The 62065-nt window shown below is 40.0% G+C and overlaps 1 protein-coding gene, 1 non-coding gene and 1 pseudogene across 2 annotated transcripts; all 3 read left to right on the top strand.

Annotated features, from left to right (window-relative positions):
• The first annotated feature begins 1572 nt into the window (after window positions 1-1572).
• LOC138420120 (NXPE family member 4-like) lies at window positions 1573-15179 on the top strand. Its single transcript, XM_069553281.1, has 5 exons — window positions 1573-1939; window positions 7951-8681; window positions 9200-9261; window positions 11256-11465; window positions 14317-15179. Exons 1-5 carry the CDS (start codon window positions 1844-1846, stop codon window positions 14850-14852), a joined length of 1635 nt encoding a protein of 544 aa, XP_069409382.1. The 5' UTR covers window positions 1573-1843; the 3' UTR covers window positions 14853-15179.
• Window positions 13539-13610, top strand: TRNAC-GCA (transfer RNA cysteine (anticodon GCA)). The gene has a single exon. It is a non-coding gene; the product is annotated as a tRNA-Cys (tRNA).
• Window positions 15180-50530: 35351 nt separating the features above from the next.
• Window positions 50531-62065, top strand: part of LOC138420126 (NXPE family member 1-like) — a 14636-nt pseudogene continuing 3101 nt past the window's right edge.

The raw sequence follows: 62065 nt of genomic DNA, 5'->3' as shown, positions 1-62065 counted from the left end.
AATCGGCTACTGCTTCTATGAGCACCAGTGCATTTGTCCTGGGCACCTGCTCCTTCTGACACCATTTCTATTGGTTCAAAAATACAAATCCCGACTTTCCTGGTGGTCCAGTGGCTAAGACTCTGCGCTCCCAATGCAGGGGCTCAGGTTCAATCTTTGGTCAGTGAACTAGATCCCACCATGCAATGAAGAGTTTGCATGCCACAACTGAAAGGTCCTGTGTGCTGCAACTAAGACCCAACACAGCCAAACAAGTAAATAAATATCAGATTTTAAAAAGGAATACAAATCCCAGATGGATTCAAACCCATGACTGTAAACTGTCACTCTGTTGGTCTGAGAGTGAGTCAGTATTATTGTCTTGCCTGTGCTGTGTGTGAGGTTCTTTCAAATTTATTCAGCAAATTTTATTGAGTACCTATTCTGTACTAGATAATATACACTTGAATCCTGGCACCTGGATCTTGATGACAAGGCTCAGATGGAGACTAGGTGGTTCAGCTTCCCAGGGACGACTATTCATTCAAAATTCCAAACTCATTCACATGTTTTGTTGGATATTTATTGTACACTTATTAAGATTAGACTAATCAAGTCTAAGAACATGAAAACTGTCTCATCTAAGCATACTGAGAATTTCATTTCTCCTCCCCACCTCTGAGTGAACTGAGAACTGTAGTTGCCCTCCACATACTTCCTTAAGGTGGAGCTGGCAAATCACCTTACCTGAACCGAGAAGAGGGCTATGGATCTAAGCTCAAAGCATGCAGACTGCAACGTATACCTGTGATTTGTCTTGGCACAGAGGAGAGGTACCCCAGTAATACACCAGCGGCTTCAGAACAAAGCTTTACAACAGTAGTTCCTGTGTATGGAGTTATGCAAAGTCTTCAAATTGAAGGTATGAAAATATTTGCAAAATTGGGGAGGTGAGGGAAAGGGGCAACATTTATTCTTGGGTGCAGAAACTTCTAACCTCTGTGTTTTAACTGGGTATTAGGGTAGGAGTTGCTTCAAGGGGAGAAAAAATTTTGAGACAAGGAAAATTTTCAAAGGGCAGTGTTTAAGCCAAGTGATATGAAAAGACAACTTGAAATTCCAGGGCAAAGACAGAAATGAAGATGTAACCATAGGAAAACACTGAGAAAGCCTAAAACATTTCAGAGAGAAATATGAATTTTACAATACATCTTCTCAAGCTTGAGGGGTGCTAGAAAGGCTAGTAAGACAAGAAAGGGGGAACCTACTAACACATTAGTAAAAAGGAAGCTAGAAAAAATCAAGTACTTTAAAATGGCCACAAAATAATGCGATTATCAGTCAGTATTTATTGGGATTTTTTTTAACTTTTTATTTTTACTTTATTTTACTTTACAATATTGTATTGGTTTTGCCATACATTGACATGAATCCACCACGGGTGTGCATGCGATCCCAAACATGAACACCCCTCCCACCTCCCTCCCCATAACATCCCTCTGGGTCATGTTTTATGTCTGTTCTTTGTTCTTACGGGAAGAGAACAGGAAGCCTGTTAGATGACATACAGCCTGGAAACGCCCCCCTAAGAATGAGCACACTTGCGTCCATCAAATTCTTAGTTCCTCAATTTTTAGACTCCAAGATGGGCTCCGTTCTCAGAATAGTGCCTCTCTTGAAGGTACAAGCCAATAAACAAAGGAAGCAGGGACCCAGCAAGAGCAGCGGGAGGACCAAGTTTCTATTCTGGATGTAACATCTGAGGAAAAAAGAATCAGGAGAACTTTTCAAGTATTTCTGCATTTCTTTTCCGGTGCTGTGTATTTGGGCCTGTTTTTGCATTGTCTCTTTTAGGATCCTAATCATGACAATGAGAATAGCAAATCACAAGTCACTGTTGATATTGGTGTTTATCTTAGCCTCTTGGATCACTTTTGCAGTTATCCAAAACTCCACGAAGGTAGGAATTGCTTTCTTTGTATGTTTCACAAAACTATATCTTTATGTGACACTTCACTCGTTCTAGAAAAGTCCAAACAAGCAGACCTTTAGAGTCTAGAAGAGGAGTTTCAGCTTTTAAGAACTACTTGATAATCATCATGTAATATGGGAGAGGATAATGTTGTGCGTGTGTGTGTGTGTGTGTGTGTGCGTGTGTGTGTGTGATCTACACTTACACTCTTCATCCCTTATATCTGCATTGCAGCTGCCTCCTCCCAAGATTTAGCTTGTCTTTACACCTTCTCTAAGGAAATTCTGTGGAGTAGACAATGGCAACCCACTTCAGTATTCTTGCCTGGAAAATTCCATGGAGAGAGGAGACTAGTGGGCTACAGTCCACCGGGTTGCAAAGAGCTGGACACAACTGAGCGTACATGCACAAGGAACTTCTGAACAACAGAATATTTTCAGGTGTATATAGTAAAATTTATTTGTGTTTTTTTTCACTGTTAATGCTTTTTAAGTACTAATAAACTTTTCCCTACACCTGTGTCAAATTGTTTATCTAAATATTCTACTTACATTTTAAAGGTTGCCTTCTTTAGACACTGAACCCTTAATGTACCTGGATTTTTTTGGCTGATTCTGCTTTTATTTCTGTATGGATAACCACTTTTTCCAGCTTTTTCCATTTTGTAATCCTTTCTTTCCAAGCTGATATATCAGGTCATTTTTATTGTATATCAAAAATTTTAATAAGTACAGGTCCCTCTGTGGGTTCTTTGTTCTATTCCATTGATCAGTTTGGCTTTCCTATATCAATAACGCATGGCTGTAATTAACAGAGCTTCATAATTAGTTTTGAAAACTTGGAGGTCAAGTTATCCTTGCTTAACCTACTTTAGCAGGTTTTCAGCCGGTCTTGGCCTTCCCTCTTACATGTTTTGGAATCAGTCTGTCAAATTTAGTGAAAAATTCTACTTAAATTATATGTGCATTACATTAGCCATATAGATCAAATTGAGAAAACTGACTTGTTTATAATACTATTGTGCTATTTATCAACATGTCATCTCTCTCCACCTACATAGGTCTTCTTCAACATCTTTCACTAAATTTTATAACTTTTGCATTCAGGTCTTAAGCACCTTTGGTTAGATTGACACCTTGGTACGTCATTAATTATTTTGTTGCTATTGTAATGACTGTTCTTTTAAACACATTTTCTAATTGCTTGCTGCTGGAATAAAGGAATCCTACTGATTTTGCATAAGGAACAGTAGGGTCTTAATTCCCAAGATCTCAAAAGACTTACTAGTTCGTAGATCCAATATCATCTAGATCTCTCTGAGGCCAGAAAGTATGCTTGTTCTAAAGCTTTGTTTTGATTTTTGTATTAATTCTGTTCCTTCCCTTGGATGTCTACCCTTTGCTGAACTTGATGATATCTCTCTCTCAGAGTTGCTTTTATTTTTTGACCAAGCTGTCAGTTCCACAACCAGGAACTTGGAACCTGCGCCCCCTGCAGTGAAAGTGCAGAGTTTTAACCACTGGATAGCCAGGGAATCCCCTCTCATGAGTTACCTTCGATGAAAGTTTTTGCTGACTCTCGGTTGTGTGCATTCTTACACCTGAAGCTCTGCAGTGGCCAGTCCGGACTGCCATTATCTGTTTCCTCCAGCATGTGTGTGGCATAAGTGCTCCCTGTTTGTCTAAAGTGTTGCCAGGCACACTGGGTCCCACTGACCTCCCCAACTTAAATATCTATAGTTTTTATTCTCATGAGAGTACAGAATTCCCTGTTCCTAGCTGCCTGGCCCAGCACAGGTGGGGAAATAGGAAGGTATCAACCTGCGTGGTTTGTCCTCCTATGGGCCTGCCCTCAACCCCTCCTACTGCAGTTACCAACCTCCTCCACGCTGGCAATGTCCCTGGAGAGACTTCCTTCTTTACAGAAGCCTCACCTATATGGATTGGCAGCCATGGGCTCTTCCTTGATCTAATCTCATCTGCCTTTCAGTTTTCAGGAGATTGCTTGTAAGTTCTGGTCCATATAAGGTATTTCTTCCTATTTCCCAGAATAGTTAGAAAATTGTTAAGTTCTTTTCTGCCATTTATATGATCTTATGGTGGGAAAGCAAGGCTAGGAAAGAAAGGTAAAGTGTTAGTCACTCAGTCGTATCTGACTCTTTGCGACCCTGTGGACTGTAGCCCACTAGGCTCCTCTGTCCATGGGATTCTCCAGCCAAGGATACTGGAGTGGGTTACTATATCCTTCTCCAGGGGGTCTTCCCGACCCAGGTATTGAACCCAGTCTCTGGCACTGCAGGCAGATTCTTACCATCTGAGCCACCAGGAAGCCCAGTCGAGGTTATAACATGTGCTTATTCCTCCACCTTGAATCAGAATTTTCCTGTTGTTTTTCTACCAAAAGAGTTTGCGCAGAGAATATTATTTTACTCTACTGAAATCACTTACGATTTTCACATGAAGTTGTAGCAATTTAAAAACGTCTGGTAATGTGCTGTGATAGTTAAAAAATGTTACCATAATAATGTTCTTCAGATCCTCTAGGTACTTAGTCATTTTTAAATTTTGTTCCTATAGCATCTGCTGAGAGAGATTGGCCTAATTTTTAATTATAATTGTGTCTTTTTCTATTTTTCCCTTTAGTTCCGGCAGTCTTTGTTTCACATATAAATACATGTATATGTAGGCATGTACACGTTTAAGGTTGTTATGTTTTTAGACAAATTGACCCTCTTATCACTCTAGGATGTCCATCTTTATGTCTGGTGATACTCTTTGCCTTGAAGTCTACTTTAACATTAATAGCAGCTTTTTTATGCTTTAATGACATACTGTTTTTTTTTTTATCCTTTCACTTTCAGCCTATAGGTATCTTAATACTTAACCTACATTCCTCATAGATAGCAAGTAGTTGGGTCTTGCTGTTTTATCTCTGCATTTAAAAAAAAATTTAACACTCCATTTATTAGAAATCATTCTAGTAAAACTTTTTTTCTAGAATGCATTACTAATCACATAGCTGGAACTATAACAGCTGCACCATTTTATAAATGAATAATCTCAAATACTGAAACACTGATCACAAATTTACTAAACAAAAATTCTTCCAAAATTTGATAATACCATAAATTTTAATGTCAAACTATAACTTTTAATACCAAAATATTTTAAATATTTCAAAATACATACAAATGAATGCATTGATAACAAAACATTATTTTATGCATACATACTGTCTTTTAAAAATCTGTAAACTCTGCTATTCCAAAGCAGTATGATTATCTCTGCCCTTTAATGAAGTGTTTAGTATACCTACTTTTAATGAAATGATTAATATGAGTGGATTTAGGTCTACCATTTTGCTACTTATTTTCTGTTTGGCCATTCTGATTTTTATTCCTCTGTTCCCCATTTCCTTCCTTCCTTTGGATTGATTTTTTTTTTTCAGTATGTCCTTTTAGTTTCTCTATTATTTTTATAGCTCTAAGTTTTTTTTTAAGTGGTTTCTCTAGAGATTACAATGCATATTCTTAAGTTTTAGAGTTAATATTGCGCTACTTCACATAATCTGTAATAACTTTTTAATAATTTATTCCCATTTACTCCCCAACTCATTCATTATGCTATAGTTATTATAATATTACAAAATTGTAGTTTTTAAATAATTATATGCATTTTAAAGAAATTAGAAGATAAGCACATAGTATTTTATGTTAACCCATGTATTTACCGTTTCTGGGGCTTTTCATTCCTTCCTGAAGACCTATGTGTCACTTTTGGTATAATTTCACTTCACGGGGAAGAAACTCAGTTGGCACTTTTTTATTATGCAAATTCAGCGTAGCTCCTTCTTTCACATTTCAGCTCTCCTCTGGCGTCTGTCAGTTTGTGGTCACTCTCCAGTGCTCTTAAAAGAGATTTGCAGTGGGGGGCGGAGGGGAGTACCTAGAATTTATCATTGTTATCTACAGGGAAGTTAGTCCAATACAAGCTGCTGCTGCTGCTGCTGCTGCTGCTGCTGCTGCTGCTAAGTCGCTTCAGTCACGTCCAACTCTGTGCGACCCCATAGACGGCAGCCCACTGGGCTCCCCCGTCCCTGGGATTCTCCAGGCAAGAACACTGGAGTGCCAATACAAGCTACTCTGCCTTTATTGGAAATTCAGAGGTATTACTATGATTCGCTGAGTTCTCAGAAGTAGAATTATTGGTAAAGGCAGTGAACATTGTTAAAGGTCTTACTATATGCTATAGACCTGTTTTCCAGACATATGGTGCCAATTTGCACCTAAACCAGCAGTGAAAGAGAATTCTAGCTTTACTGCATATTCACAACACTGGGCAGCTCACATGTATGTAGGCATGTGTATATATATATATATACATATATATCATTTTTCTCATTTATTTAGTCAGCTGTGCTGGGTCTTAGTTGCAGTGTGTGAGATCTTTTAGTTGCAGAATGTGAACTCCTTAGTTGTGGCATGTGGGATCTAGTTCCCTGACCGGGGATTGAACCCAGGCCCTCTGCACTGGGAGCATGGAATCTTGGCCAGTAGACCACCAGAGAAGTCCCTGGGTAGCTCATTTACAGAGATACCTACCTGGGATTAAAACTCGACTCTCTTGTTGACTAACTGTGCAGGTTTGGCTAAATTTCTTAACTTTTAGGTGAACCAGTTTCATCATCTGAAAATTGGGTCATAAAAATAAATACCTCATATATTATTGTGAGGATTAATGAGCTAGCAAATGAAAAGCATTTAGAATGGTACCTGGCACATCCTGGTTACTAATAACATCTCTGTAATTTAATAAATAAAAATGTTTTTATTTCTAAAAAATCAGAACATGTCAAATAATACAAAGTAAAAATGTTAACCACAGTAACCTAGTCCAACACAAGATACTCTGCCTTTACTGGAAATTCAGAGTTATTACTGGGAAGATTTATACCAAACAGTGTCCTTTACAGAATTGTAAGTAACAGAGAAAAGCTGAATACAATAAATATCTAAAAATATAGGTGAAATATTAAACTATGTCCATAGGCTGGAATATTATTTGGACATAAGGTGGAAAGGTTTTAATGACACTATTTTTAATCAAAATTAATTGGTAAATATTCAGTGTGTTCACAATCACGTGAAATGGTTATACAGGATGAGCGGAAAACCACCAAAATGGTTAAGTAATGGTTTCTGTAATCATGACTGATTTTTATTTTCTATCGAGTTGTGGCATTCTCTCACTTTTAATAATGTCAGTGTTATTTTATGATGAGAAAATAAATATAGAAAGTAGCCTATGTCTCTTATGTCCTGTTAGCTAAAACAGTAATCTGAGAATTACTAGTAAATACCGCAGACTGTTTAATCAAAGTATAAAAAGTGAAATAGAAAAAACAGATAATTGTATATTACATAAAATCTCCACGCTTCTTGAAAATTTTCTTAAAGATTTATTTAAATGACTGAACTCTAATTTTAAGATAAAAATAAAAGAACAATAAACATCTGTTCTCTGCTATGCAGTTAAAAAGCATTTTCTCATTTGGTCTTCACAGTTGCCCAATGAAAGTATATTTTATGATCATCACTTTAAGAAACAAGATCCTTTGCAGTAGAATGGCTCACCCAAAATAGATTAGCCAGTGATGGAAATTCCCTGGCAGTCCAGTGGTTAGGGCCTGGTGCTTTCACTGCCAAAAGCCCAGGAGTTCAGTCCCAGGTTGGGGAACAATCTCACAAGCTGTGTGGTGTAACAAAACAACAACAAAAACAACACTTTTCAACAGCCAGTGAAAAGTGAAGTTTCACCACCAGCTTTAAGGAAAATCATTTTTCCTATGAAACATGGATGATAATGTAATCTCAATATCATTTTATTTTTAATTTTTCTACCACTCATCATTTGATAAAAGAGACGTTGACTAACCTACCATAATTATCACATTAAATAGGCACACTTTCGGTGTTCTCTATTGTATTCCTTGTCATTCAGTTACGGACTGTGCTGAAGTTGCCCTTTTCCCTCCATCACTGGAATTTCATCATGAAAACACATCCTGAACCAGCACTGAATCCAGCAGTTTCACCAACAGAGACTGAGCTGAGGATAAAGAGGATCATGGAGAAACTAGACCAGCTGATCCCACCCAGACCCTTCACCAACGTGAGATCCACCACCAGCGCCGCACACAGCAGAGCCACCCTCCTCAGCCCTCGAGACACATACTGCAGGGGGGACTGGCTGGACGTCCTGCTGGAGGTGAGGGACCACCTGGGACGCAGGAAGGAATATGGTGGGGACTTCCTCAGGGCCAGGATGTCCTCCCCAGCCCTGAAAGCGGGTGCTTCTGGAAAGGTGACAGACTTCAACAATGGCACCTACCTTGTGAGCTTCACCCTGTTCTGGGAGGGCCAGGTGTCCCTGTCTGTCCTGCTCATCCACCCCAGTGAAGGGGTGTCGGCTCTCTGGAGGGCCAGGAACCAAGGCTACGACAGGGTGATCTTCACAGGCCAGTTTAACAGAGGCACCTCCCAAGTCAGTACTGACTGTGCCCTGGTTTTAAATTCAAGTGCTGAACTGTGTGAATACCTGGACACCCGAGACCGAGAAGCCTTCTACTGCTTGAAGCCTCCAAACGTTCCCTGTGCTGCACTCACCCACATGTACTCCAAAAATAAGGACGTGTCTTATCTTAGCAAACAAGAAAGAAGTCTCTTTGAAAGGTAAATAATTATTTCTGGAGACTATCTGGGTAAATACAGTAATGATTTGGCCTATCTGTTGATCCAAAGGAAATAGCTATTAATTAATTGTGTATTAATATATCAACTTTGGGACTCTACGAAGAGCCATTTTAGAAAAGATATGTGAATTCATCTGGGGACAGTGCCCACTCTCCAGTCATCCCTAAATATTTTGGATATTTAACCCTTACCATTGAAACAACAACAAAAAAAATGACTAGAATAAAAATTAAAAGAGAAGAAATATACATGTGTGAATATGCCTAGGTGCTAATATATTCTTTCTGAATCACAAAATTTACCTTGTACACCTTCTGGGGATCTGTACTCCCTGAATTAATAGGCCAAGAAATGGAAATTTAATAAATGGCCTGGAACTGTGGCCAAAGTAGTCAGTTATTATCATAAGAAATAACTGAAACAATGGGTAATGTGACTTCTTATGTTTCCTGATCTTGGGCCACTTGCCAATTAATTTTTATATTTGTCTCTTTAAGGTCAAATGTGGGTGTAGAGATGATGGCAAAGTTCGATGCCATTACTGTCTCCAAATGTAACTGTAAGTCCTCCCTTTGTGTGACTGATGGCTGGGGCTTCCCAGGTGGCTCAGCAGTAAAGAATCCACCTGCCAATGCAGGAGACACGGGTTCGATCCCTGGGTCAGGAAGATCCCCTGGAGTAGGAAATGGCAACCCACTCCAGTATTCTTGCCTGGAGAGTTCCATGAACAGAGGAACCCGGTGGGCTACAGTCCATGGGGTCGCACAGAGACGGACACAACTGTGCAATTGAGCACACACACACTTAGCACTCATCCCATTTAAAGGGTTTTTCCTTCCTCAGAACTTGTTCACTACTACCAATCATATGTTACTCTGCTCATCAGGCTTGTCTGTGGTGGGCCAAGACACCAATCACCTAAGTGAATAAATGACTGGAATCCTAAACCTGATTTATAACCCTCATCATCAACCTCATCAGTATCTATCAGGCAATGGATTACCTGCCCATCAGATGCAACAACATTCAAATGTCAAAACTCTCTCCCAGTTTGCACCTAGGTCTTACCTCCCCCAACCACCACCATTAGCACTTCCCTCATCACTACAAGCACAATAATCACCATCTAGAAGGCAATGGCACCCCACTCCAGTACTCTTGCCTGGAAAATCCCATGGACAGAGGAGCCTGGTGGGCTTCGGTCCATGGGGTTGCTAAGAGTTGGACACGACTGAATGACTTCACTTTGACTTTTCACTTTCCTGCATTGGAGAAGGAAATGGCAACCCACTCCAGTGTTCTTGCCTGGAGAATCCCAAGGATGAGGGAGCCTGGTGGGCTGCCGTCTATGGGGTTGCACAGAGTCGGACACAACTGAAGCGGCTTAGCAGCAGCAGCAGCAGCAGCAGCAGAGGTTTCTAACCTGCCATCTATAATTCAGTTCATTCCAATTTCCCCCTCCTTGTCTTTGCCATCTTTCAAACCATTTGAACATATAAAATAGCACTTTCACACTTTTATTAATTTCTCTTCAATTTCTTTGGCTCAAAGTGTTAGTTGCTCAGTTGAGTCCGACTTTTTGCAACCCCATGGGCTGTAGCCCACCAGGTTCCCCTGTCCTTAGAATTCCCCAGGCAAGAATGCTACAGTGGGTTGCTATTTCCTACTCTAGGAGATCTTCCTGACCCAGGGATCAAACTCGGGTCTCCTGTACGATCTAGCCACTAGGGAACATCGAAATCCCTATCAGAAATGATTTAATGCAGGAACTTTTGTGTCCCTTAAGTTCAGTATCAACAGCTTGCTAATTGCTACTAAACTCATTGACGCTGCAGTGTGTTTATGTATCTACAGGTGGAAATGGCATTTTTCACCCAGGATACACAAAGATACTTATGCCAGTTATTAAAATATTAAACCACTTCCTTTGGGTGGTGAATAATCACAGCCCCAAGACTGCCAAGGATAAACACCTCAGTCCGTCATATTCCCAGATTCTTCAGAAACCTGGGACTAATGGTCAATACCCAGCCTATCCCGGATTCCCACAAGTCTGCTCCAGCCTACAGCCATATCCATGTGGACTGTCCAGGACTCAAACCAAATTAATTGTTAGTTTTTTTTATATCTCCTTGCACTTAAAGCATTAACAGTTTGATGGTGGCGTTTAAGACACTGTGACAGTGTGTGATAAACTTTGAGGTGAATTGGGCTAAATGACAAGATAATTGAGTTTTCACTACTAAGTAAGAATTGATGTCTTTTCTTTCATAAGAAGGCAAACAAATACTTAAATTTTACCCAGAAGGCCTTTTTCTCTGGGAGAAAACATGTTATCTATAATGAACATTAATGAGTTATCACTTATAAAATTCTTATCAGAGAAATTTTTTCTGAAAACTAACTATTCCATCAAGAGAATGATGCTTCAATAAGGTTTTTCCTCCACCCTCACACTCTATTAAAAGGATACCTAAAAAAGACAGTTGGTTCTTATTAAATACTCATGGATAAAGTGATACTTTAGAAGACTCTATCTTGTTGATTCTTTAGCAGAAAAGACAGTTCCAGTGAAAAGGCAATGCAAGTTTGGAATGGCATCCACAATTCCAGGTGGACATGTCTGGAAAGACACATGGAATCCTGTCTCCTGTAGTCTGGCTGCAATTGAAATGAAAGAATGCCTGAGAGGAAAATTCATATATCTATTGGGAGATTCCACGATCCGCCAGTGGATGGAATACTTCAAAAGCAGGATCAACAGTATGTCTCTGTCTGAGCTTTTACTCACATCCCTTTCAGAAACTTCTTTTTCATTTCAAGGGGAGAAAGGAATATGGAGAATGCCTCTTTCATATTTCTTAATCAGAGCACATCAACACTTTTCACAAGGTATTATCTTCTCTTTATAAGAATCCATTTATTGACTAGAAAGGAGCCAGGATAGAAAAACGTTTACTCCATTCCTATTTCTGCAGAATTCACACTTCAGTATTTACCCAGGATACTCAGAAAATCACGCACAAAGCTGACGATCAGAAGATCGTATACTACCCACCTTCTACAGACGGCATGATGATTATGGGTGTGGCTTCTACACCCAGATGTCCTGAGATCAAAATAGGGCCTCTACTGTCCTATCTGATGGCCTTGGGCAGGTTACATCACTAAGATTTTGTCCTTAGTTTCCTCATCTGTAAAATGGAGATGAAAACAGTACCCACTTGGTAAAAATGAAGTACTATACACAACGTATTTAGAATACAGCTGACTACATAGTTAGCTCTCTTTGGTGTGAGCTGTCATCAAGATGACTGTTTCACAGAAAGATAGATGCTACAGTTGAGGTAATAGCTTCATATCAGGTAGGCATAATAGTTAAATGCAGGGGCTTAGAAGCTTAACAAACCTAGAATATGACCCTGGACATACAGCTTATTTTCCACATCAGTGAACTAAAAATAACAACAGCATCTGGTGATGGTTATGAAGATTAAATGAAGTAATGGTTATAAAATATTTAACACATAGTGAGGCACATAGCAAGGCACTTAGTAAGTGCCCAGAAAACAATAACTATTGCCCTATTATCATTGGTTCATATTAGAACTGGGGCTAGAAGCCTAGTCCAGTGGCTCCTTTAACTAAACAAAGAATGCATCAATAATAACTCAGAATCCACTAGTAGATCTTAGCACTGTTATCTGGAAAACTGTCACTGCCAGTCCTCTGTATTCTGGGCCCTAGCTCTTACCACTGGGGACAGTGTAGCTTTAGCGTGGCTCCCCACTGGCCTTCCTAACATGAGGCCACTCTTGTGATCTCCAACTCAGAGAGTAAGCTGATTCATTCAGTAAAAAGGGAACATCAGTAGGACCTTGAACCCCCTGTAACACAAGGGGAGAGTTTTTTCTTTTTATTGGAGAATACTAGCTTTACAATATTGTGTTATTTTCTGCTGGGCAGCAAAGTGAATCAGCTATATACGTATCCCCTCTTTTTTGGATTTTCTTCCCACTTAGTCCACCACACAGCACTGAGTTCTGTAGGAACCATAGGATAGTTCCCTGTACTATACAGTAGGTTCTCATTAGTTATCTGTTTTATACATTGCAGTGTATATATGTCAAATCCAGTCTCAAAGGGGAGAGTTTTAAGCTGTGACCCCTGGTAAATGACAAATCTCCTCCAGATCTCAGTTTCCCCATCTATAAAATTTAGGATCTAGTGACAACTTCTAGCATCACATTCTGCAATAGTGGGGTCAGGGTGGGCTCTTAGATTTTGACAGTGTTGAATTACTGACTTACCTACTTTCTTGACTGACCTTTGAAGCTACGATAACAAAACATCTGTTACATGTATTGTCAAAAGTTAAATTGTGTGGTTATTGTGTGCTTTAGAAAATGAAATTGAAATATGTTAGAAACAGAATGAAGAAAAAATTCTGCCATTTTCTTCCACCCAACCCTCCAGCATCACCATTTTCAAACCTCACTGGGTTAAGACTTTAAGTGTAGCCCTTTACTTCTAAGTTGGTACATATTACAAAGCATTAATAATCATTTCCCACACATTTTCCTCAGATGTTCTAGCTACGAAGAAACTGGCCTTGATAGTCTAATTAATATAGTGAAAAATAAAGCAACTTCATTTTCTTCCATTCATATTATACTTTTAAAAAATTTTAAGACTGGGTAGATTACTTTCATAAGAATTAGGAGGAACTTCAAGTTTAAGGTACAGAGTCTGTTACTTACTAGTTGTATAATCTTGGCAGGTCATTTCATCTTTTGGTTTTCTTTTCCAGAAGATGGCAATTTTATATATAGGGTTTCCCTGGTAGCTCAGTTGGTAAAGAATCTGCCTGCAATGCAGGAGACCCAGGTTCAATCCCTGGGTGGGGAAGATTCCCTGGAGAAGGAAATGGCAACCCATTCTTGCCTGAAAAATCCCATGGACAGAGTAGCCTGGCAGGCTACAGTCCATGGGGTAGCCAAGAGTCAGACAGGACTTACCAACTAAATCACCACCACCATGCATATATACGGAGCTTTGAAGTAAATAAACATATCAGTCCTAATAAATGTTTTGTAAACTATTAAGTCCTGCACGAATGAATAGCAATAATATTGTTATAGATGATGTATTCAATACCACTTCATGCATATGTAAAAGAAACACAGAAGTATAGAATACAATTCCAGTCTTAAGTGAACTTACAAAGAACTTGGGGAAGTAGGTTTACTTGTATTTTGAAAGTTATAGACATCAGCTGGCACCTTTCTCTATCTTCAAAGGAGCTTAGTCTATAGTTAACAAAGTGTCAAAACTAATATCCATGAAAGTGACTCCGTCATTTTCCACTGAAGTGACATCGATGCTCGCTATCAGCAGTCCATTTGGTCCTACATGGCTCTACAGAGGGGCAGATATAATTTATTTGTATAACACTTTTTGTTGCTCAATAATTTTCAAACTGGTCTCTCATTTAAGCCTATAATAAATTAGTCAGGATTAACATTTAATTATAAACATCATAATTTTTCTTCTATTTGTATGAACTTCATAACTTTATTCTGCTTTTATTTTGGGATTTCCCATTTGTCATCAGCCCTGAAGTCAGTGGATCTGCATGAATCTGGAAAATTTCAAAAGCAACTTGCTGTGGACTTGAACAAGAATATCAATATCCAGTGGCAAAAACATGGTTATCCCTTGATTGGATCATTGACCTATTCAGTCAAAGAGATTGAGTACCTTGCCCAGGTTATTGACAGAATTGGAGGAGAAAGAAATACTATCATTGTTATTTCTCTGGGCCAACACTTCAGACCCTTTCCCATTGACGTTTTTATCCGAAGGGCCCTCAACATCCATGATGCACTTCAACGCCTTCTTCTGAGAAGTCCAGACACTGTGGTTATCATCAAGGAAGAGAACATCAGGGAGATGAACGCTGATGTGGAGAGATTTAGTGACTTTCACGGTTATATCCAGTATCTTGCCTTGAAGGATATTTTCCAGGATCTCAATGTGGGCATTATTGATGCTTGGGATATCACAATTGCATATGGCACAAATAACGTCCACCCGCCCCAGTCTGTAGTCAGAAATCAGATTAATATACTGTTAAACTTTATTTGCTAGATAACACATATCTCTGAAATTTATTCAGTTAATTAAAAACATCTATTAAGTGTTTGCTATCATGCCAGATGCTGTTGGCTCTGAACTCTCAATTAGCAAGAGAAAATCTGCACTATGGCTGATTTATTAACCGGCAATTCAGCCAAATCTGTTATTTCTCATTTGGGCTTCTACTTACAAATAAACACAAAAACACTTACGAAAAGGAGCTACCCTTCTTGATCAGAGTCAGACCACTTTTCACAGACAGGAAGTCAAGACACCTAACGGTTAAAAGCTCTCTCTGATTAATGGAAATTCACAGCAATAAAGTTATTATAAGATAAATATTTGGAGAAAGCAGTATCATTTCCTTATCCCTCATAGCTCAGTTGGTAAAGAATCTGTCTGCAGTGCAGGAGACCAAGGTTCAATCCCTGGGGCGGGAAGATCCCCTGGAGAAGGAAATGGCAACCCACTCCAGTATTCTTGCCTGGAAAATCCCATGGGCAGAGGAGCCTGGCAGGTTACAGTCCATGGGGTCACAAGAGTTGGACACGACTTAGCGACTAAACCACCACCATCACCAAAACAAGTTCAAGATGATTTCCGGGACTTCCTTGGCAGTCCAGTGGTTAAGACTCTGCATTTCCAATGCAGTGGACATGGGTTCAGTTCCTGGTTGGGGAACTTAGATCCCACAAGCCGTGAGGCATGGCAAAAAAAAAAAAAAGATGACTTCCAAGAAGAAGGGCGATTTCTTTGGTGGCTCAGTAGTAAAGAATCCACCTGCCAATGCAGGAGACACTGGAGACACAGGTTCAAGCCCTGGGTCAGGAAGATCCCCTGGAGAAGGAAGTGACAACTTCTCCAATATTCTTGCCTGGGAAATCCCATGGACAGAGAAGTCTGGCAGGCTGCAGTCTATGGGGTCAGAAAGGAGTCAGACAGGACTTAGTGACTAAATAGCAATGAGCAGAAGAGCAGTCTTATGAGGCCATGTTCCAGAGGAACAGAGGAACTGCACATTTTGAAGTAAAGTCTTTGACTTTTCTCTCCCTAGAGGGACTCCCCTGCTAGGAATTAACCTATCCTATAGAATCTATCCTTCAGAAATACAGGATAAAACAGTCAAAGGCACAGTGCTCTAGGATTCAGGGAGCTGGGCTTCAGGCCTTTCATTGACAATACGTTTATAACTTTGGATAAGTCACTTCAGCACCCTGGGCTCAGTTTCTCAAATGAAGGGATTAATATGAGATTTGTGATGTGCAAACCTTGCTCTGTACAGCTCTGGGAACCATAGGTGGTCTTCAGGTGCTACCTGGAAGGACAGGCTTTAGAAGTGCTTGGTGAGCAGGGTACCAGCTTCTCCATGCCACTTCAGTTGGAGCATCAGCAATTTTTACCAAGCTCTGTATTGGGCTTCTGGGTGGCCTTTGGTTTGAAAAAAGTTCCACTGCTTAAAATATGTTAGGAAACCATTATGGAGATAATCAACAACACTGACTTCTCTCACCTGTACATATAGGTTACTATTTCAATCACTCTCACCTGCATTTTAATAGGCCTTCCCAAAATTTGACCCAAGAAGAATGATACTGAATTCAGCTGAATAGAATTCAGAGAATTTCAGTTGAATAGGGCAATAAAATTATGACAAAGCAACTTGGTATTATATTCTTCCTTAATTTTTCCCTCTTAACCATGCCCCAGCCATCACTGGGCCCCTGACCTACTCTTGCTGCATCTAGGAAAAGACAGTTATAATAGGAACATCTTAAATCCATTTATTCAGTTTCCTCCAGGAAAGGGATAATAATTTTTTTACTTGTTTGCCCATGAGCCACAATTCACAGCTCAGCGCACAGTAAACAGATGGTCAGAAATATTAAGTCTCTTATCATGTGCCAGGAACTATTCTAATCTTTAGGGATACACTGGCCAAAAGGCATGTGAATTCTCTGACATCAAAGAATCCTTATTGTAATAAAGGAAAAGATAAACAAAAAAAGATATTAAAAAATCTATAATACCATAGGAGTATGAACAAAGTATATGGTATACTACAAAGAAGTATAACAAAGTATATAACAGGGCAATATGACAGATAGTGACAGCGTACTGGTGACGGAGACAAGTAGTTAGAGCAGTTAGAAGAGGCAAGTCAGAGAAGAAGGCATTTCAAAATAATGGAAAGGAATGGAAACAGTGATCTTTAAGGAAGAATGGCAAGTGCCAAAGCCTTGAAACATGATAGAGCTTGGCTTATTAGAAGACCATCATGTCTGGAGTATTGTCAGTGGAGGGAAAAGAAGTTAGAGAGGAAGGAACAGGCCAGGTCACATGTGGCCTCTGTAGCCTATGGCAAGGAGTTCAAATTCTATCCTAATTACAATGGGCTTCCCAGGCAGTCCTAGCGGTAAAGAATCTACTGCCCATGCAGGAGATTCAAGAGATGCAGGTTCAATCCCTGGGTTGGGTTGGGAAGATCCCATAGAGTAGGAGATGGCACCCACTCGAGTATTCTTGCCTGAAAAATGCCACGGGCAAAGGAGCGTGGAGGGCTACAGTCCACGGGGCCACAAAGAGTCGGTCGTGACTGAGCGCTCCTAATTATAACGGGAAGGCAGTTGATGGGGGGAGAAAAGGAAGGAAGGAAAATAAGAGAGAGGGTGGGAAAGAGAGAAGGAAGAAAGAAACAAAGAGAAGGAAAGATGGAACGGGAGGGAAGGAGCGAGAAAGCAAGAGATACGGGGAGAGAGGGAAGAAGGAAAGAAAGGAAGGGAGGGAGGGAGGGACTGGCAATGCAACTCAGGCATCGCCACAGACTGCTGTAGTTGCCAAGGTCAGGATGAACAAGAGTTATGAAACTATGGAACTTTGGAACAGCATCTGTTTTCTTCTATTAATAAAATGACTTTCCATTACCACTCTCCAACTGGGTAAGGCTGGATAAGGGTCACTGAAGGTCTTGCTAAAAGGGCAGATTTTTTTAAAAAAAGAACACAGCGTACTATCATTTTAGAAGGACAAAAATAAGAAGGTGACCCACAGATTTTTTTTTTTTTGAGAAAATAAAAAGGAGGAATATACGTTGTAATGTGTGAACCCTAAGAAGAAGTGTGAGCTCAGGATAAAGCGTTTGGAATGACATCTCTCAGAAGTTGGCACTTTCTGGGGAAATCCATGAAGGGTGAGCAGTTCTTGACAAAATGAATCATTATAAACACAGAAGTAACTATTGCCATGTCTGCTTGATGTGTGACGGTCATTTCCTGTCTGAGATGATCACCCAGTCTGTTTATAGCACATGTTGATCGTCCAACAGAAGAAACAAGTAGAAATGACTGGCACACAGCCTCTTGGACAGAATGGACTCTTAAACAAGATAGATAAATATTCCTAAAGGAAACAAAGAGGTAAATATTTTCAAGGGAAATTATTATCATGAAGCAAGGATGTTAAAGAGCAGACTGAGAAGAAACTGAGACGATTAAGAATTACAAGTATGAGGGTCTTTACAAGGAGGAGGTTTCAAAAAGTGGTATATTCCAAGTATCCACGGGTGCTGAATTCTTGAAGTTATAATCTCTCATGTCATTGTATCCTATGGATTCAGATAGGACATAGAAACCACACAGTGGGCTAAGCAGAGAAAATCTGATATAAAAAATTAATACACTCAGATAAACAAGTGACTAAGATAGAAGGAATTTTTTTCTGGTTCCTTTAGGGAAGAAGAAGGGTATCCAACGAAGGAGCAACTTGGAAGGGGCTCTCCCCAAGGCTGAAGGAGAAACTTCGAAGGGGCTCTTCCTGAGGCTGGAGTTCAGACCTTGCTGGGGAAGATGTAGTTCAGTCCAACGGGCAGCAGAAGATGACTGGTTTGTCCAGGTCACAGATCGTCTGCAATTTCTGGGCAAGCAGAATTGACCCTCTGTGGTGTGAGTGGGGTACAGGTGGCCAGCAAGCAGGGGTGTGGACATGCAGAGCAGGACCAAGACAGTCAAGCGGCCCAGCGACCTGCAGAGGGAACCAGTGCCTGTGCAAGCAGGAAACTCCCACCAACAGGAAGCCACAAGGTATCATTCTCTACATAGCAAAGGCCAGGGAAGGTTATCGCAGGGCCAGGACAAGCTGACAAGGTCACCAAGAAATGGCCTGGTTCTAGGAACAAGACAGGAAGCGCTCCACCGGAAGTCTCCACATCCACAACACACACTCTCTGCAGGCCACCAAGAGAGGATAGCACCCTCCTCCCGCAGTGTCCCTCCAGTGCCCTCTACTGACAAAACTCGACAATGTGCTCCCTGTTAGGAGAGATGCTTAGAAGAATTCTATCATCGCAATACACTATCATGCGGGCCTCCCTGGTGGCTCAGAGGGTAAAGCATCTGCCTACAATGCAGGAGACCTGGATTAGATCCCTGGGTCGGGAAGATCCCCTAGAGAAGGAAATGGCAACCCACTCCAGTACTCTTGCCTGGAAAGTCCCATGGAAGGAGGATCCTTGTAGACTACAGTCCATGGGGTCGCAAAGAGTCTGACACGACTCAGTGACTTGACTTCACTTCATCATGTGTTACATAGATAGCTAGTGGGAAGCTGCTGTATAGTACAGTGAGCTCAGATGGGGCCTGGAAGAGGCTCTCCCCGAGGCTGAAGGAGGAACTTGGAAGGGGCTCTCCCCAAGGCTGAGATGACCTAGAGGGATGGGGTGGGGTGGGGTGGGGTGGGGGTAAAGGTGGGACAGAGGATCAAGAGGGAGGGGATATATGTACACATGTAGCTAGTTGACTTTATTGTACGGCAGAAATGAACACAACATTGTAAAGAAATTATACACCAATAAAATATATATATTGAGGGGTGAATTTGGACTTGAGAGGCAATACATTGCTAGCCATCACAGTCATCAACCCACTCCTTTTTATTGGGCCATTTCCTTAGGAAACAAATATGTCCATGCTCTAATAATAGCTGTACTAGTTTGCATCTTAAAAAAAAGATAAATAGAAATTATACGCATCTTCTGATATTACTTATCTCTTCAGAGATTGACACATATATCCTCTTCTCTTTCCATAAAACCTTCTTGAAAATGTCCTCAATAGCTCTTCTTCTCTGTTACAACACATCTGAGTTGGGCCTGTGTCTGACACTGCTAACCTATTTAGAATTAGGAAGATGTGTAAAATGACATGGGCTTCCCCAGTGGCGCAGCAGTAAAGCATCCACTTGCAACGCAGGAGACATAAGAGATGTGGGTTCCACCCCTGGGTCCGAAAGGTCCCCTGGAGATGGGAATGGCAATCCACTCCAGTATTCTTGCCTGGAACATGCCGTGGACAGAGGACCTGGCAGGCTACAGCCCGTGGAGTCACAGAAGAGTCAGACACGACGTAGCTACTAAATAACCACATAAATGATATGGCATGTAAGAAAGACATGTTTTCTTTTAGGACAAAGTATCCATGATATGACAGAGAGCCTCCAGGATTCATCATATCTGCCCAAGTCCACAAGATAAGCACATCACAAAATATCTTGATGCTCTGACACAGAAATGAAGAATTTAGGGACCAAGATTGTATTTTTCATCTTTATCTACTGATGACTTCAGCTTTAAAAGAGAACATGGACATATGAGTTGTACTCTGTGTGTTGCCAGAGAAGATTTGCTCCTTTGGAACATAAGTGAAGTGAAGTCACTCAGTCGTGTCCGACTCTTTGTGACCCCATGGACTGTAGCCTACCAGGCTCCTCAGTCCATGGGATTTTCCAGGCAAGAATACTGGAGTGGGGTGCCATTTTCTTTTCCAGGGGATCTTCCTGACCCAGGGATCAAACCCAGGTCTCCCACATTGTAGACAGACGCTTTACCGTCTGAATGTAAACAATATTAATACAAGTGGTTCCCGTAAAAGGCTTAACACACTTAGAGAAACAGGAAAGAATAAGATTTGATCCCTGACCAGAAAGAACTCGTAATAGAACTAACTTACAAATGAGATCAGGGTCTGCCAGCATAGCCTAACCTTCCATATCTCACAGTAAATCAAGCTCTAAAAGCGGCCCTTTTTCATGGATTTCCCACTTCCAGAACCACATAAGGATCATATTGACTGTAATATATATTCCTGCCTTCACTTCATTGTGCAAACTATTGCTTTTAATGGAAAGAACAGCTTTCATAGCTTTCTCCAGTAAAGAAATCTCAGTCATCTTTCAAGTCCCAGATCCATAGAGTTACAGTCAGTCATTCCCTCCTCTGTACTCATAGCACCATTCTTATAGGGCTACCATGTTAGACTGTGTTAGAAATAATTCTGTATGTGTCTAATAACATACTGAAACTAAATCGTATATTTTCAATTCAGACCATACTGAAACGAAATCGTATATTTTATGAGGGCAGGGAATAATATCTTTATCACCTACGAACAATCCCAGCTCTTCAGAGCTGACAGCCTATATGTGGACTCCCAGTTATTTCCAACTTTGCTACTGCAGACATGTCATACATAAGTGGGGCTAAATAAATAAACAAATGAGTGAATAAATAAGCACCCTATTTGACTCATTTGGGGAGAAGGCAATTCTTCAGGTAAATCTTTCATCAAGATAAAGAGAGAGAAGATGGATAAATGACATAAAACATGATTCCCTCTCTTTTTGCCTTCATCCGTGTTGTCTCTTGTACTGAAAATCTGCTATTTCTGTCCTGAACAATACTCCTCATAACAGAGCCCCTCTTTTCCAGGAGAACTGCAGCTTCCCACTTTATATCCTATGAGTGAAACTGTCAACCATATGAGTCTGCCCCTCTGGACCGTACTCATCCAAAGGACTCTTCACCCTGCAAAGTGACTGGTCCTAGTCGAGTCTAAGACTTGTTATTTTTGGTGTGACTTAATATAAATTTTGAAGAGATATGGGTGTCTCTCTCATTGTGAGAGCTTGAACACTGAAGATCATGTGTGGCTTAAGCCTCTTGGAAACACTTTGGAAAGGATCGGTCTGAGAACAGATCCAAGAAAAGAGAACAGTAGAGCCTAGAGGCTTAGAGAGCTTGATTACCCTTATTTGAACCCCTAGATGAGTCATTAAATGTTTTTCTTCCTTGAGTTGGCATGGAAACAACTAGCATGAACTGGAAACTACAACTGGAAGAGTCTTGGATAATGCATTTCTGTGAAGTCAACTTGCCCGTGGAGATAATAAATATGAGTGATCACAGATGCAGTTGTGAGTCATCACAACATAGGAAATTAGCAGAATTAAACAGTCCCAGGATTCATGTTTGACACCGAAGAGAACTTTCTGCATACCCTGATGGGAACTAATTGAAATGAGAGTGTTTGTATCTTTTGCTATGAATCTTACAGTAATGAGTGAAGATGGACACAGAGTTTATAAGGAGACTGAGTGATTTTATTTCACAGATTTCTTCTGACAGAAAGTTAACAAAACAGATTAAAGGAACTACTAAGCACCTGCATATATTTTTTTACATTTAATCCTCCCAAGCCCTAAAAAGTTTGTACTATTAAAACATCCACTTTAAAGGTAAGTAAATTCTGCATTGGCCTTCCCGGGTGGTTCGGTGGTAAAGAACCCGCCTGCCAATTCAGGAGATGCAGAAGACGCAGGTTCAATCCCTAGATCTGGAAGATCCCCTGGAGAAGGAAACGGCAACCCTCTCCAGTACTCTTGCCTGGAAAATCCCATGGACGGAGGAGCCTGGAGGGCTACAGTCCATGGGTTCCCAAAGAGCTGGACACGACTGACTGGTTGACACACACAGGCAAGTTCCACTTTAGAAAGTTAAGATCTTGTCTAAGATTCTAAAGCCAATGTATTGATAATGTTGTTTATCAGCCATTGAGTAATAATATCAAAGAGACTCCAGTAATAAAAGAGAAATAAGTGATTAACAGTACAAAGAGATAACAAGAGATTAACAGTACAAAGTAGAAAGTTGGGGGGGGTGGAATGGAATTTATTCAAAACTGTAGAGCCTCACCTCTCAGTTAAGCCCACAGAAACTTCTGGAAGGAGACTGATAAAACTTCATTACAGTGCTAAAGGAGAAGAACTTCCTTCATCAGAGCAGAGAAAGTGCTTGCGTGCTCAGTCATGTCCGACTCTTGTGACACCATGGATTATAGCCCACCAGGTTCGTCTGTCCATGGGATATCCCAGGCAAGAATACTGGAGTGGCTTGCCATTTCCTACTCCAGAGGATCTTCCTGCCCCAAGGATCAAACCCGCATCTCTTTCACCCCCTGCCTTGGCAAATGTATTATTTACCACTGTGTCACCTGGGAAACCCACAGAGAATGGGAGAAAATCTTAACAGACTGAAATTAGAAGAGATTAAAGTATGCAGTTACAGTACAAGATGAATTCAGGACTGGACTGCCACAGAAATTTCATACACCAGGGTCAGGAGGATGACTGAGAAGCAAAGAAGTCTGACCCCGCTTCACATCTCATATGAAAGCACTGAGGGTATGTGCTTGAGTAGAAAGACAAAGGAGCATCATGCATGACATCTAAGAAGAAAAGGCAGCCTGGACTCTGAAAGATGAGGTGTTAGCACACAGCATCCCAGAAACAAACTGCAGTAAACAGAACATTGACAGGGAGGCTAGCAGGAGACCTCAACTTCAAAGATGAACACATAACCAAAAATAAAGAACCATTTGAAAATGGCTAATACTTGAAAGAAAAGCATTAAGCACAACAATCAGAAGAAATTTATACACCTAGGAAACAAAGCAAGTCAAATAGGAATTTAAAATAAATCTAATTAATTTCCAGCGTGACATGAGAAGGCGTTGCAGCTATACTTAGAGTTAACCAGATGTTTGTTAAACTAAACATGGGATGGCTGAAATGAGGAAAAACTTGAGGGATATACTGAAAATCAAAATGAAAACAATAAAGTAGTGAGATGAAATAATAACTCAAGATTTCCTCCAGAATGTAGAATGAAACAGAAATGAAATCAAAACTATGAAAAAAAGTTCACAGATATTAGATCTCAGCTTTAAAGGGTCATGAGTCCTTAAAAGCATCAGGCAAGATGAAGATAAAAAGATCTACATACATTTTGTAAGATCAAGGATGCAGAGAAAATCCTAAAGAGTTCCAGAATGATGTTAACTTTGATATCTAATATTTTATCAGCCACTTTAGATACAAGAAGAAACTGGAACATTGTCTTCAAAGCTAGGAGAAAAATATTTTTCAAGTTAGAATTCTATACCACGTAAACTTAACTATTTGTGGGGACAAAGCAAAACCATAGTCAGTCTATAGTGTCCCTTTCTGAAAGAATTACTAAAGAATTGACAAGATGAGAAATGAATCCAGTATGTAGGAGTGGATTTTAGAAGCAATATAGGTTAAAGAAACCAGGAAAACAAAGAATATTCCTATAGTTGTGAGTGAAAGAATATGTGAAACTTACTCTTAACTATATATAGTCGTAGTATGAGTGGTGAATGTAGTAGGTGGTGATAACTGCTGAGCTTAAGCGCAAGACACTGTTCTAAATGTGTTAATCCTTATAACAACCCTATGAGCAATTGGAAATTGATGATACTAAAGCATAGAGGAGTTGAGCAATGTGTCACAGAGCTAGTAGGTGGGAGAGCCAATATACGAAACTATAAATAGAACATCTATAAATAGAAACTCCAGATAATATTAGCATGTATTATGGACTCAACTGTATCCCCCCAAAACTCATATGTTGAAGTCCAATCCTCCCAGGACTTTAGAATGCAGTACTTGGAAGTGAAGTGAAGTGAAGTCGCTCAGTCATGTCTGTAGCCTACAAGGCTCCTCTGTCCACGGAATTTTCCAGGCAAGAGTACTGGAGTGGGTTGCCATTACCTTCTCCAAGGGATCTTCCCGACCCAGGGATCGAACCCAGGTCTCCCACATGGCGGGCAGACACTTTTACTGTCTGAGCCACCAGGGAAGCCCCAAATAGAACTTTAAAGAGGTGATTAAGTTGAAATGAGACCCTCTGGGTGGGGCCGTAATCCTATAGAACTGCTGTCTTTCTAAGAACGGAAGAGACGTCAGGAATGCGGACACAGAGGAATGCCCTGGGAGTAAATGATGAGGAGGTGGGCACCCACAAGCCAAGGAGAGAGAGAAACCAAGCCTGCTGAGATTTTGCTCTTGGACTTCCAGCCTCCAGAAATGTGAGAAGATATATTTCTGTTGTTTACACCACTAAGTCTATGGCATTTTGTAATGGAAGTTCTAGCAAAATAATACAGATTTGAGTGATGACAGTGTAGCAACAGGAAAAGTGTACATGCTATTAAGTTCTGTTGTTATTGTTCAGTCACTCCGTTGTGTCTGACTCTTTGTAACCCCGTGGACTACAGCACGCCAGGATTCCCTGTCCTTTACCATCTCTTGGAGTTTGCTCAAACTCATGTCCATTGGGTCGGTGATGCCATCCAACCATCTCATCCCCCTTTCCTCCTGCCTTCAATCTTTCCCAGCATCAGGGTCTTTTCCAATGAGTCAGCTCTTCAGGTCTTTTACACCAGGTGGCTGAAGTATTGGAGCTTCAGCTTCAACATCAGTCCTTCCAATGTATATTCAGGGTTGATTTGCTTTAGGATTGACTGGTTGGCTCTCCTTGCAGTCCAAGGGACTCTCAAGAGTCTTCTCCAGCACCACAGTTCAAAAGTATCAATTCTTCAGTGCTCAGCTTTCTTTATGGTCCAACTGTGACATCCATACATGACCACTGGAAAAACCATAGCTTTGACTATTTGGACCTTTGTCAGCAATGTAATGTCTCTGCTTTTTAATACACTGTCTAGGTTGGTCATAGCTTTTCTTCCAAGGAGCGGGCATTTTTTAATTTCATGGCTGCAGTCACCATCTGCAGTGATTTCAGAACCCAAGAAAATACAGTCTGTCATTTTTTCCAGTGTTTCCCCATCTATTTGCCATGAAATGATGGGCCCAGATGCCATGATCTTCATTTTTTTGAATGTTGAGTTTTAAGCTAGCGTTTTCACTTTTCTCTTTTACCTTCATCAAGTTCTTCTCTGCTTTCTGTGATAAGGGTGGTGTCATCTGTACTGAGTGGCATGTGGTATCTTAGTTCCCTGACCAGGGATTGACACCTGTATCTCTTGCAGTGGAAGTGCAGAGTCTTAACGGACCACCAGGGAAGTCCTATTAAGTTCTAGGTGTACCTTTTAAGGGAGAAGGCAATGGCACCCCACTCCAGTACTCTTGCCTGGAAAATCCCATGGACAGAGGAGCCTGGTAGGCTGCAGTCCATGGGGCTAAGAGTCGAACACGACTGGGCGACTTCACTTTGACTTTTCACTTTCATGCATTGGAGAAGGAAATGGCAACCCACTCCAGTGTTCTTGCCTGGAGAATCCCAGGGACGGGGGAGCCTGGTGGGCTGCCATCTATGGGGTCACACAGAGTCAGACATGACCGAAGCAACTTAGCAGCAGCAGTACCTTTTAAATTATAAGTTTAAACATACTGCTCTAAAAGAAATTAAGAGCAGCCTATAAAGAAATATTTAATTTTAAAACAAAAAAGAAAAATGTAACAAAGAAAACACAATTAATTTTTCAAATGGGAAGAAACTAAGACTTGCAAAGTAAGATGGTAGAAGTAAGTTTGTACATATCAGTGATCATACTATAAATTTTTCCTCTAAAGAGAGAGCATTTAAAATATAAAACTAAGCATGTACTTACTAAGCAACCCAATAACTGCCATCCCGAGCATTTACCCCCGAGAAAGGAAATTTTATGTTTGCACAAAAACCTGGATATGATTGCTCTTAGCAGCTTTATTTGCAACACCCTAAAACTGGAAAGAACCAAAACGATCCTCAATAGATGAATGGTTATACTATAGTACATCCATAGAGCAGAATGCTACTCAGCAATGCAAAGGAGCAAACTACTGATATATATGACAGCTTGGATAGATCTCAAGGACAGTGTGTTGAGTGAAAAAGTCAATCTCCTAACAGCAAACAGAGTTGTGATCAGCAGAGGTAAGGGATGGTGGGAGGATGAGTGGGACGATAAAGGAGTAGCACAAGGGAGATCTTTGTGGTGATGGAACAGTTCTATGTATCTTGGTTGCAGAGGTAGTTACACAAATCTACACGTGATAAAATGACTTAGCTCTATACATCTGTACACTCAGTGTACTGATGTCAGGTTACTAGTTTTGATATTGTTATGCAAGCTATAATTATTATGCAACAGTTATGTAAGCTGTAACTATTAGGGGAAACTGGATGAAAGACATAGAGGACCTCTCTGTACTATTTTTACAACTTCCTATGAATCAGAGCTTAAACTAAGTGCAAGCCATTGTTCTATATATTGTACGTGTATTAATTCATTTAGCAACCCTAAGAGTTATATAATCGGAAGCTATTGATGAAAGTGAAAGAGGAGAGTGAAAAAGTTGGCTTAAAGCTCAACGTTCAGAAAATGAAGATCATGGCATCTGGTCCCATCACTTCTTGGCAAATAGATGGGGAAACAGTGGAAACAGTATCAGACTTTATTTTTTTGGACTCCAGACTCACTGTAGGTGGTGATTGCAGCCATGAAATTAAAAGACGCTTACTCCTGGGAAGGAAAATTATGACCAACCTAGATAGTATATTCAAAAGCAGAGATACTACTTTGCCAACAAAGGTCCGTCTAGTCAAGGCTATAGTTTTTCCTGTGGTCATGTATGGAATGTGAGAGTTGGACTGTGAGGAAAGCTGAGCACCGAAGAACTGATGATTTTGAGCAGTGGTGTTGGAGAAGACTCTTGAGGGTCCCTTGGACTGCAAGGAGATCCAACCATTCCATCCTAAAGGAGATCAGTCCTGGCTGTTCATTGGAAGGAATGATGCTAAAGCTGAAACTCCAGTACTTTGGCCACCTCATCCGAAGAGTTGACTCATTGGAAAAGACTCTGATGGTGGGAGGGATAGAGGGCAGGAGGAGAAGGGGACGACCGAGGATGAGATGGCCGGATGGCATCACCGACTCAATGGATGTGAGTTTGAGTGAACTCTGGAAGTTGCTGATGGACAGGGAGCCCTGGTGTGCTGCGATTCATGGGGTCGCAAAGAGTCGGACACGACTGAGCGACTGAACTCACTGAACTGAATGACACTAGGACACAAAGAAACTGTTTTCACACATGTGTGAATAATGCCTGGCACTTGGTAAGTCTGTAAAAAAGATTTGATTAATGAAATGAAGTCAGAAAATTATAATAATAGTGAATAATTAGGAGACTTTAAAACAAAGTTAAGTAAATACTACAGATAAATAATAAAATGCAATATATATAAAATGGGAGCTAAGTGGTTTTTTAGATAGAAGAAAGAGCAAATTTTATGTTATGTTAAAATTTAAGATACAGATTTTAAGTTTTGTTAAATATGGATATTACATTTCAAAATTTGATTAACTATATATGTAAAATAAATATATATTATATTCCATTAATGGTATATGTATATAATAAATATATATAATATATACTAAATATATATAAGATAAAAACATCTAAAACTATGAAGAAGATAAAAGGACAATGAAAACATAATCATCAAGAGAATAAGAAGATAAGCCACAGACTGAGAGAAAATATTTGCAAAAGACATATCTGATAAAAGATTATTACCCAAAATATACAAATGATTCTTAAAGTTTAACAATAAGAAAAATACTCCTATTTTAAAAATGGACCAAAAAACCTGAACATACACCTCACTAACATATGAAAAGATACTCAACATGGTATGTTATCAGGAAATTGAAAATTAAAGACATAATGAGACACTACAATATACATATTAGAATGGCCAAAATGCCAAACATTGACAACATCAAATGCTAAGGAAAATGTGAAATAACAGGAACTCTCATTCATTGCTGGTAGAAATACAAAGTGGTATAGCCACTATGGAAAAGTTTAGTAGTTTCCTGAAAAAGTAAACATACTCTTACCATATGATCCAGCAATTATACTCCTTGCTATTTACCCAAATTATCTGACAACATATGTCCATACAAAAATCTCCACATGGATGTTTATAGCAGTTTTATTCATAATTGCTCAAATCTGAAAGCAACCAAGATGTCCACCAGTAGGTGAATGGATAAATAAACTGTGGTGCATTCAGACAATAGAATATTATTCAGAGTTGAAAAGAAATGAGTTATGACAAGACATGGAGGAAACTTAAATGCAAATTACTAAGTGTAAGAAGCCAATCTGAAAAGACTATATGATTTCAACTATGTGACACTTTAGGGCAGTAAAGTTTGCTGTAATAACAAGATTTAAATAAATATACATTCTGCAAAAATAAATAAATAAATAAATAAAATCTTTCTTGCAACAACCAAAAAAATGAAAAGGCTCAATTAGGGAGACAGTAAATGTATATATATTGGAGAAGTGGGTCATGGACAGTTGGAACACAAAGGATTTTAGGGCAGTGAAGCTGTTTTGTGTGATATCATAATGATGGATATATGCCATTATATATTTGTCAAAACCCAGAGAATACACTATACCCTGATGAAAACTAATGTAAACTGTGGACTTTGGGTGAAAATGATGTGGCAGCGCAGGCTTATCATTTGTTACAATGTACACTAGGGTGCATGATGTTGATAGTAGAGGAGGCTATGCACACGAGTGGATATGAGGCATGTGGAAAATCTCTGTACTTTCTGCTCAGTTTTGTGAATATAAAACTGCTCTACTTTTTCAATCATTCCAGTAGGGCAGAAAAGAAGAGGAAAAAAGAGTAAGGTAAATTTTTTAAATTTATTTTTATTGGTGGAAATAAATTCAAATAAAACAAAATCATAACTTTAAAAGGACCAAATTTCTCATGCTAAATGTCAGTGGTTTATAAATTAGAATTTAAAAAAGAATTAAAAAAGAATTAAAAATTCTTTTCTAAGATGTTCAAAAGATACATCAGAAACGTCATGACGCAGAAAGGCAGAAAGCCAAGTGGAAAACTAGTAAACAAGAGCAATGCTGAATATCTATTTCAACGTAAGACGAAATCTTGGGAGAACATAATGACTCATTAATTTTGCTGTCCTCCAACAGTGTCTTCTACTCAGACCATAATCCTGGATCAAGGACCAAGACTAGAACATTTGCCTTTCTGGATCTGGCGTCTGCAAGATGAATCACCAGAAGGTACATTGTCCTGGGGAAATGTCTAGACACAAGGATACAGGGCCTGGAGGCAGGTGAGGCTCTGGGTAAGATGGGATGTCCTAAGACAAGCTTGTGAATCATGTAAATTACAACCTTGGGGTCATCACTAGACTATGAGATTCTTAAGAGCAACAATAGTGTTTCACACACTTATGGTTGCCAGGGTGAAAAGATGGGGGGACATGACAATTAGGGAGCTTGGGATGGACATGTACACACTGCTATATTTAAAACAGATAACCAACAAAATCCTACTGCACAGCACAGGGAACTCTGCTCAATGTTATATGGCAGTCTAGATGGGAAAGGAGTTTGGGGGAGAATGAATACATGTATATGTATGGCTGAGTTCCTTTGCTGTCCACCTGAAACTATCACAACATCATCACTCCAATATAAAATAAAAAGTTTTAAATAAAAATATAAGAAAAAAGAATAGAGTTTTATTATTCATGCTTGAATCACTAGCACCTAAAACATCATAGGTACTTAGTAAATGTTGGATGAATAAACGAGTGAATTGATTCAGCACATAGTACAGTGTAGTATTTTAACTCTTGATTATCACTATAAAATTCATCAATACAAAAATATTGCTGTGTTCTCTCTGTACCAAAGGCCTGTGACTGGCAAAGGAATATAAGGTTATCAGAGCACCCAGATAAGCGCTGCCCTGGCTTCTCATGTCCGCACTTGTTCATACTTCCCATTTATGTACTGTCGTCCCTTTCCTGAAATGTATTTCTACTACCTCTTTTCTTACATAGCCTTTTCTCTACAGCAGTGCTTCTCAAAGGATGTTCTACCGACATACATACACAGACCGTGTGCCAGAGCATGGCCTACTTTCTACCACTCCTCAAGATACATACAGAAGTTAAGAGTAAGCATTTGAAACTTTCTAGACCATTTCACATTGCCGTAACATCCATGCAGGTTTTTATTGTGTTTTTAAAAGTCATGGAAGGGACTTCCCTGGTGGCCCAGTGGTTGAGTCTGCCTTGCAATGTGAGGGATGTGAGCTTGATCCCTGGTTGGAGAACTAAGATCCCACAGTAACTAAGATCCCTCGAAGTAACTAAGCCTGTGGACCACAACTAGAGCCCACATCCCACAGCCACTGAATCCACACAGTCTGGAGCCCACGAGCCACAAGTAAAGAGTCCACATGCCCCAACGGCAAGCTCCTGCAGGATGCAACGAAGATGCTGCCTGCGGCAACTAAGACCCAACACAGCCTGATCAATTAATTATAAACAAATAAATCTTTTTTTTTTTTAAGTCATGGTAGATGACAGTTTGGAAATAAATACTTTGTCCTTCACCACAGGTAGTTTGAGAGGATTTACCCATAGGCTGTTTGCTAAATAAATGCCACTTGTGATCTTTGAAACCAAATCTTAGAAATTGGCTCATGGTTTAGGCACCCAGGCATAGAAAGAGAGTTGGAGAAATAGTCTCATGACAAAACTCAAGGCGCTAAGGTAGGAAGGGCCTACTTAGCAGAAAAGTGAACCACACTACCCCCCTTCACTAACCTACAGAGCACATAACCCTTCCCCTTTTATTCGGTCCTTCTCAAACTGGTAGAGATATCTCAACCATCCATCAGCTTTCTGCATGGTGTCGACAGACAGTATGTCCTCTTATTTGGGGTTGTTTTAAGACTCAGGTTTTCAGGGGACTTCCCTAGCAGTCCAGTGCTTAAGACCCCACACTTCCACTGCAGGGGCAGAGGTTCAACCCCTGGTCAGGGAACCAAGCTCCTACATGCCACAGCGCAGCCAAAGGAAAAAACACACCCCAGATTTTCAGAGGAAAGTCTACTCATACAGTAGAACCACTGGGAGTATTTTTACACTATGACCACAAGGACCTTAGCTGTCTTAGAACTAAGAGATTTCCATTCTCAAGGGTGTCTGGTCATGTATGAGGAGAGAAACAGGAATCTCAAAGAATTTCTGGGAAAACACCCAGTTAGCAGAGCCTGTGGAATTATATTGCCATCTATGTGTGACATTGTCTGGGTGGAAAACATAAGATTATGCCACAGAAATTCAGAATATGGGAGAGATCAATGGGGTCTCAGTTTATTCTGGAAAGGTTTTTGTGGAGATGGGTCTTAAGTTGGGACCGTGTGATTATAGAGTTTGGATGAGTGCAGGACAAGCCATTCCAGGTGGGAAGCTGGATACGTCATAAACCAAGTCAGAAAAGCAGATTTTTTTTATTGTCTTTGAATATGCATGTATCCTTACAAAGCATTTTGTGTATATGTTTGTCCTTTATATAAATAGTTTTGTAATAAATATTTGTAATATTTCTATTTTATTCACTTGGCACTGATTTTAAAAGACCCCATCTAATTTTGTAAAACTACACATACAGATATACAAGCAACTGAAAAAACTTCTGTGCGTGATTCTTTGTAGACCTAAGAAGTCCTCTGCAATGTGCCCAGACTGAACTGATTGAATTTAGGACACAGGATACGTAATTTCAAACAGGAACGAAAACCACTGTCATGTCACCTTCAAAAATGTTTCTGTGCATTTGTATTTTCATCGGCAGTATAACAGAGTTACATATACAAATGCAATATATATTATGCCCCAGCTGGGTGTAGCCAGCAAGGTAGTGTGGTTTAGCTTTAAAAATATTTAAAGAGGAAGGAGAAAAATTATATAACCTCAATAAATCATAGAAAGCCTTTGACAATTACTCAACTTCTATTAATGACAAAAAAAAAACCACTTAGCAAACTGATTTTTAGGAGAGCTTCCTTCATCTAATAGAATACATTAAAAAAAACAGCAAATATTAAACATCATACATTCAATTAGCACAGTGAAATACTAAAATTAACAATGGGAACAAATCAAAGCTGCCCAATATGGTCACTTCTAATTGTCTTTGTTCTCAATAGAGTGCTGACACAAAAACACTATAAAAATAATAAAGCGCAGTAGGCGGCAGGGAGGGGAACAGATTGCCTGGGAAACGGCACTAGGTTCTACTCCTTACAATTATGCAGGAAGCCAGGCACCCATCATGGAAGCTCTGTCATCCTCTGCCTGTGTTCATAACGCGGGGTTGATGGACCCTCACATGGACCTCTGGACAGAAATTAGGGAGGCTGTGAACTTGAATGGCAAAAAAGTTACACGCTTATGTTCACTAGCTCCTACATGAGGGTTAGTCATCTCTTCAGTTATGAATAGTGACAACAAGTCACAGTGGCATTAACACTACCTGTGGCTCAACAGTCAACTGAAATCATGAATTTTCATATCACAATAGAGTCGTTACAGAATCTGGAAATATCACTCATACTTAACATCACTTAAAATTATTATCAAATATTAGACCTGGCTGCTGAGCAACTGAACAACAACAAAAGACCAACTTAAAGAAAAACCATAGAATAAATTGTTGTTGCTTAGTGGCTAAGTCATGTCCAAACCTGCCAGGCTCCTCAGTCCATGGGATTTCCCCAGCAAGTACACCAGAGTGGGTTGTCATTTCCTTCTCCAGGGGATCTTTGTGACCCAGGGATTGAACCCCCATCTCCTGCATTGGTAGGCAGATTCTTTACCACTTCACCACCTGGGAAGCCCCACAAAACAAATTAGGTTATTTCAAATATTGATAACTATACTTTGACATAATTATTTTTTTGTTTTAAATCTATATAAACTTAATCACATTTTCAGCTCTGCCAGAAATGAACTCTTAAACCAGTCAATCAGGAATCACCTGATGAGCACTAGTTAGGTAACATGCTTGGTAGACCCTGCCATCCCTAAAGAAAAGTAACCTTGCAATAACCAACCTAGTTTTTTTGGCCTAGTATAACTTCCCCTGTTCTCACTCCCTTCTGTCTGAAAATTTCATTCAGTACAGCTCCTCAGAATTCCTACCTGCTAGACTGGATGTTGTTCAACTCGCAATTATTGCTCAAATAAAATCTTAAAGTTTGTAACATGCCTCCTTTATCTTTCAACAGTTCTAGTGTCAGAAGAGGGAACCAAAGGAGACGCCTGATGGCCTCCAAGCACAAGAAGCAGCTAGGGAAAGGCAAAGGTACACATTGAGACCCTGGGGTTCATTACCTTCCTGCTGCCTCTGGAAGTGTAGGGTAACATAGCAAAAATTAGCATCCTAGCTCCCTGGCTTCTGTATGATGAACTTTTAGACTTTTGAGCATTTCCTCTTCCAGAAGGGGTTTGGAAACTGACAAGAGTTAGACTAGGTCTGATTTAAAAACTGGACTAGGTATGGGGTCAGATTGGGTTCAATTTAAACTAGATTGAGCCCTGTGTGAAGCCTCAGGTGAATAATATTTTGTTTTAAGGCTGATCAGGTTAACCCTACCAGGGATAATCTTGAATTACAGTGGCAACCATGGAAAACTTTTAATCTAAATAAGTTTATTTATCAGGTACCCTAGATAAAAAGGGGTCTCAGACAAGCAATAAGCATAAAAAGGTAGAGGTGAAATTAGTTTTCCTCCTCCACGGTTTCCGATGGCCAGGATGAGACCTGCTGGAACACCCCACTCACTCCAGAGCCTGCAGATGGGATACTAGGAAAACTGGCAGAAGTCAGCAAAGGATGAGAATTCTTCCCAAAGTCAGCTCTCCCAGATTTCTATCTGGGATACCTGGTCAAGAGAAACACAAATTTCCACACTGTTCCTTTCTTTCCAAATTCAGATTGGGGGCAAAAATCATTTGCAAGAATTAGATCTTTAGGGATTTCCCCTGTGGTTCAGTGGTTAGTACCTTGCCTTCCAACACGGGGGGGTTGCAGGTTTGATCCCTCGTCAGGGAGCTAAGACCCCACATGTCTCGCAGCCAAAAAGCCAAAACATAAAAGAGAAGCAATACTATAACAAATTCAATAAAGTTTTTTTTTAAAAAAAACTTTCTTAAAAAAAAAGAATTAGATCTTTGGATTGTGGCTCATGAATTTAATTTCCTAAAGGAAATCAACCCTGAGTATTCACTGGAAGGACAGTCACTAAAGCTGAAGCTCCAATACTTTGGCCACCTGATGTGAAGAACTGACTCATTTACAAAGCCAACTGGTAAAGACCCTGATACTGGGGAAAACTGAAGGCCAAAGGAGAAGAGGGAAGCCAAAGATGAAATGGTTAGACAGCATCACAGACTCAATGGACATAAATCTGAGCAAACTCCAGGAGACAGTGGAAGACAGAGGAGCCAGGCATGCCACAGTCCTTGGGGTCACAAAGTGTCAGACATGACTAGGCAACTAAACAGTTTGTTCACTGTCTATTCTTTCTCTCCCAGGAACAGCTTGAGCCTTCATATTTGTTTTGTGTCCTGAGAACCTGGCTTAGCAACTGTCTGATGGGGACCCAAAAAATATGGCCACACAGAATTGTGGCTCACACTCCACTGAATGACTGGACAGAAGCATGGATTAGGGCTAGGGTCCAAACAACTGCTGCCAGCTCTCAGGGCAGTTGTCTAAGTCTTTCTCTTGTTTATCTTTGGATATTGGGAAAGTAGTATCTTGCACCCACTCTGGGGACACCTCTTACATTAGAGGAGTTGTTCAGTACTGTCAGGAGTATTTACTGTTTGTCCTGACTGAAATCTGACAAGTTATTTGAAATCATTTTTAAAGTAGCTTTATGGTCAGAAGTTGGCCAAATTAAAGGCTGATATTCAGAACCTAAGAGGAACTTTCTGTTTATGCCATGCCCCTAAGCTAAAATGAAACTACTTGCCCAGAAAGAAAGAAAAACATTCTGAACCCTTTGTGGGAGGACTTACTGAAATACTCCAAAGACAAACACCTCTAAATCTAGAACACAGGAATCTTTTCACTTCTCTCTTAGCACATTACTTCCCAAGGATTTTTGCAGAAATTAATCCCTGTGGCTAACGATTTGCTACATAAGTGAATATTGAAATGTTTCCGGTAAATAAGGTTCAGGTAACAAAAGGTGTGTTAACATGTCTCTGGTCAATAATGAGTTCATAAAGACCTTCTCTGAGACATAAAAAAGTAAATTGAATATAATGTACTTATATGGGTATGTTACCACCTTGATATCACTCAGTTTTCAACCCAAATCTTTGAGATATTTAAAACAACTCTCCAACAAATTGAGGACAACTTGTACAACTTGTCCTACAAATTGAGAATTTGCAAGAACAAAAAAGATCACCTATCCTTTTTACCAATCCCCAAACCTTCCCTACTCATTTCAAAAGGCCTATAGGTATTGAAAAACCTCTGCCTTTAGGAAACCAAAGTCCTTCTAGGAGGAACTTGTTTTCTTTCTCTGTTCCCTTGAGATATAAATATTCTACTCTGTCTTCTCTAAGAAATGCGGGTCATCTCTTTAAATGCAAACTTCAGGGGGTCATCCTTATCAGAAGGGGGAAAAAAGGCTATTTATAAGCTAAGTAAATGAAAAATCTTAAAAAATCTTCACTACAAATGTTAACAAAAAGTCTAAGCCTCTTGAACAAGTAATCTGAATTATTCCATCTGTCAGATACACATTTGGGATCTGTCCTTTTATAAACTAAAGTTTATAAAAATTTTGCATTATCATATCTGTCTCATGGCTAAAATTTTAAAATGAAAGTGATACTATGCAGGGCCCCTTGGGCCTCCTGGGCACAAAGGCTTTCTGTGTCCCCCCATTATAGGAAATAGCCTTCACTCAGCCACCACAACCTTCCCTGATTTCCAATGGGCAGATTCAAGCAGTTGTTAACTAGGGAAGGGATGGGATATGAAACCAGGGAGAAACAATCAAGCACAGCCTTGGGGCAAGGTCCTATTTCCCCATGAGTGTATACATACAATATCTTTGAGCTACTTTACAGAAACTCAAAGCCCCTCCAGGTGGAAGAAGCTAATGATTAATGATGGCATGCTGCCCAAAAGCATGTAGACCCCAGATCAGTTAGACCTGAAACCTGATGATACCGACTGCTACTTACCTCACCACCAACCCATCAGAAGAATGTCCAGGAGCTGATCACACCCTCTTTAACAACTACTATTAATATAAATATTATAGCTCTCATAGCTCAGTTGGTAAAGAATCCATCGGAAATGCAGGAGACCCCAGTTCAATTCCTGGGTTGGGAAGATCCTCTAGAGAAGAGATAGGCTACTCATTCCAGTATTCTAGGGCTTCCCTTGTGGCTCAGCTGGTAAAGAACCTGCCTGCGATGTGGGAAATCTGGGTTTGACCCCTGGGTTGGGAGGATCCCCTGGAAAAGGAAAAGGCTATCCACCCCAGTATTCTGGCCTTGGACGGTATAGTCCATGGGGTCACAAAGAGTCAGACACAACTGAGCGACTTTCACTTTCATTAATATAAAACTTCTCACTATCTTCCCTAAGTTGGGACACATAGTTTTGAGGGCATTAGCCTGTTGTGTCCCCCTTTGCCTGGTCTCACATCCCCTTTCTCTCATACCATTTTCTACCCACCCAAAACTCTGCCTCTGAGATTTGATTCAGTACTAGGGTACAGAGAAGCTGAGCTTTTGGCATCAAAAGCTGTAAGATCTCTGTTGGAATCTGTCTGTATGCTTATGTATGTCTATGTATACATATTATAGATATGTGATATTGTTTCTACTCTGGGAGGTATTGCCAAACTTAATTTGTAAAGAGTTCTATTTAATTGACTTAAATTAAGTATACTGTCAGGAATATAGAAACTAGAATGTTTTTCAAGTTCACATGATCTAGAATAATCTTTAGTAAATAAAAGCTAGTTTAAGTGTTGGTTCAGTTAAAACAGGACTATCTTTAGAGTTCTCAGTGTTCAAATATAATGCAGACATATAACTTTTATTCTACTTAACTTTACTGAAAACTAAATATGCTCACATTATCTCTGTTGCATAATTTGCCAGCAAGAAAGATAACTTAAGCTGATAGTTAGCGTTTAATGTCTCATAAGGCTTGTATGAGTAATCTAGACATCACTGTCAAGAACAAGTAAGTTAAAAAGATATAAGTAAGGGAAAATTTATAAATGAACTTTTCAACAATAATTATGCTTCATGATAAGTCTACATAAGAATGGTTTCTAAATCATTTTAAAAACTTGAAATCTTAAAGTTATATTGATACAAATTAAATGATGGCTATTCACTGAATAGCTAGATCATTTTCAACTAAGATAAAACACTGAAATATTAATTACTGAACATAGGTTTATTCATTTTGGTTTCATTTTATAGAGGAGCTAAAGATATTTGAGCTTATTAGCAAACATGTTTTTGAGACATTAAAAAACTTACTATAAGAAGGATATACTTCTAGAAATTATTAAATGTATCTATAAATTTGGCAATCCATACATAGAGTCCTAGTGTAACAGTCCACAATTGCTAACTTCATAGTTTCCAAGAGGAGTTAAAGATTCTAAGGACTAAGGGTTCTAATCAGGGGGAGATTAAGATGGCAGAATAGGAGGATGTGGGGTTCACCTCCCCCCACAGACACATCCAAAATACCTCTACACGTGGGGCAGTTCTCATTGAAAACAAACTGGAGACTGGCAGAAAGACACTTGAACAATCAAGGCTGTAAGAAAGATGAGTGTGGAGTCAGGTAGGAGGGAAGAGAAGCGATCAAGTTGGGACCAGCACCCCTGGTAGAGGACACCTGTGAAGAGTGGGATTACACAAGTTCAAAGATCCTCCCTGGGGGTAAGCAGGTAGAGCCACATAGTGGGCAACCCAAACCTAGGCTCTGACACCAGGAAGATGAGTCCCGTTAGCTGGTTTGAAAACCAGTGGGACAAACAGGAGGACTGTAAGAAACTTAGATTCTGTCTGTGAGGAGCACACATGCACACACTTGCTTACTCCCAAAACTAGGCGGATGAAGCAGGCTGAAATGGCCCAGGATTCTGGCCAGTGTCCAGCAAACCCCAGTGTGAGCCCCAGCCTGAGATGAGCACCCGTTCTAGCCATCCTTGCCCTCTGGCAAATCTCCACAGTGGAGTGGGGCTGCAGCAGCTGAGGAGAGTGTGCAGTTGTGAAGCACAGAGCCAGCACAGACCCAGAATGCCATCTGCACGGGGCAGGGATGGCCACCGCTAGCACTCGTGGAGGCAGTATATATGAAGCTGTGCAGAACTCTGACCGGGGCCAGGAGGACCACAGCCCATGCCCCTACCTACACCAGCTGCCTGCAATATCCCCTCACCTCTAGGGCAAGGGTACTGAGAGTGGGAAGCACACGCTTAGAGGAAATAGAGCCTGCTCACACACTCGATCCTGAAAGCTTCTGCTCTCGCATCGAGAGATGAGACCACACACACAATAAGGAGGTGGTGGCCATGGGGCAGAGGAGAAACCCTGAGTCACGAGGGCTCTGGCTCTAGCCCTTCCGTCTCTAGCCCTGCCTTCTACCAAGGTGACAGCTGCCAGCAAACCCTGGGGGAAAGCATGATTCATGCTTATGTCAGATCCAGCTCTCTGATCAAAGCCACTGGAAACACACAGACCATATAAAGTCACTTCCACAAAAGGACACTGCTTCAAGATCAAAAGAGCTAACTGGTTCCCCTAATTTCATAGAGGTAGAGAAAGATACGGAGAATGAGAAGACAAGGAATTTGTTTCAAATGAAAGAACAAGAGAAACTACTTTAAACAAAACCGAATGAAACAGGGACTTCCATGGTGATACAGTGGATAAGAATCTGCCTGCTAGTGTAGGAGACACAAGTGCAATCCCTGGTCCTGGAAGATTCCACATGCTGTGGGTATCTCAGCCTGGGCAAGACAACTACTGAGCCCACGGCCACTCCTACTGAAGGCTGTGTGCCTAGGGCCTGTGCTCTGCAACAAGAGAAGACAGCACATAGAGAAGTCTGTGCACTGCAACCAGAGAGTATCCCCTCTCCACAATTAGAGAAAGCCCATGTGTAGCCACAAAGACCCAGTGCAACTAAAAATGTTTTTAAAAGTAAATAAATAAACATTTTTTAAATATTTGTTTTAAACACAGGGAGCAATGGAAAAAACTAATGAAACAGAAATAAGTCATTTACCAAATAAAGAAGTCAAAGAGTTAGTAATTAAAACACTAATACAATTAGAGAATAAATGAGCACCAAAGTGTAACAAGGAATTGGAAAGTATTAAGAAAAAAGAACCAATCAACTTGAAGAGTTCAATAACTGAAATGGAAACACACACACACACACACTACAAGCAATTAACAGCAGGTGATACAGAAGAATGCAGAAGCGATCTGGAAGACAGAGTAATGGAAATAGCCCAATCAGAACAAGAAGAAAAGGACAAATTAAGAAAATGAGGACAGTTTAAGGAACTTGTGGTACAACACCAAGAATGTTAACATTGGTATTTTAAGGGGCCCAGAAAGAAGAGAGAGAAAAAAGGATCAAAAATGTATTTGATGAAATTATGTCTGAAAACTTCCAAAGTGTGAAGAAAGAAACATATCCAGGTACAGGAAGCACAGAGGGTCCCAAACAAGACAAACCCAAACAGACTCATAAAAAGGCATATAATTAAAACAGCAGGAGTTAAAAATAGAGAATTCTAAAGGCAATAAGAGAAAAGCATACAATCACACACAAAGGAAGCCCCATACAGCTATCAGCTGACTTTTCTGTAGAAACATTGTAGGCCAAAAGGGAATGCCAGGATATATTCAACATACTAACAGGGGAAAAACCTGCAACCTAAGATACTCTACCCAGGCATATTATTATTTAAAACTGAAAGAGATAAATAACTTCTCAGACAAGCAAAAACTAAGAGTTCATCAATACTAAAGCTATCCTCAGAGAAATGTTAAAGGGTCATCTCTAAGTGGGAAAGAAAAGGCTACAACTAGAAGTAAGAATCTATAGGAAAGAAAAATCCCACTCGTAAAGGCACATTTATAATAAAGGTTGTGGGTCAACAACTTAAATAAGCTAGTACAAAAATTAAAAGACAAAAATTTATAAAATCAACTATAACTACAAGAAAGAGTTAAGGGGTAAACACAAAGATTCAAATATGATGTCAAAAACAAAAAATGTGGTGTAAAGTAAAAACTATAGATCTTCTACAATGTGCTTGAACTTAAATGACTACCAGCTTTAAATTAGTAGATAAAGCTATAGGTCAACATATATTAAACCCCATGGTAACCACAAATCAAAAATCTACAACAGGACATCCCTGGTGGTCCTGTGGTTAAGAATCTGCCTGCCAACGCAGGGGACACAGGTTTGATCCCTGATTCAGGAAGATGTCCCATGCCAAAGAGCAACTAAGCCTGAATACCACAACTACTGAGCCCACAGTCTAGAGCCCAGGCTCCACAATGAGAAGTCTGAGCACCACAGCTAGAGAGTAGCCCACTCGGGTAACAACTAGAGAAAGTCCAAGTACAGCAATGAAGACCCAGTGCAGCCAAAAATTAACTAATTTATTGCTTTTTTAAAAGCCCATAATAAATACACAAATACTAGAGGGAAAGAACTGATGGGTGTATATGTATATGTGTATATTCAGTCACCCTTTTTATTGTTGTTATAAACCTCTGTCTCTATGTTGGGCTTTTGCAGTTCTGTGGAGTTTTCCTTTTTTCTCTCTCTTTTATTATTTTAAATTTTTTAAACCTATTATATTTTTTCTATGTTTATTCCTTTGTTTGCCTTTCCTACTATTCTTTTCCCCTTGCAGTTAGTCTTTAATGTATATAAATCCTCTTCATCTACCTCTGTTTAACTTTGCATGTCTATTCTTTCTTATTTTTTTCTTTTCTTTCCTTTTCTCTCAACATATTTGTTAGTTTTGTTTTCATTGCTTTATTCCCCACGTGAAGGCACCTTGCTTTAGTTTTATTTTCCAGTTTGTGCTTTAGTTAGTTTTGTTCTTAACAGGTAAATACTTTTTTAAATTTCATTTGTTCTCCAGCTCAGTCTACTGTACTGTATTTTTATGGACTGTTTTGACTTTGCTTTTGGGTGTATATGTATACTCCATTATTTTAACTATTATTTGCCTGATTTTGTAACTGCCATTTGTCTGGGGTTCATCTTTGCTTCAGAGAAGGTGATAGCACCCCACTCCAGTACTCTTGCCTGGAAAATTCCATGGATGGAGGAGCCTGGTAGGCTGCAGTCCGTGGGGTCACAAAGAGTCAGACACGACTGAGCGACTTCACTTTGACTTTTCACTTTCATGCACTGGAGAAGGAAATGGCAACACACTCCCGTGTTCTTGCCTGGAGAATCCCAGGGACAGGGGAGCCTGGTGGACTGCCATCTATGGGGTAGCACAGAGTCAGACACGAATGAAGCGACTTAGCAGAGGGAAAGAAACACACTCATACCACTACAGAAAATCAGCAAACTACAAAGGGAGAAATTAAAAGAAGAAGAAAAGAACACAGAACTACAAGAACAACCAGAAAAAAGTAACAAAATGGAAGTAAGGACACACCTATCAATAATCACTTTAAATGTCAATGGACTATCAAGAGCGAGAGAGATTGACTATCAATCAAATGTCAATCAAGAGAGATAAGGCGGCTGACTGGATAGAAAAAAAGAAAAACACAAGACCCAGCCATATTCTGCTTAGAAGAAACTCACTTCAATGCTTAAGAGACAGACTGAAAGCATGAGGATGGGGAAACACACGTCATGCAAACAGAAACAACAAAGCAGGGTGACAATACTTGTATCAGACAAAACAGACTCTAAAAAGAAAGGCTAAATGAAAAGACAGAGAGGGAATTATATAGTGATAAAGGCATCAACACAAGAAGAAGATACAATGCTCATTAATACATATGCACCTAACATAGGATTGCCTAAATATATAAAGCAAATATTAACAGACGTAACAAATAAAAGACAAAAATACAATAATAGTAGGGGACTTTAATGCCCCACTTACATCAATGGACAGATCATCCAAAAGAAAATCAATAAGGAAACAGCAGTCTTAAATGACACATTAGCCCATTGGATTCAACATATATCTACAGGACAGTCCATCCAAAAATACCATAATACACCTTCGTTTTAAGTGCATGTGGAATACTCTCCAGGACAGATCACATGGTAGCCACAAAACGAGTCTCTATAAACTTTGGAGGAGAGTAATTATGTCAAGCATTTTTTGCAACTATAGCAGTATGAAGCTAGAAATTAGTTATAGGAAGAAAAGTGGGGAAAACACAATATTGGGAGATTGAATAACATGCTACTTAAAACTAATGGATCAATGAAGAATCAAAATAGGAATCAGAAAATATCTTGAGACAAATGAAAATAAAAGCACAAGTTTTCAAATTCTATGGGACGCAGCAAAAGCAGTTCAATAGGGAAGTTTATAAGTGATACAGGCCTACATCAAGAAACAAGAAAAATCTCAAACAACCAAACCAAATCTAAAGTAATTAGAAAAAGGAAAACAAATGAAGCCCAAATACAACAAAGGGAAAGAAATAATAAAGATAACAAGGAAATAAATAAAACTGAAACCAACAACATGAAAGAGAACATCAAAGAAAAACCAAGAGTTGATTTTTTGAAAACATAAAAAAAGGATAAACCTTTACTCAGGTTCATTAAGAAAAAAATAGAGAAGACCCAAGAAAAATAAAACAAGAAGAAAAAGAGAGAATAAATAACAACCAATATCACAGACATACATTCCTAAGAGAATACAATGTTATTTGTCAATAAATTGGAAAACCTAGGAAAAATTGTAAGTTTCTAGAAACATACAATCTTCAAGATTGAATCATGAAGAAACAGACAATCTAAACAGATTGATCACTAATAGTGAAATTGAAAATGTAATTAAAAAACAAAAAAACACTTCCTAGAAAACAAAAGTTCAAGACCAGACAGCTTCACAGGGGAATTTTACCAAATGGAAAGATCATACCCATGCTTCTCAAACAATTCCATAAACTTGCAGGGGAAGGAAACACTCCCAATACATTTAATGAAGCCACCATACCCTGATGCCAAAAGCAGGAAAAGACCCTACAAAAAAGAAAATTATAGGCCAACATCTTTGATGCATAATGGATGCAAAAATCCTCATCAAAATATTAACAAACCAAATTCAATAATATATAAAAAGATAATACACCATGATCAAATGGGATATATTCCAAGGATTCAAGGAATAATAATTCAGTGTAACATACCATATTAACAAATGGAAGCATAAAAATTCAATGACCATCTCAAAAGATGCAGAAAAAGCATTAGACAAAATTCAACATCCATTCATGATAAAAACTCTCACCATAGTTGGAATAGAAGGAACATATCTCACCATCAGTTCAGTTGAGTTCATTCGCTCAGTCGTGTCCGACTCTTTGCGACCCCATGAATCACAGCACGCCAAGCCTCCCTGTCCATTACCATTTCCCGGAGTTCACTCAGACCCACGTCCATCGAGTCCATGATGCCAACCAGCCATCTCATCCTCGGTCGTCCCCCTCTCCTCCTGCCCCCAATCCCTCCCAGCATCAGAGTCTTTTCCAATGAGTCAACTCTTCGCATGAAATGGCCAAAGTACTGGAGTTTAAGCTTTAGCATCATTCCTTCCAAAGAAATCCCAGGGTTGATCTCCTTCAGAATGGACTGGTTGGATCTCCTCGCAGTCCAAGGGACTCTCAAGAGTCTTCTCCAACACCACAGTTCAAAAGCATCAATTCTTCGGCGCTCAGCCTTCTTCACAGTCCAACTCTCACATCCATACATGACCACAGGAAAAACAATAGCCTTGACTAGACGGACCTTAGTTGGCAAAGTAATGTCTCTGCTTTTGAATATACTATCTAGGTTGGTCGTAACTTTTCTTCCAAGGAGTAAGCGTCTTTTAATTTCATGGCTGCAGTCACCATCTGCAGTGATTTTGGAGCCCAAAAAAATAAAGCGGGACACTGTTTCTACTGTTTCCCCATCTATCTCCCATGAAGTGATGGGACCAGATGCCATGATCTTCGTTTTCTGAATGTTGAGCTTTAAGCCAACTTTTTCACTCTCCTCTTTCACTTTCATCAAGAGGTGTTTTAGCTCCTCTTCACTTTCTGCCATGAGGGTGGTGTCATCTGCATATCTGAGGTTATTGATATTTCTCCCGGCAAGCTTGATTCCAGCTTGTGTTTCTTCCAGTCCAGCGTTTCTCATGATGTACTCTGCATAGAAGTTAAATAAGCAGGGTGACAATATACAGCCTTGACGTACTCCTTTTCCTATTTGGAACCAGTCTGTTGTTCCATGTCCAGTTCTAACTGTTGCTTCCTGACCTGCATACAGATTTCTCATGAGGCAGGTTAGGTGGTCTGGTATTCCCATCTCTTTCAGAATTTTCCACAGTTTATTGTGATCCACACAGTCAAAGGCTTTGGCACAGTCAATAAAGTAGAAATAGATGTTTTTCTGAAACTCTTGCTTTTTCCATGATCCAGCGGATGTTGGCAATTTGATCTCTGGTTCCTCTGCCTTGTCTAAAACCAGCTTGAACATCAGGGAGTTTACGGTTCACATATTGCTGAAGCCTGGCTTGGAGAATTTTGAGCATTACTTTACCATCATGTGGGATGAGTGCTATTGTGCGGTAGTTTGAGCATTCTTTGGCATTGCCTTTCTTTGGGATTGGAATGAAAATTGACATTTTCCAGTCCTGTGGCCACTGCTGAGTTTTCCAAATTTGCTGGCATATTGAATGCAGCACTTTCACAGCATCATCTTTCAGGATTTGAAACAGCTCAACTGGAATTCCATCACCTCCACTAGCCTTGTTCGTAGTAATGCTTTCTAAGGCCCACTTGACTTCACATTCCAGGATGTGTGGCTCTAGATTAGTGATCACATCATCATGATTATCTGGGTCATGAAGATCTTTTTTGTACAGTTCTTCCGTGTATTCTTGCCACCTCTTCTTAATATCTTCTGTTTCTGTTAGGCCCATACCATTTCTGTCAGGTCCATACCATTTCTGTCCTTTATAGAGCCCATCTTTGCATGAAATGTTCCCTTGGTATGTCTAATTTTCTTGAAGAGATCTCTAGTCTTTCCCATTCTGTTGTTTTCCTTGATTTCTTTGCATTGATCGCTGAAGAAGGCTTTCTTATCTCTTCTTGCTATTCTTTGGAACTCTGTATTCGGATGCTGATATCCTTCCTTTTCTCCTTTGCTTTTCACCTCTCTTCTTTTCACAGCTTTTGTAAGGCCTCCTCAGACAGCCATTTTGCTTTTTTGCATTTCTTTTCCATGGGGATGGTCTTGATCCTTGTCTCCTGTACAATGTCACGAACCTCATTCCATAGTTCATCAGGCACTCTATCTATCAGATATAGGCCCTTAAATCTATTTCTCACTTCCACTGTATAATCATAAGGGATTTGATTTAGGTCATACATGAACGGTCTAGCAGTTTTCCCTACTTTCTTCAATTTGAGTCTGAATTTGGTAATAAGGAGTTCATGATCTGAGCCACAGTCAGCTCCTGGTCTTGTTTTTGTTGACTGTATAGAGCTTCTCTGTCTTTGGCTGCAAAGAATATAATCAATCTGATTTTGGTGTCGACCATCTGGTGATGTCCATGTGTAGAGTCTTCTCTTGTGTTGTTGGAAGAGGGTGTTTGTTTTGACCAGTGCATTTTCTTGGCAAAACTCTATTAGTCTTTGCCTTGCTTCATTCCGCATTCCAAGGCCAAATTTGCCTGTTACTCCAGGTGCTTCTTGACTTCCTACTTTTGCATTCCAGTCCCCTATAGTGAAAAGGACATCTTTTTTGGGTGTTAGTTCTACAAGGTCTTGTAGGTCTTCATAAAACTGTTCAACTTCAGCTTCTTCAGCATTACTGGTTGGGGCATAGACTTGGATAACTGTGATATTTGAATGGCTTCCCTTGGAGATGAACAGAGATCTTCTGTTGTTTTTGAGATTGCATCCAAGTACTGCATTTCGGACTCTTTTGCTGACCATGATGGCGACTCCATTTCTTCTGAGGGATTCCTGCCCACAGTAGTAGATATAATGGTCATCTGAGTTAAATTCACCCATTCCAGTCCATTTTAGTTCACTGATTCCTAGAATGTCGACGTTCACCCTTGCCATCTCTTGTTTGACCACTTCCAATTTGCCTTGATTCATGGACCTGACATTCCAGGTTCCTATGCAATATTGCTCTTTACAGCCCCACAACTAACATTATATTCAGTGGTGAAAAGCTTCAACATGTCCTCTAAATGAAGAATAAGATAAAAATGTTTCCCACCTATATTTAACAGAATATTGAAAGTCGTAGCCAGAGTAATCAGAAAAGAAAAGGAAATAAAAGACATTGGGAAGGGAAGAAGTAAAACTACCTCTTGCAGATGACATAATATAACATACAGAAAACATAAAGTCTCTATCAAAAAAACTATTAGAACTGACAGATTAATTCTGTAAAATTGCAGGATACAAGGTTAGTTAATATAGAGAAATCTGTATACAGTAATACTGAACTACAAAAACAAAAATCAACAAAACAATCCCATTTACAATTGCACTGACAAAACTAAAATCCTTAGAAATAAACTTTACCAAGAAGGTGAAAGACCTACATTCTGAAAAACCATGACATGGATGAGGGAAATTGAAATCAATACAAATAAATGGAAATATATCTCATGGATTAGAAATGGAAATCTATCTACATGGATTAGAAGAATTAACGTTGTTAAAATGGCCGTACTACCCAAAACAATCTACAGATTTAATGCAACCCCTATCAAAATACAGGCTTCCTTTGTGGCTCAGCTGATAAAAAATCTGCCTGGAATGAGGGAGACCTGGGTTCAAACTCTGGGTTGGGAAGATCCCCTGGAGAAGACAAAGGCTACCCAGTCCAGTATTCTGACCTGGAGAATTCCATGAACTGTATATCCATGGGGTCACACAACTGAGTGACTTTCACTATCAAAATACCCAGACATTTTTCACAGAACTAGAACAAATAGTCCTAAAATTTATATATAATCACAAAAGACCCAGAATTGCCAAAGCAATCTTCAGAAAAAAGAACAAAGCTGGAGTTATCACACTGGCTTCAGATTATACTATAAAACTACAGTCATCAAAACAGTATGGTACTGGCACAAAAAACAGACATACAGATCAATGAAAGAAAATAGAGAGCCCATAAATAAACCCACACACCAATGACCAGGTAGTCTAAAACAAAGGGGAAAAGGATATATAATGGAGAAAAGACAGTCTCTTCAATAAGTGGTGCTGGAAACACTGGACAGCCATGTGAAAAAGAATAAAATTAGAACATTTCTCACACCATATACAAAAATAAACTCAAAATGGATTAAAGACCTAAATACAAGACAAGTAACCAAAAAATTCCTGGAAGAAAACAAGGGCAGAACACTCTTTGACATAAGAACAGTATTTTTTGTATCTGTCCCCTTTGGCAAAGGAAACAAAAGCAAACAGAAAACAAACAAAACTAAAAACAAACAGAACTCATCAAACTTAAAAGCAAAGGAAACCATCGACAAAACCAAAAAACAATCTACTGCATGGGAGAAAATATTTACAAAGATATGAGTGATAAGGGGCTAATATCCAAAATACATTATCAGCTAATACAACTCAATATTTTTTTAAAAAAACTTTGTTTAAATGGACAAAAGACATGGACAGATATTATTCCAAAGAAGACTCACATGGCCAACAGGCATGTGAAAAGATGTTCAATACCACTAATCATCAAAGAAATGGAGATCAAAACCATGAAGAAATATCTCCTCACACGTATCAGAATGGCTATCATAAAAATGTCTACAAATAACAAATGTTGGTGAGGATTTAAGAAATGAGAACTCTAGTACACTGTTAGCGGGAATGTAAATTGGTGCATCTACTATGAAAAATAGCATGGAGGTTCCTTAAAAAACTAATATAGAGTCACCATACAATCCAGCAACTCCACTCTTGGGCATATATCTTGAGAAAATTCTAATTAGAAAATGTTCATAGCAGCACTATTTACAATAGCCAACACATAGAAATAAACCAAGCACCCATCAACAGATGAATGGGTTAAGAAGAGGTGGAATATAAGTACACAATAGAGTATTACTCAGCCATAAAAAAAAGAAGGAAATATTGCCACTTGCAGCAATGTGATGGACCTAGAGATTATTATAGTCAGGTAAGTCAGATAAAGACAAATCTATATGATCTCACTTATATGTAGTATCTAAAAAATAATACAAGCAAATCTATACACAAAATGGAAGCAGACTTACAGACGTATTATAGAACACACACTTATGGTTACCAAAAGGGAAAGAGGGATGGGGGAGGGGTAAACTAGAAGTATGGTGTTAACAGATGTAGATCAAGTGGATAAGCCACAAAGATTTATTGCGCATGCCATGTGCTCAGTTGCATCTGACTCTTTGCAGCTCCATGGACTATATATAGCCTGCCAGGCTCCTCTGGCCATGCGATTTCCTGTGCAAGAATACTGGAGTGGATTGCCATTCCCTCCTCCAAGGGTCTTCCCAATCCAGGGATTGAACCCGTCTCTCCTGTGTCTCCTGCACTGCTGGTGGATTCTTTACCCACTGAGCCACTGGGGAGGCCCCATTGTATAGCATAGGGAACATTATTCAATATAATGTAATAACCTATAGTGGAAAATAATCAGAAATAAATATACATGGATATAACCTAATCATTTTACTGTATACCTGAAACTAATACAATATTGTAAGTCAATTACAATTCAATTGAAAAGAAATACATAGAATTTTAAATTATTTGTGGGAAAATTAACAAATTTATAATATTAAGCTCTAATACTTTTTAAAATGTTAAAGTTTTTCACTCAAGGTCTTTAAAAATGTTCTTCAAAAGAGTTTTCAAAATGCCTTCATCACAGTCAGAGATTATCTTCTATTGTATTTTCTGATGATTATCACTGTTATAGACAAATGCTATTTTTACAAGTTTATTTTGATCCAGCTCCTGTTGACTCTCGTAATACTAATAATTTGCTAACTCTGGTGGGGATTATTTTGTGGACAATAACAACATCTGCAAAAAATAAAATTAAAAAGAGAAGAAAAATGAAAAATAAGACAGCTTGCTTCTTTCCTTACAATTCTCATACACTTAATTATTTGTTTCATTTTGGTTTAATGTTCATAACTTTTAAGGTGGTAAACATGTTTGTCTTATTCCTGACCTTGAAAGGAACTTGGGCTCTATTAATCTTTCTTTTTAATTATATCTCATTTTCTTGTTTATTGTCCCTTTTGGTTTACTCTATTGCTTTGTACAAACCACAAGGGTTTTATTGATTGATGCTGGGGTGCAGTGGACCTATTTTTTTGTTTGTTTGTTTAGGCTTTATGTGTGTTCCAAAGTACAAGAGGGTTGACAATCACCAGTCTATAATCATTGTTCTCATACTTATCAGACTTGATTGCAAGTGAGGCTTTAGAAAACAAAAATAAACTCCTGGACAAGGCATTTAGTAATTATGATTCAGTTTATCTGGGCTGTAGCTTGAGAATCCATATTTTTTGAAAAGTTTGCAGGTACCTCTGACCATCAACAGGATTTAGAAATCACTGAATTTGAGTACCTATAAAAACATGGTCTAGTGTGAAAAGGATAAAAAGGAACCTCTAAGCTTCTGATGATTTCTCAGTAAGAAGTTGACAGATGTTTAGGTGGCTTGGGGGAAAATCTATAGATGGTAAGTCATCCCAGAAGAGGAAATCATATTAGTAAAAACCAAGAGCTGAAGGAAAGGAAGGTCACTTCCTGAAAAATACAGTTACTCATGAAAATGTAACATACAGAAAAGGAGTGGCAGGAACAAGAGAGTTAAAACAGAGGCCACAGAATAAAGCCATACTAAGACTGAACTTTACCCCAAGAGTAATGAGAAGCCATTGAAAGGGTTTCAGCAGGGAAGGACATGAGTAGAGTCTTGCTGGAGAAGGGCTGATGTAGTAACAATGGAGAAAATTAATTGGAGAGAAAGCAGGATGGAAGCCTTGACCCTTGGGATGACTACTACAATTCAGGCAATGAATGATGGTAACTTGAACTATAATACAATTACAGATAGGTAAAAGATGTATATAAGTAGAACTAACAGACAGTAACGATGACTGGTGATAAGATGTCTAAGAAGAGGAAGAGCAAATGCACTGGAATCAATTCATTACTCATAAGTATTCTCTGAGCTCTGTATTTTGGATTTAATATATTTATCTAAAAGTGTTGAGGCATTCTGTAAAACAATGAGGTTAAAGATAAATGTTTATGTCTTATTCAAAATTGCCAGAGTTTAAATAAAACTGATGATAATATGTATATAAATATTCAAATACATAATAAGTAAAAATGATTTGGATGGGTTCATTTCAGAGTATGTCACATTCCTTGCCATTTCAGTTTTGGTCCACTCTAACTTAGCCATTTCCCTACACCACCGGAGTGAAAGTGTGAATTGCTCAGTCATGTCCGACTCTTTGCAACCCCATGGACTTTACCCACCATGCTCCTTTGTCCATGGAATTTTCCAGGCAAGAATACTAGAGTGGGTTTCCATGCCCTTCTTCAGGGGATCTTCCCGACCCAGAGATCGAATCCATGTCTCCTGCATTGCAGACAGATTCTTCACCATCTGAACCACCAGGGAAGCCCTGGAACACCTCCACAAAGTCCCCCGACCCTAAAATACCACCAAGCCTGTTAAAGTCACCAACAGAGACTGAGCCGTGGATAGAGAGGATCGTGGAGAAACTAGACCAGCTGATCCCACCCAGACCCTTCACCAACAGGAGCTCCACCACCAGCGCCACACACAGCAGAGCCACCCTCCTCAGCCCTCGAGACACATACTGCAGGGGGACCGGCTGGACATCCTGCTGGAGGTGAGGGACCACTTCGGACGCAGGAAGGAATATGGCAGGGATTTCCTCAGGGCCAGGATGTCCTCCCCAGCCCTGGAGGCAGGTGCTTCTGGAAAGGTGACAGACTTCATCTACCTTGTGAGCTTCACTCTGTTCTGGAAGGGCCAGGTGTCCCTGTCTCTCTTGCTTATCCACCCCAGTGAAAGGGTCTTGGCTCTCTGGAGGGCCAGGAACCAAGACTGTGACAGGGTTATTTTCAAAGGCAGGGCTGTTAATAGCCCCACCCATATCCTCCTTGAATGTGGCCTAACTCTAAGCCCAAGTGCCGAACTGTGACACTTGAGAGAAGCCTTCTACTGTCTGAGGCCTTAACATGTCCCCTGTGAGGTCCTGACTGGTATGACCACCAGTAACTCAGAAATTTCTTATCTTACTGTCAAGAAAGAAAGCCCTTTTTTCACAGGTAAGTATACCTTTAGATACCTGAGAGGTGCCAACAGGCACCACTACATACAGTTCAGTTCAGTCACTCAATAGCATCCGACTCTTTGTGACACCATGGACTGTGACATGCCAGGCTTCCCCATCCATCACCAACTCCTGGAGCATGCTCAAACTCACATTCAAGTCGATGATGCCATCCAACAATCTCATTCTCTGTTGTCCCCTTCTCCTCCTGCCTTCAGTCTTTCCAGCATCAGGGCCTTTTCCAATGAGTCAGTTCTTCACATCAGGTGGCCAAAGTGTTGGAATTTCAGCTTCAGCATCAGTCCTTCCAATGAATATTCATGACTGATTTCCTTTAGGATGGACTGGTTGGATCTCCTTGCAGTCCAAGTTACTCTCAAGAGTCTTCTCCAACACCACAGTTCAAAAGCATCAATTCTTTGGCACTCAGTTTTCATTATAGTCCAACCCTCACATCCATACATGACCACTGGAAAAACCATAGCATTGACTAGATGACCTCTGTTGGTAAAGAAATGTCTCTGCTTTTTAACATGCTGTCTAGGTTGGTCATAGCTTTTCTTCCAAAGAGCAAACTACGTGCCCACCTCAATTAATAATGGGCATGACCCTCTCAGATGCCTCTGCTACTCAAGGTCTGGCTAGGTATATGGTGTCTTCCTGAGCCCCCTACTCATGACTCCCCCCACCAAGGTTGGCATTCTCACTCAGATGTTCAATAAAAAAGGACTGCCGAGGAGGAATTGTGTATTATGTATGTCCTTTTCCATCATGCCCTATGGTAATCCCAGATCTCGTCATGTCTTTTACTGTAGACCTAAGTTTCACAAAATATGTTCAGTGGAGAAGTTTTCTGCTATGTGTTAACAGGTTTTATACTGGACAAGTTCTCCTTGATAAGTGTATGACATCTATGCTTCATCTCATATCATTTTCTGTAGACTACCTCTTAAGTATCTCTCGCATTTACCCATTTCTCTCCAAGCCGAGTGTTCTTACCTCTGTTCAGGTCATCATTATCTCATCTAGATTACTTGCCATAGCTTCCTGTCTGCCTCTCTTACCCTCTCTAATCCACTGTTCGCTGTAGCGTGAGTCATGTTTCCAGAAATTCACCTTCTTCCGACTATGTGTGTACTCACTCCATTGAAGCCAACTCTTTTCTGACCCCATGGGCTGTAGCCCACCAGGCTCCGCTGCCCATGGGATTCTCTAGGCAAGAATAATGGTGTGAGTTTCTGGTTCTTTCTCTAGGGGATCTTCCCAACCCAGGGACCAAGACTGCATCTCCTGAGTCTCCTGCACTGGCAGGGATTCTTTTCCAGGGGGCCACCTGCGAGGCCCATCTCAAATTGATCTCAAGGTCAGGTACTGTCAGCTGTTCTCAGGTCTCTGGCTGGAGGAGTCCTTCATATTCCCCGAGTTGTGATCTAGCAATTCTTGGAAACCACAAGTTGAGCAGGCCTCCACAAACTGGGCTGTAAGCATGTTTCTCATATCAATCACAGCAACATCAATGCCAAGGCTCTGCTCACAAACAGATATTCACTTCCTGGTCTGCCAGCTTTACACTAAGCTGCAAAACACTTCCTGAGCCACTTTGGAATTTGCAAAGGGTAACTTATATGCCACCACAAACCCCACAACCTGGGGGCCAATCCCTGAGACCACCTATCCGTATCAGACTCTTTTGCTGCTTTGCTAATTTACTGTTAAGTCTTGAGGGCTCAATCCATTTCCTTTTCCCTTTCCACTCCTTTTTTCCCCTAGGGATCCATTTTTTTTCCCATGGGTTCGATTTCTCTAAGCTTGGCCACAGAGTGGAATGCTAGGTTCCCAGCAGCAACCGCTTTCTAAACAGTTTTATTATTTTAATTTTTAATTTTTTAATTTTGTTGGCATATAGTTGATTTACAATGTGCTAATTTCAAATGTAAAGCAAAGTGAATCATATGTATATATGTATATACATATATATACTCTTTTTTAGATTCTTTTCACATATAGGTCATTACAGAGTATTGAGTAGAATCATCAGTTCAGTTCAGTTCAGTCGCTCAGTCATGTCCGACTCTTTGTGACCCCATGAATTGCAGGATGCCAGGCCTCCCTGTCCATCACCAACTCCCGGAGTTCACTCAAACTCACATCCATCTAGTTGGTGATGCCATCCAGCCATCTCATCCTCTGTCGTCCCCTTCTCCTCCTGCCCCCAATCCCTCCCAGCATCAGAGTCTTTTCCAATGAGTCAACTCTTCGCATGAAATGGCCAAAGTACTGGAGTTTCAGCTTTAGCATCATTCCTTCCAAAGAAAGCCCAGGGTTGATCTCCTTCAGAATGGACTGGTTGGATCTCCTCGCAGTCCAAGGGACTCTCAAGAGTCTTCTCCAACACCACACTTCAAAAGCATCAATTCGTCAGCGCTCAGCCTTCTTCACAGTCCAACTCTCACATCCATACATGACCACAGGAAAAACCATAGCCTCGACTAGACGGACCTTAGTTGGCAAAGTAATGTCTCTGCTTTTGAATATACTATCTAGGTTGGTCGTAACTTTTCTTCCAAGGAGTAAGCGTCTTTTAATTTCACGGCTGCAGTCACCATCTACAGTGATTTTGGAGCCCCCCAAAATAAAGTCTGACACTGTTTCCACTGTTTCCCCGTCTATTTCCCATGAAGTGATGGGACCAGATGCCATGATCTTCGTTTTCTGAATGTTGAGCTTTAAGTCAACTTTTTCACTCTCCTCTTTCACTTTCATCAAGAGGCTCTTTAGCTCCTCTTCACTTTCTGCCATGAGGGTGGTGCATCTGCATATCTGAGGTTATTGATATTTCTCCCGGCAAGCTTGATTCCAGCTTGTGTTTCTTCCAGTCCAGCGTTTCTCATGATGTACTCTGCATAGAAGTTAAATAAGCAGGGTGACAATATACAGCCTTGACGTATTCCTTTTCCTATTTGGAACCAGTCTGTTGTTCCACGTCCAGTTCTAACTGTTGCTTCCTGACCTGCATACAGATTTCTCATGAGGCAGGTCAGGTGGTCTGGTATTCCCATCTCTTTCAGAATTTTCCACAGTTCATTGTGATCCACACAGTCAAAGGCTTTGGCATAGTCAATAAAGCAGAAATAGATGTTTTTCTGTAACTCTCTTGCTTTTTCCATGATCCAGCAGATGTTGGCAATTTGATCTCTGGTTCCTCTGCCTTTTCTAAAACCAGCTTGAACATCAGGGAGTTCATGATTCACGTATTGCTGAATTCTGGCTTGGAGAATTTTGAGCTTTACTAGCACGTGAGATGAGTGCAATTGTGCGGTAGTTTGAGCATTCTTTGGCATTATCTTTCTTTGGAACTGGAATGAAAACGGACCTTTTCCAGTCCTGTGGCCACTGCTGAGTTTTCCAAAATTGTTGGCATATTGAGTGCAGCACTTTCACAGCATCATCTTTCAGGATTTGAAACAGCTCAACTGGAAGTTTTCAAAGTCAAGTTTCGAGTTCTTTTCCCTTGAAAGTGAAAGTGAAAGTGAAATTGAAGTCACTCAGTCGTGTCTGACTCTTTGCGACCCCATAGACTGGGGCCTATGAGGCTCCTCCATCCATGGGATTTTCCAGGCAAGAGTACTGGAGTGGGGTGCCACTGCCTTCTCCAGAGGATCTTCCCGACCCAGGGATCGAACCCGGGTCTCCCGCATTGTAGGCAGACGCTTTACCGTCTGAACATGCATTCCAGATCTTACATAGTTATCCAAATGTTGGCTCCTAATCCATAGTCCTTGATTCTCTTCTGAAACAAGTAAAAGCACAGTTGGGTTTCTGCTCTTTCCCTTTGATCTCTGATGGTACACCTCACCAGATCTCCTCCTGTCCACTAATTGTCCGTATGCCTGAGTCCCAGTAAGGGTGAAAATGTGCTGATCCCTTCCTTTCTCTAGAATGAACCTGAAGAGACATCCATAGCACCAAATCAGGTACCACTTATATCTGCTGTACTCCTGGGTCCCCATTCACCTATGTTCCCTTTCTGCCTGCTACCACTTACCTATACAGGATTGGAACAAAGAGTGAATCAAAGGGAAGATAAGAGCTTTGATGCAGAAAGTCAGGAAGCCTTTCATCAACCGGAGGAAAGAAATGCAATATATATTTATTTATGTATCAGACTGAGCAGGGTTTCCCAGGTGGCATTAGTGGTAAAGAACCTGCCTGTCACTGAAGGAGACATAAGAGACGTGGGGTCAGGAAGATGCCCTGGAGAAGGGCATGGCAACCCACTCTAGTATTCTTCCCTGGAGAATCCCATGGACAGAGGAGCCTGGTGGGCTCCAGACCATAGGGTTGCAATGAGTCGGACACGACTGAAGTGACTTAGCAGGCACACACAGACCAAGCAGGACTTTCTGCCAGCTCTTTGAGAGGTATTAGGGACACAGCAGTGGATCAAGCAAATGCATTACCTTCCTTGAGGAAGCTTACAATCCTCAGAAAGCAGGTTTCTAGAAAAAATGAAAGGTAAACATAAAAAATAACATATATAAAGAGAGAACCCTGTGATAAGAGGTCTTCATGCCATGTTGAGGAGCCTGAACTCCTTCGTGAGGGGAATTTTAAATAAAGGATTTTAAGCAGTAATGAAGCTGCATTTGCAGTTCAAAAGGATACTCTGGTGGTTGTGTTGAAGAATTTAGATGGAATAAAACAGAGACAATCTGGCTAGTGGCTTATAGCAATCTAAGAAAAATATTATATGAACTTGAATAAGTGATGCAAAAGTAGCAAAAGAGAAGAGAACTTGCAGGTTAGATAAATACTTTGAATCTAAAATTCCAGACACCGTGAATGCATGTGACAGAGGAACAGAGCTGCCCTGAACTCAAGGCTCTCTCAGAAAGGTATTTTCCCTAAAGCATATACAGTGGATACACACACACACACACACACACACACACACACACAATCCTAATGCATACACACATAAAAAAATGCCCAATAGATACAAAATTTACAATGATAATACTTTTCAGTTACAGAAAATTTTAAATTATCCTTCACTCACAAGCAAGTAGCTTCCATTACCTATATTGTGTGAACAGTCATTTGTTGTCTTGTGAAGGTCCAGTGTGGAGCTGAAATGATGATACATCTTAACCACATTGATCTCTCCTGATGTGACAGTAAGTTTGCTTTGTCCTGTGGTAGGTGGTGTGTAGCAGGCATCTTCTAAGAGACATTCTGATGCAGAGGAAACTTCATCAGCATCAACCCTAGCAATCAGGATTTTCCGAGGGCACAATTCGTAGCAGGGGGGTCTCTGAGGTCAATCACCTTGAATTTTAAAGAGAAAAATCAATTCAAGAAAATTATTTCAAGCTCCTTTGATAACAGATTTCATCTCAATTTTTTCCAAAGGGGAAAGGATTCATATCCTATCTCCAGATTTAAACCCAGGAGTGTATCTCCTAGAGTCAATGATTCTATATGGGGAACATTCTGGGCAAATCTTTGATGGATACCCACAGTTTTAGAGTAGGAACATTTTGATTTAATTAGCCTAATTCTCTGTAGGCATAACTTCCTAACCTTTAGTGGATGCACTTAAAAGTTTTACAGGGTGTTTTCCATTTCATTAAATGTGTTTTAGTGGCAAACACAAAGCCACGTTACTTAGGAAAGAACAATGTTTATACTTAGCTTTAATAGAACTTTCTTTAAAGCCTATGAGTTTACCAATAACAATCATTTTGAGATTTACTTCAACTGATTTATTGCCTAATATTTATTCATTTATTCAGCAAATGTTTATTGAGATTCTAACAGATATGAGGCATTAAGGGCAAATGGAGAAAAATAAATGTTCAGCACGGTTGCAACCTGAAAGACATTTAACCTACCAATTCTATGAAGGAAGTAAAAACGCAGAAGGGCTTATGATAAGGTGGTATTTGACTTAGCCCCTAAGGATATCTGTAGACAGGGAATGGAGTGAAAGAGAAAACTCATAAAGATCACGAATAAGGTTGCCAGGTTTAGCAAACAATAGTACAAAGTATCAGTTCAATTTTGGTAATTTCTAATTGCCTATGAAGAGTTGACTCACTGGAAAAGACTATGATGCTGGGAGGGAATGGGGGCAGTAGGAGAAAGGGACGACCGAGGATGAGATGGCTGGATGGCATCATGGACTCGATGGACGTGAGTCTGAGTGAACTCCGGGAGATGGTGATGGACAGGGAGACCTGGTGTGCTGCGATTTATGGGGTCGCAAAGAGTCAGACACGACTGAGTGACTGAACTTAACTGAACTGATGCATATTACATGAGATAAAGGGAAAATATTGCACAGGAATTACTGATGCTAAAAAATTATTGCTCACTAGAAATAATTCAAGTTTAATTTAGTATTCTGTATTTTTATCTGATAACTCTAATCAAGAACAAAATTATCATGAACTTTGTTCACCAGTCCAAAGGAGTGAGAGCAATTGGCGGAATGCAGCAAAGACTGAGGCTAAGAGGAGGAAGAAACTAAATTATGGAGGCTCTCGAGTATGAAACTGAGGATTTTAGTGTTTATTCAGTAAGTTTTTGAAAGCTACAAAAGCCAGTTCAAGGAAGAGAGTGATGCAATCCACTTTGTGATCTAAAGAACAAATTCACAATTTAACAAGATGTGCATGACCTATAGAAAGACAATTTAAAACGTTACTACTATGTGATATAAAATTTATATAAACAAAAGAAAAAATACTATTGTTTCTGGGTGGGATGACTTAATATTGAAAAAAGGTCAACTTTCTCTTTAATATTTTCTTATTGTTGCTGCAACAAAGTGGCTTGAACAAGTGGACCATCTTGCAGTTCTGTGGCTCAGTTCAACCTTGGTCTCAGTGAGCTGAAACCAACATGTGGCAGGAGCCAAATGCCTTTCTGAAGGCTCTGGAGGAGCATCTGTTTCTTTGTCTTTTCAGGCTCCTAGAATGGCCCACATTCCTCAAAGTCCCCTTCCTCCTGTTTTCAAAGCTGTAATGTTGGGTCAAGTCCTCACACCACATCTTTCTGAACCATTCTTCTGCCGCCCTCTTCCACTTTTGAGAACTAAGGAGATTTAGATTGGTCCCACCCAGATAATCCAGGATATCTCCCATCTCAATATCCATACCCTTAATCATATCTGGAAAGCCCCTTTGTCATGGAAGGTAACAGATTCACAGGCCCCAGGGATTATAAAGAAACCTTTGGGGAACCATTAATTTTTTTTCTGCAATCTCTAAACTAATCAATGAATACAGTGGAATCTTAATAACATTATTAACATACTGTTAAAAATACTCAAGCCTAGGACTTCCCTGGCGATCCAGTGGTTAGGACTCTGAGCTTCCGGTGCAGGGGGCATTGGTTCAAGCTCTGCTTGGGGAGCTGAGATCCCACAGGCTGTGTAGTGCAAACAAAAAAAGTTTTTTTTAATTTTTAAATAAAAATTAAAATTAGGACTTCCCTGGTGGCTCAGATGGTAAAGAATCTGCCTGCAATGCAGGAGACCTGGGTTCAATCCCTAGGTTGGGAAGATCCCCTGGAGAAGGGAATGGCAACCCACTCCAGTATTCTTGCCTGGAGAATCCCATGGACAGAGAAGCCTGGCGGGCTACAGTCCATGGGGTCGCAAAACATCAGACACGACCGAGCAACTAACACTTTCACTACTCTAAAATGATCAAGTAAAATAAACATGTAAGACCGATCATAAGAGATTTGTTATATATTTCAAATAGTCCTGCAGAGCACTTCCTCTGACACTTAGCAAAACATGTATCCTGACACGTTACTATTATACAAGATATGGTTTATAATAATAAATTCAAAGACTGTATCCTCACCAACGAATAGTAGCTCATTATAAAGATGGGTGTAGCGATGTTAAGTTTCCAGGGTCAGAATATTCAACCATCCAGGTTGTGATGCTGTCAAACATCATAGAAGCCCAACCCTGCCGCATGGAAATTCCAACATAATTATAGGATTATGAAAACTCTCTTTAGCAGGCCAAAATGACCAGGACTTAACAACTCCTCCAGGTCATAATGGAAGAGCTATTCCAGAATTTCTTCAATTCTGCCATCAGTGCCATTTTTCACTGTCTTTATTGGTTACTTACACAGAACAACCATGCTGATAAATTCTTCTGTGGACACAGACAACCAGGGGCTAAGCATGGAGAGTGAAGCAGAGACTGTGGGTGGTCTCCTAAAATCTATTCCCCTCTCCCTCTTTAGTAACTGAACACCATAATCTTAGCTGGGTCCAGTGTCACCAAAGTAAAGGCCACAGCCTTCTCACAGCTTGTTATGGCCATAACGAGATTTCTGCCAGGATTGTGAGTGGAAGTGATATGGGAAACTTCTAAGGCATGCCTTTAAAAGTGAAACAACTTGCTCCTCCCTTCCTATTGGCTAAACTGCAATATAATGATAAGAGATGAAAAGGCCATGTTAGGCTGTGGGACTGAAGTCATATATTAAGAATGCACTTTAATTGTGGTGAAGACATCAGGGGTTTATGCTCAGTCGTTCAGTCATGTCCAGTTCTTTGCAACCCCATAGACTGTAGCCCGCCAGGCTCCTCTGTGCATGGGATTTCCCAGGCAAGAATACTGGAGCGGGCTGTCATTTCCTATTCCAGGGATCTTTCCAACCCAGGGTTTGACCTGCATCTTTTGCATCGGCAGGTGGATTCTTAACCACTGTGCCACCTGGGAAGCCCAGGGGTTTATGCATAATGCTCAAACTCATCAAACTGTACACATTAAGTATATGGGGTTTTGTACACCAATTAAATCCCAGCAAAGCTGTAAAAGAAATAATAAAATTAAGAGCATCGCACTAGCCTCTCTTTAAAAAAAATAACAGCTGAACAAGCACATAGAAGGAACTGGAGTCCCTGACACCATGTAACATCATATTAGCCCTGGCTTGCTCACCCTATGACTGTTATGTGAGGGATAAATACATTTGCATTTTTTGGTCATCATTATTTTCTTCCTACCTAATACAGAATGTGATATTAGTACAGAAGTGCTAATGTAACCAAACCAAAATACAATGCATTGGTCTAATGGTAGGAAAGTGATATCGTGAGTGACAAGGAAGTTTGACAGGTGAGGAACTGGATGATTAAAGTTACCTCAAAGCAACAAACATGGTGCCTGCTACCTGATACACCTTGGAAGGAAGACCTTGTGCCAAGAGAGCTTGTAATTCGAGTGGAACTCACTGAAAACAATCTCAGAATATTGGTTTGCACTGGCCGCTGCATGTAACTTTTAGCAAAATCTTATTTTAAAACATGAATTCAAGTTAGATTTTAAACTTTTTCAAGTTTTTAAAATGTAGATGTGATATTTTTAAGCTATTGTTTTAATTTTAAAAAATTCCTATAAAAATGCTCATAGAAAAAAATAAAAGTATTGCTTCATTAATAAAACAAGGGTAAGTGATTTGATACAAGGACATCAACTGTCAGACCGGCGATA

This window comes from Ovis canadensis, chromosome 15, assembly GCF_042477335.2.
Source record: "Ovis canadensis isolate MfBH-ARS-UI-01 breed Bighorn chromosome 15, ARS-UI_OviCan_v2, whole genome shotgun sequence".
NCBI lineage: Eukaryota > Metazoa > Chordata > Mammalia > Artiodactyla > Bovidae > Ovis > Ovis canadensis.
This window is presented reverse-complemented; position numbering and strand designations above follow the sequence as displayed.

Coding starts and splice junctions, on each gene's coding strand:
- LOC138420120 (XM_069553281.1), top strand. CDS start 1,844: ATGACAATGAGAATAGCAAATCACAAGTCACTGTTGATATTGGTGTTT. Junction 1,940..7,950: donor TTATCCAAAACTCCACGAAG/GTAGGAATTGCT, acceptor CTTGTCATTCAG/TTACGGACTGTGCTGAAGTT. Junction 9,262..11,255: donor TACTGTCTCCAAATGTAACT/GTAAGTCCTCCC, acceptor TTGATTCTTTAG/CAGAAAAGACAGTTCCAGTG.